Consider the following 72,089-nt stretch of genomic DNA (forward strand, 5'->3'; position numbering starts at 1 on the left):
AACGGTGGTAAAAGGTAACGGTAGCAAAAGTAATATTTTTGGTGTTTTATAGTGATGATAACAGTAGCAACGGAAAAGTAAATAAGCGAAGAACAATATATGGAAAGCTCGTAGGCAATGGATCGGTGATAGAGAATTATGTCGGATGCGGTTCATCATGTAACAGTCATAACCTAGGGTGACACAGAACTAGCTCCAGTTCATCAATGTAATGTAGGCATGTATTCCGAATATAGTCATACGTGCTTATGGAAAAGAACTTGCATGACATCTTTTTTCCTACCCTCCCGTGGCAGCGGGGTCCTATTAGAAACTAAGGGATATTAAGGCCTCCTTTGTAACATCCCAAATTTTCAATTTGGAATGTTATACACTAGATCATCATTTGCATATCATATTTTATTGTATTTTTGTCGATCCTAGAAAATTCTACGCAACTCAAGGACCCCCGGAGAGAGTTGGGGATTTCGTTATTTTCATATTTGAGTTTTCTCAAATTTTGAAAATAGGATCATTTGATTTTATTTATTTTATCTTCAATTATTTCTATTATCAAATATGAGAGAGGGAATAAAATGACTTTCCCAAAAATAAAGAAATATTGAGAATTTAATTAAAAAATCAAATAAGATTTTATTTTGGTTTTATTTGCTATTTTATTTGAATTTAGGAAAAATGCGTGTTTTTCAAAATTGCATTTAGGCCCCAAATAAATGTTCATCCTGTGCGGCTTGATTTTAGAAGCCGGGGAAAATTTATTTCGGGATTTTTGGAGTCCGTTTAGTATTTCTTTTATTTTTTTCTGAGCGTAACTATTTAAAAAAAACGCGCAACCGACTTATCAGGCCGTGTCCGACCTGGACACCCGGCCCGGCCGGCTTTAAATAGCCGGGAGGCCCAGCCGCCACCCCCCACCGAAACCCTAGCCGCCCTATCACGCCGCCGCCGCCGTCGGATCCGCCGCTGGAGGTAGATCTCGCCGCCGGATTTTTTTTTTAAAAACCGATCGGTTTTCCGTCGGTTCGTTCGATTTTTTTAGTTCGTTTTTTTAAATAGATCGATTTTTCCGGTTTATTTATTTAGCGAGCGTTCGCCCGCTCGTTCGTTTTAACGAACGCGTTCTTCGTTTAGATCCAGTTAACGAACGTTCGTTCGTTAACCCGTTCGTCATTTTCTTTTCTCGGATTAAATCCGTGATTTTTCTGATCGCGATTTCTGATCCGATTTTCGTTTTAGTTTAACTTTTCGCTCGTTTATCGGAATCAGGCGACAAGCACCTGGAGTTTCGTCTCGAAACCCTCTTTCCGTTTAACCAACTCAAACAAGTTTTTGCCACTGTAAAAATTGCCTTAGATCCAGAATAGTAAACGAAGCTTGTTTCTTTTGCCGTTTGTCTTTCGTTGCTTCGTTCGATTTGATTCTTTTTGCCAGCCAGAGTTCTTAAGTTGAACTTTCTGGTTAGATTTCTTATTCGAGTTTTACCTGTGCATTAGATGAGTACTTATTGTATGCTTGTTTGTTTGCGATAGAGTACCCGGAGTGCGCCGCTTGCTACTTTGAATCGCTAGGTTTTGCGGATCATCAGCAAGGCAAGTAACACTTTGATCATACCTCCTACTACCCAATTTTTATTGCATTAGACCAATCCTCACACATTGCATGATTAAGATCTAATTAAATTATGGGTTTGGGAAGTAGTTGAGGTAGAACCTATTGCCTGTTTATTATCAAACCTTTGGGAGTTACTTCTACATTTGCGTATTATGCCATGCTATGCTAGTAGACATGGATTGAGTGAGTGTATCCATGACAGATGTGAGATTGTTAAATTAATGGTTTATATAAGGTGACAACTTAAATACACATCTGGGTGGATTGAGGCACCTGGGTATTCCAGCGATTGCCTGTTTTCTTTTGGACCACCACCCAGGCTCAAAGGGATCATGAGATTATTCATGCTAGAAACTTCCGAGTGCATCCACAAGCTACTATGGGCTCTAGCATAGTTGACTAAGTCGTGCGAACTCTTACAGTGGTAGACTAGCAGATGTAGGGGATGTAGGTGGTACGGTCTACCCATCGTAAGGTGCTAGCGCTTCTGAAAGACTATGTCTCGGTCATCCGTTTCTCAAACACCATGCAGTGCGAGAAATCCAACGGAGGAGACCGAGTCTTGTGGGGTAAAGTGCGCAAACCTCTGCAGAGTGTATAAACTAATCATGGTTAGCCGTGTCCCCGGTTATGGACATCTTAAGTATCTAGTACCTAGATTATCATGTGAATCTCATCAGGTTACTCTAAAATAAATTTTGTTGGGTTTTGTTTAATGATGATGCTTAATTGGGATTGAGAATGTTGTCAACCATTCTCAATGTTTAACAACTACCATGATAGTTAAATAAAATTTATTCCATTGCAGTAGGGAAAAATTGGCTTTACGCAAAACTGTAACCATAGAGCTTTCCACCAGCCAAATATGCATGTAGTATAGCCTTATTCTTCCATTACTCTCTATGTGTTACATTGCCAGCATATTCCATGTGCTGACCCATTTTGGGCTGCAACGTTAATGTTGCAGACTTTTCAGACGATGATTAAGGTGCCTTTAGGTCGTGGTTCTATACTCAGTGATGCCGTTGGAGTTGATGGATTCACTTATCTTCCAAGCCTTCCGCTGTTATCGTTATTAGATGGTCTTAAGCCATATTTATTGTAATAAGTTCTCTTTTGAGACATTCGATGTAATAAGTGTGTGATTGCTACTATGTTATAAATCCTTCAAGTACTATGTGGTGTCAGCATTACTGATCCAGGGATAACACCTGAGCATAGAGATTGGACCGTTTGAGGTCTGGTCGCTACAAGATGGTATCAGAGCACACGCTGACTGTAGGACACGACCACTAAGCAAAAGCCCTAGATCATTACTCTCTCTTCTCATTCTGACTCCTCATCTTTGCTACTCTTTTAGGTTGGCGGATGCAAGGAACAAGTTCACACAACCGGATGAAGATACACCCTTTGGACGTCACTTGAAGGAAGTCACTAGATACCTGAGCATAGGAGTACCAAGCTTCACCGGAACCTACAACGCTACTCTACCTGAAGAAGAGCGCTGGATGATTCAAGTTCAAGTTCCAGGAAGGACGTTCATTCCAGTCACTGAGCCCATAGAGTTTTCCTTTGATGCACCAACCTGGAGTCTAGGAAAGAGCATGGCAGCTCACATCGCCATGGGACGCATTGGAGAAGTTTACCGCAATGATCTCAAGGATACTATCTATCAGATTTGTGGGCGCCGAGATGAGCACTTGGAGATGATCAGCACCAGGAAGGATAGATCAATTGCATCTTTTATCCAGGAGTTAAACCAGCACATTCGACGTCAGGAGAACCAGATGTGCGCCGACATGATAGATCTGAAGAAGGCGAGGACAAGAATCAAGGAACTGGAGGAAGAACTCAAGGCTACTCGTGAAGATTATGAAGAGGAAATCGAAGTATTAGTGGAGAAGAATGACGATCTGATCAAGAAGATTGGAATATTTGTGGGAGGCCCTACACCAGTAGAAGAAGACGAATAACCCAAGGAGATTCGCCCGAAGACTACATCATCATCGACGACACCGACTTGGACCCAAATGATAGCGATGATGACTATGTTGATGAAGCTGGAGCAGATATCATGGAGTCTACAACCGAAGAATATTTCTAGCAGACCACCCCAATAGTAGTAGTAGTCCACCATGTAAATATAGTAGTCCGAGCACTTTTGTGATAGTTAGATCGATTGTATGCCCTTGTTTGATTGATTGAATGAAGTGAATTGTTTGCTTTTGCCTCATGTGCATATGGGTAGTGTTTTCTCTTTAGACCCCCTCTATTCTTAAATCTCATCCTTTCTAAACCCTCAGATGCCTCCGAGATGTGACCCCGGATTTACCTTCCCACCGGAGCTCACTCAGTTGATCCAGTAGCAGAACACATTGATGTAGTTGCTCTAGAATCAGAATCAGGGGAACAACAACAACAACCCACCACCACCACCACCACCTGTTGATCACTTAGCCCGTTTTCTTAGGCTGAATCCGCCGGTGTTTTCCAATAGCACCGAGCCGATAGTAGCAGATGATTGGCTCCGTAAGACAGCTAGAAAGTTGACCACGACAGGATGCACAGATGCGGAAAAGGTGAAGTTTGCCACACATCAGCTGGAAGGACCCGCAACATCATGGTGGGAGAATTTCACAGCCACTTTCCATGTCGACACTGTCACGTGGGATCAGTTTCAGCAGCCTTTTCGTACTACCCATGTTTCAGCAGGAGCTATGGCCATGAAGAAGCAAGAATTTCGCAACTTGCGCCAAGGAGGACGGACAGTTGGCCAGTATGTGGAGGACTTTAGTAAGCTAGCACGTTATGCCCCAGATGACGTTGCTACGGATGCAGCTAAGCAGGAGAAGATTATGGAAGGACTGAATGATGAGTTGAGCATGCAGTTGATGGTAGCAACCTTCAACAACTACCAGGAGTTGGTAGATCGTGCTCTCATGATTGAAGGGAAGCAGCAGCAGATTGAGAATCGCAAGAGGAAGTATGGACAAGGGAAGTACAATTCAAGAGCCCAGCAAAAGCCACGTTTTACCCCTAGACCGGGAGGACATTTTCGGCATACCCATGGAGGAGGTAGCTCGCACAATCACAATGGCACCAAGAATGGTAATGGGAATGGAGGAAGCAACGGCCAGAATCGCACCAACCCATCGACCCCAACCAAGAGAGACCTGAGCCAAGTCACTTGCTTTAAGTGCCAGAAGACCAGACATTATGCCAATGAATGTCCTGAATCCTAGAATGGAAATGGCAATGGAAGCTCTGGAAAGAAGCCGAACCCTTTCAACAGGGGACGGGTGAACCACGTTAACGTGGAGGAGGTTGAAGAGCAGCCGGATGCCGTAATCGGTAAGTTTTTTGGTTAAGTCATTTACTGCACTCGTTCTTTTTGATACTGGTGCATCGCATTCATACATATCAAGGGGATTTGTGGATAAGTATAAACTACCAACCCAAGCCCTTAGATCACCCATGTTAGTAACCTCGCCTGGAGCAGAGTATATGGCCAGTCTATGGTGTGATCGGTTACCATTAAGGATTGGTAACTATGTATTTCCCTTGGACCTAATAGTATTGGAATCCCAAGGATTGGATGTGATATTAGGCATGAATTGTTTATCAAAGTATGAAGGGAATATTGAATGTGCCAGTAAGTCAATTTTGCTTACAACGCCAGAAGGGAGAAGGATCAAGTATGTATCCCGGCATGTGCCAAAAAGGACTCAAGTAAATTGTTTAATAGGAGTTGTGCAGGAGGAAGTACCAGTGGTGAAAGATTTCCCGGATGTATTTCCAGAGGAGTTGCTAGACATGCCACCAGATAGAGATATTGAGTTTTTGATTGAGCATTTGCCAGGCACAGGGCCAATATCTAAGAGACCATATAGGATGCCCACAAAGGATTTGGTGGAGATTAAGAAGCGGATTAAGGAGTTACTGGATAAAGGATATATTCACCCAAGTTCTTCACCTTGGGGATCGCCAATACTTCTAGTGGAGAAGAAGGATGGATCGTTAAGGATGGTTGTTGATTATTGAGGATTGAATGAAGTAACCATCAAGAACAAGTACCCACTACCGATGATCAATGATCTGTTTGATCGATTGCAAGGAGCTAAGGTATTTTCCAAGATCGATCTGCGATCAGGATACCACCAGTTGAAGATTCGAGAACAGGATATACCTAAGATAGCTTTTACCACCAGGTATGGGCTATACGAGTATACTGTTATGTCATTTGGTCTGACTAACGCACCTGCATATTTTATGAACGTGATGAACAAAGTGTTTATGGAGTTTTTGGATTAGTTCGTTGTAGTGTTCATTGATGATATCCTGGTTTACTCGAAGAATGAAGATGAGCATAAGGAGCATTTGCGTTTGGTTCTTGGAAAGCTCAGAGAACATCAATTATATGCCAAGTTTAGCAAATGTGAGTTTTGGTTGGAGGAAGTTTGATTTCTCGGACACGTTATATCTGGAGAAGGTATAGCAGTAGATCCCACTAAGGTTGATACCGTGACAAATTGGGAAGCGCCAACAACAGTTGGAGAGATCCGGAGTTTTCTTGAACTCGCAGGATACTACCGGAGATTTATTGAGAATTTCTCAAAGATTGCGAAGCCTATGACGGAGTTGTTGAAAAAGGATACCAAGTTCATATGGACTGAGGAATGTGAGGCTAGTTTCCAGGAGTTGAAGAAACGTTTGGTTACCTCACCAGTGTTGATTTTGCCAGATCAGACCAAGGATTATGAGGTGTATTATGACGCTTCACGTCGAGGACTTGGAGCAGTGCTTATGCAGGAAGGAAGAGTTGTTTCATATGCCTCACGACAGCTTAAGCCTCATGAGTTAAATTATGCTATGCATGATTTGGAGTTAGCAGCCGTAGTGCATGCATTGAAAACCTGGAGACACTTTCTCATTGGAAACCATTGTGAGGTGTACACGGATCACAAGAGTTTGAAGTATACTTTCACGCAGAAGGAGTTGAATCTCAGGTAAAGGAGATGGTTGGAGCTCATCAAGGATTATGATATGAGATTGCATTATCACCCCGGAAAGGCTAACATAGTAGCCAACGCGTTGAGTCGTAAAAGCCATGTCAACACACTAATGACGGGAGATTTACCAAGGGAGTTAGCCGAAAATATCTGAGAGCTATGTTTGGAAATAGTACCAAGAGGCTATGTAGCAGCATTGGAGATTCAGTCTACTTTGATGGAGAAGATTAGGGAAGCCCAGAAGACTGACAAGGAGATTGCCTCTATAAAGGAGAAAATGAGCAAAGGAAAAGCTAAGGGATTTCGTGAGGATGAGCACGATACCTTATGGTTTGAAGACCGTGTTTATGTGCCTAATGATTTGGAGATCAGGAAGTTAATTCTGCAAGAGGCCCATGATTCACCCTATTCGATTCACCCAGGAAATACCAAGATGTATCTGGATTTGAAGGATATTTTCTGGTGGACCGGAATGAAGAAGGATATTGTGGAGTATGTAGCAGTTTGTGATGTATGTCAGAGAGTAAAGGCAGAGCATCAGAAGCCAGCAGGATTGCTACAGCCATTGCCGATACCCGAATGGAAGTGGGATAAGTTAGGCATGGATTTTATTACAGGTTTACCCAGAACTCGTTCAGGCTATGATTTGATTTGGGTTGTAGTCGATCGTTTGAAAAAGGTAGCTCATTTCATTCCAGTAAAGACTACCTATACCAGTGCAAAGTTGGCAAAGATATACATGACCAGAATCGTATGTCTGCATGGAGTTCCAAGGAGCATTGTATCAGATAGAGGAACCCAATTTACCTCAAAGAACTGGAATCAGTTGCATGAAACTTTAGGTACCAGACTGGAGTTTAGTATAGCCTTCCATCCGCAGACAGATGGACAGACCGAGAGAGTCAACCAGATTTTGGAGGATATGCTGAGAGCTTGTGCGCTAGATTACGGATCTAGTTGGGACGAGAATTTGCCATATGCAGAGTTCTCTTACAACAACAGCTACCAATCCAGTTTGAAGATGGCCCCTTTCGAAGCCTTGTACGGAAGGAGGTGCAGGACCCCATTGTCGCGGGGTGAAGTTGGAGACCGCCAGTTGTTTGGACCGGATCTGATTAAGGAGTCTGAACAGAAAGTGAAATTGATTCGCGATAGGCTCAAGGTAGCTCAATCCAGGCAGAAGAGCTAAGCAGATTCTAAACGCAAGGCGACCGTTTATGAAGTCGGAGACCGAGTTTACCTTCGAGTATCTCCACTTCGAGGAGTTAAGCACTTTGGAGTTAAGGGAAAGTTAGCGCCACATTTTGTGGGACCATACAAAGTTTTGGAGCGTATGGGAGAAGTTGCCTACAAGTTGGGGTTGCCTAAAGGATAGTCAGGAGTTCACGACGTGTTCCACGTTTCCCAGTTGAAGAAGTGCCACGCAGAGATGGCTGATATACCGCTGAGAGATACAGTGCCACTGGAAGCGATTCAGTTGGACAATGATTTGACCTATGAGGAGAAACCAGTTAAGATTCTAGAGTATGCCAGTCGAGTCACCCGCAGCAAGGTTATCAAGTTTTGCAAAGTTCAGTGGAGCCACCACACAGAGGATGAAGCCACCTGGGAGCGAGAGGAAGAATTGCTGAAGGACCACCCTCACCTATTTTCTAGCCAACCCGAATCTCGAGGGCGAGATTCATCTTAAGGGGGGTAGGTTTGTAACATCCCAAGTTTTCAATTTGGAATGTTATACACTAGATCATCATTTGCATATCATATTTTATTGCATTTTTGTCGATCCTAGAAAATTCTACGCAACTCAAGGACCCTCGGAGAGAGTTGGGGATTTCGTTATTTTCATGTTTGAGTTTTCTCAAATTTTGAAAATAGGATCATTTGATTTTATTTATTTTATCTTCAATTATTTCTATTATCAAATATGAGAGAGGGAATAAAATGAATTTCCCAAAAATAAAGAAATATTGAGGATTTAATAAAAAAATCAAATAAGATTTTATTTTGGTTTTATTTGCTATTTTATTTGAATTTAGGAAGAATGCGCATTTTTCAAAATTGCATTTAGGCCCCAAATAAATGTTCATCCTGTGCGGCTTGATTTTAGAAGCTTGGGAAAATTTATTTCAGGATTTTTGGAGTCTGTTTAGTATTCCTTTTGTTTTTTCTGAGTGTAACTATTTAAAGAAAAAAACGCGCAACCGACTTATCGGGTCGTGTCCGACCTGGACACCCGGCCTGGCCGGCTTTAAATAGCCGGGAGGCCCAGCCGCCACCCCCCACCGAAACCCTAGCCGCCCTAGTGCACCGCCGCCCGCCGCCGCCGGAGGTAGATCTCGCCGCCGTTTTTTTTAAAAACCGACCGGTTTTTCGTCGGTTCGTTCTGTTTTTTTAGTTCGTTTTTTAAATAGATCGGTTTTTGCGGTTTATTTATTTAGCGAGCGTTCCCCCGTTCGTTCATTCTTTAACCTGTTCGTCGTTTTCTTTTTCTCGGATTAAATTCGCGATTTTTCTGATCGTGATTTCTGATCCGATTTTTGTTTTAGTTTAACTTTTTGCTCGTTTGTCGGAATCAGGCAATTCAAGTGCCTGGAGTTTCGTCTCGAAACCCTCTTTCCATTTAATCAACTCAAACAAGTTTTTGCCACTATAAAAATTGACTTAGATCTAGAATAGTAAATGCAGCTTGTTTCTTTTGCCGTTTGTCTTTCGTTGCTTCCTTCGATTTGATTCTTTTTGCCAACCGGAGTTCTTAAGTTGAACTTTATGGTTAGATCTCTTAGTCGAGTTTTACCTATGCATTATATGAGTACTTATTGTATGCTTGTTTGTTTGCGATAGAGTACCCGGAGTGCGCCGCTTGGTACTTTAAATCGCTAGGTTTTGCGGATCATCAGCAAGGCAAGTAACACTTTGATCATACCTCCTACTACCTAGTTTTTATTGCATTAGACCAATCCTCACACATTTCATGATTAGGATCTAATTAAATTGTGGGTTTGGGAAGTAGTTGAGGTAGAACCTATTACCTGTTTATTATCAAACCTTTGGGAGTTACTTCTACGTTTGCGTATTGTGCCATGCTATGCTAGTAGACGTGGATTGGGTGAGTGTATCCATGACAGATGTGAGATTGTTAAATTAATGGTTTATCTAAGGTGGCAAATTAAATACACATCTGGGTGGATTGAGGCACCTGGGTATTCCAGTGATTGCCTGTTTTCTTTTGGACCGCCACCCAGGCTCAAAGGGATCATGAGATTATTCATGCTAGAAACTTCGGTGTGCAGCCACAAGCTACTATGGGCTCTAGCATAGTTGACTAAATCATGCGAACTCTTACAGTGGTAGACTAGCAGATGTAGGGGATGTAGGTGGTACGGTCTACCCATCGTAAGGTGCTAGCGCTTCTGAAAGACTATGTCTCGGTCATCCGTTTCTCAAACACCATGCAGTGTGAGAAATCCAACGGAGGAGATCGAGTCTTGTGGGGAAAAGTGCGCAAACCTCTGCAGAGTGTATAAACTGATCATGGTTAGCCGTGTCTCCGGTTATGGACATCTTGAGTATCTATTACCTAGATTATCATGTGAATCTCATCAGGTTACTCTAAAATAAATTTTGTTGGGTTTTGTTTAATGATGATGCTTAATTGGGATTGAGAATGCTGTCAACCATTCTCAATGTTTAACAACTACCATGATAGTTAAATAAAATTTATTCCATTGAAGTAGGGAAAAATTGGCTTTACGCAAAACTGAAACCATAGAGCTTTCCACCAGCCAAATATGCATGTAGTATAGCCTTATTCTTCCATTACTCTCTATGTGTTACATTGCCAGCATATTCCATGTGGTGACCCGTTTCGGGCTGCAACGGCAGACTTTTCAGACGACGATTAAGGTGCCTTTAGGTCGTGGTTCTATACTCAGTGATGCTGTTGGAGTTGATGGACTCACTTATCTTCCAAGCCTTCCGTTGTTATCGTTATTAGATGGTCTTAAGCCATATTTATTGTAATAAGTACTCTTTTGAGACACTCGATGTAATAAGTGTGTGATTGCTACTCTGTTATAAATCCTTCAAGTACTATGTGGTGTCAGCATTACTGATCCAGGGATGACACCTGAGCACAGAGATTGGACCGTTTGAGGTCTGGTCGCTACATCCTTTTAATAGAGTACAGACCAAAGTATTAACACATAATGAATACATGAACTCCTCAAACTACGATCATCACCGGTAAGTATCCCGATTATTGTCACTTCGGGGTTAACGGATCATAACACATAATAGGTGACTATAGACTTGCAAGATAGGATCAAGAACTCTCATATATTGATGAAAACATAATAGGTTCAGATCTGAAATCATGGCACTCGGGCCCTAGTGATAAGCATTAAGCATAGCAAGGTCATAGCAACATCGATCTCAGAACATAGTGGATACTAGGGATCAAACCCTAACAAAACTAACTCGATTACATGATAAATCTCATCCAACCCATCACCGTCTAGCAAGCCTACGATGGAATTACTCACGCACGACGGTGAGCATCATGAAATTGGTGATGGAGGATGGTTGATGATGACGATGGCGACGGATTCCCCTCTCCGGAGCCCCGAACGGACTCCAGATCAGCCCTCCCGAGAGAGTTTAGGGCTTGGCGGTGGCTCCGTATCGTAAAATGCGATGAATCCCTCTCTTTGTTTTTCTCTCTCCGAAAGTGAATATATGGAGTCAAGGTTGAGGTCGGTGGAGCGTTAGGGGGCCCACGAGGCAGGGGGCGCGCCCAGGGGGGGCAGGCACGCCCCCACCCTCGTGGACAGGTGGAGGCCCCCCTGACGTGGATCTTCCTTCTAGTATTTTTTATATATTCCAAAATAATTCTCCGTTGATTTTCAGGTCATTCCGAGAACTTTTATTTCTGCACAAAAATAACACCATGGCAATTCTGCTGAAAACATCGCCAGTCCGGGTTAGTTCCATTCAAATCATGCAAGTTAGAGTCCAAAACAAGGGCAAAAGTGTTTGGAAAAGTAGATACGACGGAGACGTATCAACTCCCCCAAGCTTAAACCTTTGCTTGTCCTCAAGCAATTCAGTTGATAAACTGAAAGTGATAAAGAAAAACTTTTACAAACTCTGTTTGCTCTTGTTGTTGTAAATATGTCAAGCCAACATTCAAGTTTTCAGCAAAGATTATGAACTAACCATATTCACGATAACATTTAGGTCTCATGTTTACTCATATCAATGGCATAATCAACTAGCGAGCAATAATAATAAATCTTGGATGACAACATTCTCTCAAAACAATCATGATATGATATAACAAGATGGTATCTCGCTAGCCATTTCTGAGACCGCAAAACATAAATGCAAAGCACCTTTAAAGATCAAGGACTGACTAGAAATTGTAATTCATGGTAAAAGAGATCCAGTCAAGTCATACTCAATGTAAACTAATAGTAATGGATGTAAATGACAGCAATGCTCTCCAACTGGTGCTTTTTAATAAGAGGATGATGACTCAACATAAAAGTAAATAGATAGGCCCTTCGCAGAGGGAAGTAGGGATTTGTAGAGGTGCCACAACTCGATTTTGAAATAGATATGAATAATATTTTGAGCGGTATACTTTCATTGTCAACATAACAACCAAGAGATGGCAATATCTTCCATGCTACACACATTATAGGCGGTTCCCAAACAGAATGTTAAAGTTTATACCCCCCTCCACCAACAAGCATCAATCCATGGCTTGCTCGAAACAACGAGTGCCTCCAACTAACAATAGTCCCGGGGGAGTTTTGTTTGCAATTATTTTGATTTGATTTTCATAAAGCATGGGGCTGGGCATCCCGATGACCAACCATTTTCTCGTGAGTGAGGAGTGGAGTCCACTCCTCTTGAGAATAACCCGCCTAACATGGAAGATACGGACAACCCTAGTTGATACATGAGCTATTCGAGCATGCAAAATAGAATGTTTATTTGAAGGTTTAGAGTTTGGCACATACAAATTTACTTGGAACGGCAGGTAGATACCGTATATAGGTAGGTATGGTGGACTCATATGGAATAACTTTGGGGTTTATGGAATTGTATGCACAAGCAGTATTCCCGCTTAGTACAAGTGAAGGCTAGCAAAAGGCTGGGAAGCGACCAGCTAGAGTGCAACAACAGTCATGAACATGCATTAAAATTAATCAACACCGAATGCAATCATGAGTAGGATATAGTGCACCATGAACATAAATATCATAGAGGCTATGTTGATTTTGTTTCAACTACATGCGTGAACATGTGCCAACTCAAGCCACTCGAAACATTCAGAAGAGGATACCACCCTATCATACCACATCACAACCATTTTAATAGCATGTTGGCACGCAAGGTAAACCATTATAAGCTCCTAGCTAATTAAGCAAGGCATAAGCAACTATAATCTCTAATTGTCATTGCAAACATGTTTATTCATAATAGGCTGAATCAAGAACGATGAACTAATCATATTTAAAAAACAAGAGAATTTGAGTTCATACCAGCTTTTCTCATCTCAATAAGTTCATCATATAATCATCATTATTGCCTTTCACTTGCACGACCGAACGATGTGAATAATAATAATAGTGCACATGCATTGGACTAAGCTAGAATCTGCAAGCATTCAATTCAGGAGAGAAGACAAGGTAATATGGGCTATTTGTTAGATCAATCAATAATGCATATAAGAGCCACTTTAACATTTTAATTATGGTCTTCTCCTCTCGACCCCAAAGAAAATAAATAAAACTATTTACACGAGAAAGCTCCCAACAATCAAAAAGAAGAACGAGAAATCTTTTTAGGTTTTCTTTTTAGTTATTACTACTACAACATGAAAAGTAACTAATTAAAATCTACAACTAATTTTTTTGTTTTTCTTAAGGTTTATTAAACACATAAGAAGAAAGCATAAAAAGGAAATTAAACTAGCATGGATGATACAATGAAAAAGTATGAGCACCGACAACTAGCATGAGTGTGTGAACATGAATGTAATGTTGGTGAGAAATACGTACTCCCCCAAGCTTAGGCTTTTGGCCTAAGTTGGTCTATGGCCACGGCTGGCCTGGTGGATATCCAAAGTTATAGCCGGGGTCGTACTGAGATGCAACAGCTATTGCCTCATGAGCTGCCACTTGGAGACGGGCCGTCTCCGCCCTCCTCTTATACTTGTCCGCCTCCTCCCTGGTTATAACATATCTCCCTTTTGCCTGAGAGTCAAAGAAAGCAGGAGCAGGGAGAGCGACGTGATAGGTGCGTCGTCTGCCAAAGATTAGTCGGTACCGGAGGAACTGATCGTTCCTCTCAACAAACTGATGACGAACCATGGCCTCATAATCTAAATAAATAGGAGGCAACTCAATATCATACCCACGTATGGGTATATCAAGAAAATTAGCTAGACGGGTTGCATAAATTCCACCAAAAAATCTCCATTAAATCTATTATTATGAAACCTATGTGCAACAATGGCTACCAAATTATAATGTTTATCTCCTAATACAGCACTCCTGAGAACACTGAGGTCAGGGACACACATGTGACATGCTTCATCCTTACCATTTTTGCACCTACCTATGAAGAGAGCAAAATAATGTATAGCAGGAAAATGAATGCTCCCTATGGTAGCTTGTGTTATATCTCTAGATTCCCCCACAGTTATACTAGCAAGAAAATCTCTAAACTCAGATTTGCGAGGCTCACTAGTGCTGCCCCATTGTGGAAGTTTGCAAGTAGTATTAAAATCCTCTAAGTCCATAGTATAAGAATTTTCATAAAGATCGAATAGGACAGTTTGAGAATTACGTGATGATGAAAATTCAAACCTTCTCACAAAGGAATCAGTGAGATAGTGGTATTGGTGGCACTTATCTGCCTCAAAGCTCTCAAGATCGGCATTACGCACATACGCGTTAAATTCTTCATTGATTCCTGCTCGATCCATAAAGTCCTCTGACGGACATTCACAAGCCCGCACCTGAGCTTCCCTCGGTGGTTCATCATCGGCATCGCGTATTGCGAGCCTGGGTCATTGCATCCTTGAAGAACCACCTTGGTACATTTTTCTAAACATATTTCTTCCTCTGAAAAATTTCTGAAATTTTAGTAACTTCAAAATAAAAGTGAACCAAACTCAACAAAATTGATAGCAACTACTCCCACAAGTGCCTAGAGACTATATCATGCATCAAAACTACTTTTGACCATATAAATTTGACATGCAAGCTCAAGAACAGGGTCACCTAAGCAGCAAAAATATGCAATGAATAAAGCACTAGAACAAAAACTAATTGGACCATTGGAGGAGTCACATACCAAGGAACAATCCCCCAAAGCAGTTTTGTTAGAGGTGCTTTGAGCAAGGAGATTGAAAATGGCAGCAAGATGAGCTTGGACTCGGGTTTGAGCTGGCTAGTCGTGTTTGTGGGAGGAAGAAGGAGTGTGTGGTAGCTGGAATAAGTGGAGGGGAGTCACCATGGGCCCACGAGGCAGGGGGTGCACCCTCCACCCTCGTGGCCAGGTGCTTGCTCCCCCTGCTGTGTTTTCAGTGCCAGATATTCTCAAATATTCTAGAAAAAATCATATTTAATTTTCAGGGCATTTGGATAATTTTTATTTTTGGGGTATTTTTTATTGCATGTATAATTCAGAAACACACATAAATTACTATTTTTGCTTTATTTAATATAAATAACAGAAAGTAAAAAGAGGGTACACAGAGTTGTGTTTTCTAAATTCATCCATCTCATGCTCATCAAAAGGAATCCACTAACAAGGTTGATCAGGTCTTGTTAACAAACTCATTCCGAATAACATGGAACAGGAGAATTTTCGAATAACACTAGGTTACCTCAACGGGGATATGCATGTCCCAACAATAAGAATATCATATTTCTTCTTGACAGTAGGAAGAGGAAATTCAAAACCTCCAATAGTAATAGTTGAAATTTTTTCAATAGAATTGATACTGTGGACTTGAGGTTGTTTCCTCGGAAAGTGTACCGTATGCTCATTACCATTAACATGAAAAGTGACATTGCCTTTGGTGCAATCAATAACAGTCCCTGCATTATTCAAAAAGGGTCTTCCAAGAATAATAGACATACTATCGTCCTCAGGAATATCAAGAATAACAAAGTCCGTTAAAATAGTAACGTTTGCAACCACAACAGGCGCATCCTCACAAATACCGACAGGTATAGCAGTTGATTTATCGGCCATTTTCAAAGATATTTCAGTAGGTGTCAACTTATTCAAATCAAGTCTACGATATAAAGAGAGAGGCATAACACTAACACCGGCTCCAAGATCACATAAAGCAGTTTTAACATAGTTTCTTTTAATGGAGCATGGTATAGTTGGTACTCCCGGATCTCCATGTTTCTTTGGTATTCCACCCTTAAAAGTATAATTAGCAAGCATGATGGAAATTTCAGCTTCCGGTATCTTTCTTTTATTTGTCACAATTTCTTTCATATACTCAGCATAAGGATTCATTTTGAGCATATCAGTTAATCGCATACGCAAAAAGATATGTCTAATCATTTCAGCAAAGCGCTCAAAATTCTCATCATCCTTTTTCTTGGATGGTTTGGGAGGAAAAGGCATGGGTTTCTGAACCCATGGTTCTCTCTCCTTACCGTGCTTCCTAGCAACAAAGTCTCTCTTATCATAATGTTGATTCTTTGATTGTGGGTTATCAAGATCAACAACAGGTTCAATCTCTACATCATTGTCACTACTAGGTTGTGCATCAACATGAACATCATCGTTAACATTATTACTAGGTTCATGTTCATTACCAGATTGTATTTCAGTATCAGAAATAGAAATATCATTGGGATTCTCAGGTGTGTCTACAACAGGTTCACTAGAAGCATGCAAAGTCCTATCATTTTTCTTTTTCTTCTTCTTAGAAGGACTAGGTGCATCTACATTATTTCTCTGAGAATCTTGCTCAATTCTCTAGGATGGCCCTCAGGATACAAAGGTTCCTGAGTCATTTTACCACCTCTAGTCATAACTCTAACAGTATTATCATTCTTATTATTTAATTCATTGAGCAAATCATTCTGAGCTTTAAGTACTTGTTCTACTTGAGTGGTAACCATAGAAGCATGTTACTAATAAGTTTTAGTTCACCTTTAACATTAGCCATATAATCACTCAAGTGTTCAATCATATAAGCATTATGTTTCAATTGTCTACCAACATAAGCATTGAAATCTTCTTACTTAATCATAAAGTTATCAAACTCATCTAAGCATTGGCTAGCAAACTTAGTAAGAGGGATTTTAGCTTTATCATATCTATAGAGAGAATTTACCTTTACTACCTGTGTCGGGTTATCAAGACCATGAGTTTCTTCAATTGGTGATGGATTAAAACCATGTATTTCTTCAACAGGCGGTAAACTAAGACCATGTATTTCTTCAATAGGAGGTAAATTCTTAACATCTTCAGCTTGTATACATTTTCCTTCATATATTTCTTTGCCTCTTGCATATCTTCAGGACTGAGAAATAGAACGCCCCTTTTCTTCGGAGTTGGCTTAGGAGTTGGCTCAGGAAGTGTCCAATTATTTTCATTAGTCAACATATTATTCAATAGAATTTCAACTTCATTTGGTATTCTTTCCCTGAAAACACAACCAACATAACTATCCAGGTGGTCTCTGGAAGCATCGGTTAGTCCATTATAAAAGATATCAAGTATTTCATTTTTCTTAAGAGGATGATCAGGCAAAGCATTAAGTAATTGGAGAAGCCTCCCCCAAGCTTGTAGGAGACTCTCTTCTTCAATTTGCACAAAATTATATATTTCCCTTAAAGCAGATTGTTTCTTATGAGCGGGGAAATATTTAGCAGAGAAGTAATAAATCATATCCTGGGGACTACGCACACAACGAGGATCAAGAGAATTAAACCATGTCTTAGCATCACCCTCTAATGAGAATGAAAATATCTTAAGGATATAATAGTAGCGAGTTTTCTCATCATTAGTGAACAGGGTAGCTATATCATTTAATTTAGTAAGATGTGCCACAACAGTTTCAGATTCATAGCCATGGAAAGGATCAAATTCAACTAAAGTAATTATCTTAGGGTCGACAGAGAATTCATAATCCTTATCAGTAACAAAGATAGGTGAAGTAGCATAAGCATGATCGTATTTCATTCTAGCATTCAGAGTTTTTGTTTCAGCTTAGCTAATAATTTCTTAAGATCACTCCTATCATTGCAAGTAAGAAAATCTCTAGAAGTTTCTTCATCCATAACATAGCCCTCAGGCACAACAGGTAATTCGTATCTAGGGGGAGAATCTTCATAATCACTTTCATCAATATTATCAGTTTCAATAATTTCATTCTCTCTAGCCCTAGCAAGTTGTTCATCAAGAAATTCACCAAGTGGCATAGTAGTATCAAGCATAGAAGTAGTTTCATCATAAGTATCATGCATAGCAGAAGTGGCATCATCAATAACATGCGACATATCAGAATTAATAGCAGAAGCAGGTTTAGGCGTCGCAAGTGTCGGTGTCAAAACCGGTAGATCTTGGGTAGGGGGTCCTGAACTATGCGTCTAGGATCGATGGTAATAGGAGGCAGGTGACACAATGTTTACCCAGGTTCGGGCCCTCTCTATGGAGGTAATACCCTACGTCATGCTTGATTGATATTGATGAATATGGGTGTTACAAGAGTTGATCTACCATGAGATCGTAATGGCTAAACCCTAGAAGCCTAGCCTATATTACTATGGTAATGAATATATCCTTTCCAGACTAACCCCTCCGGTTTATATAGACACCGGGGGGATCTAGAGTTTACATAGAGTCGGTTACATAGGAAGGAATCTTCATAGTCGGTCGCCAAGCTTGCCTTCGACGCCAAGGAGAGTCCAATCCGGACTCAGGTACAGTCTTCGGCCTTCATGTCTTCACAGCCCATCAGTCCGGCCCAATAGATAATAGGCCGGACGCCCGAGGACCCCTTAGTCCAGGACTCCCTCAGCAAGCTTACTCAAAACAGAAGGTGAATCAAGTGCAGAGCTAGATGGCAGTTCCTTACCTCCCCTCGTAGTTGAGGGATAAATGTTGGTTCTTGGATCTTTCAAGTTCTTCATAATGATAAGTAGATATAAATCCCAAGTGACTAAAGAATAGAGCTATTCTCCCCGGCAACGGCGCCAGAAAATAGTCTTGATAACCCACAAGTATAGGGGATCACAACAATTTTTGAGGGTAGAGTATTCAACCCAAATTTATTGATTCGACACAAGGGGAGCCAAATAATATTCTCAAGTATTAGCAGCTGAGTTGTCAATTCAACCACACCTGGAAACTTAATATCTGCAGCAAGGTATTTAGTAGCAAAGTAATATGATAGTAATGGTAACAGTGGTAAAAGGTAACGGTAGCAAAAGTAATATTTTTGGTGTTTTATAGTGATGATAATAGTAGCAACGGAAAAGTAAATAAGCGAAGAACAATATATGGAAAGCTCGTAGGCAATGGATCGGTGATAGAGAATTATGCCGGATGCAGTTCATCATGTAACAGTCATAACCTAGGGTGACACAGAATTAGCTCTAGTTCATCAATGTAATGTAGGCATGTATTCCGAATATAGTCATACGTGCTTATGGAAAAGAACTTGCATGGCATCTTTTGTCCTACCCTCCAGTGGCAGTGGGGTCCTATTGGAAACTAAGGGATATTAATGCCTCCTTTTAATAGAGTACCGGACCAAAGCATTAACACATAGTGAATACATGAACTCCTCAAACTATGGTCATCACCGGTAAGTATCCCGATTATTGTCACTTCGGGGTTAACGGATCATAACACATAATAGGTGACTATAGACTTGCAAGATAAGATCAAGAACACTCATATATTGATGAAAACATAATAGGTTCAGATATGAAATCATGGCACTCGGGCCCTAGTGACAAGCATTAAGCATAGCAAAGCCATAGCAACATCAATCTCAGAACATAGTGGATACTTGGGATCAAACCCTAACAAAACTAACTCGATTACATGATAAATATCATCCAACCCATCACCGTCCAGCAAGCCTACGATGGAATTACTCACGCACGGTGGTGAGCATAATGAAATTGGTGATGGAGGATGGTTGATGATGACGATGGCGACGGTTTCCCCTCTCCAGAGCCCCGAACGGACTCCCGATCAGCCCTCCCGAGAGAGTTTAGGGCTTGGCAGCGGCTCTGTATCATAAAACACGATGAATCCGTCTCTCTAGTTTTTTCTCCCCGAAAGTGAATATATGGAGTCAAGGTTGAGGTCAGTGGAGCGTCAGGGGGCCCATGAGGCAGGGGGGTGCCCAGGGGGGCAGGCGCGCCCCCACCCTCGTGGACAGGTGGAGGCCCCCCTGACGTGGATCTTCCTTCCAGTATTTTCTATATATTCCAAAATAATTCTCCATTGATTTTCGGTCATTCCGAGAACTTTTATTTCTGCACAAAAGTAACCCCATGGCAATTCTGCTGAAAACAACGTCAGTCCGGGTTAGTTCCATTCAAATCATGCAAGTTAGAGTCCAAAACAAGGGCGAAAGTGTTTGGAAAAGTAGATACGACGAAGACGTATCAGGAATCTTAGCAAAAACTTCTTCTCTCCCAAATCCCAAATCTGCCATGGCCATTCTTCGTTCTTGCAAAACACCCCATTAAGCTGGATCAGTAACTCTGAGGCAGACACCTCTCCCTTAACCACTTTGAGCACATCATAGTTTTTGTAGTTGAGCCAACTTGATTTTGATGCCGTGGGCACATCGATGTGGTAAAACCCTAGCCTAGACGCTGCACTACCAGAATAAGTTGCTGTAGGGTGAGGTTTTGCCCAGGTAGCACAATTATTGACATCGTGCCCCCTCGCACAAATAAAACACTTCTTCGGTTCGATGCAATTCCCCACATAGTGTCCTAGCCAGCTACAATTGAAACAGGTCATCCCTTTGTATTTGGGATCTAGAGCTTGTACCACAGGAACATGAGGAAGAGGTGGAACTGGTGCCCCAGGGCCAGCCGCTTGTTGCTGCATATTTCCTCGGCTCGCCTGCTTGGGAGGTTGCTGCGCAGGCTTAGCAGCACCTCCTACAACCGGGGCAGCACCTCCTGCAACCAGGGCAACCACCTTCCCATCCTGCGAAGCAGCCTTCTTCCCTGGCGGCGGCTGGCGCTGCCGTTGCCCACCTGGTCCACGATCTCTCCCTCCCTTGACCACTTCCACAAACGATCTAGGAAACCCTAGCCCCTCGGTGGAGATTTTGAAGATGGTAGGAGTAGGGTCAAATCTGCCCACCGATGATACTGGAAAACAATCTTGGGCTGTGAATTTTCTAGCGCTGAACAAATCTTTTCTCACCCAAAACAATTTGGGGATAGCGAATTTAGGTTTTGGTGGTGCCTGCCTCTCAATATGTAGGCACTTGCGGCGGCTCGGGGAGGGGATCACCCAAAGTTGCCCCAAAAAATGTGCCACCTCTTCTCCGTCCCCGCTAAATGGCTTGGAAGACGTCTTTCTACAGCCCGCCTTCTTCCTGACCACACGACCCACAATCAACGGTGATGGGGTTGGGGTCGGACCCGCCAGTGGGACCCTAGAGTTCGAACCCAATCCCACCCCACTCGCAGAAGCGAGCTCACCGACGCCGAGTTGGCTCGTCAGACCCGGAGATTTACAAAAATCTCTCATCGATCTAGGGAAATTAGGTGAGGAATCATGCACAATCTTATAGGGGATAACCCTCTCAACCACATCAACCAAATTGCCACTCAAATCACCACGGGAACTCACAAGAGGACGAGGTTTGGTCTGGAATTTGCTCACCTTGTCAGGAAGATGCCGGATCTCTGCGCGGTCACCTGACCATGGTGGAGGGTCAAGATAGCGCGCCTCGCCTCTCCCGCGCCTTGCCAAAAGGATGGGGTAGTCCTGCGAGGCATGCACGCCGGGCTCCCCCCGATTCAGGGGATCCTGGGCAGGACGGTTCCCGGCGTCAGGAACTCTGGTGGTATGTTGGCGATCTGCACCACCGCCGGGGGTCGGATGTTGAGCCTTGACGGATTCCTTGTCTCGAATTGCGACCACTTCGCCGCCTACCTCAGATCCGCCAACTCCGCCTGTTGAATGGCCCAAAATATGAGCTTGTAGTCCATTCCCCCATCATCGCCGGTGAACCGCGCGTGCTCCTCGAACATCGTGTGTTGGATGACCTCCACGAGGGTCGCTGGCCAGGTGGAGCGGTTCAGGAAGCGTTCAATCAGCACCCGAATCATCTTCGCATGCACCTCCGGCGTCCCCCGCTCGGTCATCGGCAACTGCGACACCGGCATCGACGGCTGGGACACCATCGGCGTAGCCACCTGGTGGCTGGGCCGCACCCTTCGTGCCCTCGCTCCCCTTCTCGCACCCCCACCATCTCTAGCACTTGACTGGGCCATGGGATCCGACGAAAAGTGGCCGCCAGGGGAGAGATGTGTTCGGGCAGGATGAGAGGAGGGGCTAGATAAGCTCGCGCTACCATTAACAACGGTGGTTGCGGCACCATTACTCTCGTTAGGTGAGGCGGAGGGCGCCATCTATACACCCATCTATTCATGGACAGAATCCTTGATCCCAACAGCACCCACAACTTTCAAAATTTCCCCAGAAAATTAAGATACCTAGCGATGCTGAATTTTCTTGACGGTGTGAACTGCCTTAGCTTTCTATCACTTTCTATGCCCCATGTTCTATTTACGTCTGCTAACTCTCAGTCTGATAAACCTGCTACTGGTAGGTTTTGTTCATGACTGTATGTCTATGTACTTTCTGTCAGTTGGAGTATATTATCCTTGGTGATACTAATGTTTCTGCCTTTCAACGTGAAAATGAAGTTATCTTTAGCAGTCGCAACAACCTAGGGGAGCACCGACATTTTGTGGGAGTGGCAAACAGATCATAGGCCATATAAAGCACCATTAAATCTAAACACGTCTATTCTATTTCAGAAGTAGACCGGTTTGTTAGTTTCACCTGTCATGGTTTCTTGCACAACTATAAAAAACACTCATTTGCATACAACAAGACACCAGAGATATAGTTTAATTGGCTTCTTGCGCCATACAGACGCATCTCGTATAACCAAACTGAGCCACAAAGCAGATTTTTCATGAGGTGAAAAATATTCGTCCATACAAATTCATCATTATACAAGTAGGTGAAGGAATGAAAATAGGAAGAAAAAAGTGTTGGCCGACCTCAACAGTCTACTTATTACTGCTTGGAGGGGTCGAGGACGTGCCCCGCAAAGACAACAGCTCTGGTCGCCTCCTCCACTATGTAGTAGGCAAACGGATGGTCAGTGATGAAATCCACGCGTGGAGGTGATGGCATTGCGCATCCAAGACCCTGGACGACCATGGTGGCAGTGGCGGCTTCAGTCCCTTCCTCGTTTACCTCGACGATGGCCTTGTGGATGAAATCATCCACCACTATCCGCAAGCCAGAGCCATCATCCTCCCCATGTCCGACAGGTTGCCCTGCTTGCAGAACAGGAGCTCAAGCCCAAGCTTCTTGAGGACGGTGACAACGCTGCTGTGGAAGGACAACTTGAACTTTGGCATCCAGAATTCGCGGAGAGCAATTTGTTGCTCAAGCAGGTGGTCGTGCAGGAACCCAGGCCGGGACGCCATCGTGCCTAGCAGCCCCCACAGGCCATCATGGGCAACCGGGAGGAAGATGCACATGGAGAACTGCGTGTGCCCGGTACGATTGGAGCCGGAGTGCACCCACAGAGCAGCACCCTGGGATGGGTAGGCATTGCCTGCCCACGGATCAAGCACGTAGCGGTTTCCAAATGCATTATGGCAGGGGAAATAGGGTTTATGAGGGTGGCCAGTCGGACCAACACGACCAAATGGAACCTGGAGGGCATATGGTGGATTAGGAGGGTAGCCAAACCGACCAAGTGCACCATATGGATATGGCCTAGGATGGGTGTACGGAGAGAAGGGGATGCTGGCCTAGGGAGGGGGGTCGTGACGACGATGACGAAAGTATGGTGGGGGTCCCGTGGGAAGATAATTTGGAGATGGACCCCCATCGTTGTACGCATCACTCACATGGCAATGGACATAGGGAGCACCATGGCCGTGGACGCCATGGTGACCATGGCCCAAAGGAGGAGGGGGCGCCTGTTCCAGTGTGGTGCCCTCGTGATCTGGCGTCGTCATCTTGTACCGGAGTTTGAGCACCTTGAACCCATCATGCATGGCGACGAACCGCGGCTTCCAACTCTGCATGAACCACATGTTAACTTGGCTGCAGTCGAGCCGGCAGAAGGGTTTGTGCGCGGTGTGCCTCCTGTCGAATGACCGGTCCTCCCACTTGCCCTTAGCGTACATGGCGTTGCCGAGCACGACCCGAGTCGTCGTCGGATTTATCGATCTAGGGGGGAGGACGGAGTCGATGAGGTTCCTCGTCACCTGAGCCGCCCACGCGTTGATCTGGTGGCGCGCTTCCTCCGGCGTGCCGCAGAAGTTGATGGTGCTCGCCTCGGCCTTGTACGTGCCCACAACGGCTAAGCGGAAGGCCAGCTTCAGCGGCCGCGTCAGGTCGCTCCACACGCCACATGCGGACGCCGTAAGGGGACCGCCTGAGGCCGACCTGTCTTGGAGCACGCCCGCCGCCATGCGAGACATGAAGTTCTCGAGCTCGTCGTGTGTCCGCACACCGAGGACGCGTAGGATCTCGTCCAGTGTGGCATCCCTGGCGCCGGTGGCCAGGAGCAACAGGGCTGTGGAGATGGACATTGGCGAGAAGATTAGGTTGTCATTCATGCTCCCCTCGGTGAGGCACCTCGCGAGCCCGGCGGCGACCGCTGCCAGGCCGCCAGAGCCAGAACTCCCCATCGATGCTACTACATTGGACTGCTGATAACCCACAAGTATAGGGGATCACAACAGTTTTCGATAACTAAGAGTGTCGAACCCAACGAGGAGCTAAAGGTAGAACAAATATTCCCTCAAGTTCTATCGACCACCGATACAACTCTACGCACACTTGACTTTCGCTTTACCTAGAACAAGTATGAAACTAGAAGTATTTTGTAGATGTTGTTGGATAGGTTTGCAAGGTAATAAAGAGCATGTAAATAAAAAGTAGGGGATGTTTAGATAAAGACACAACTAAGTTAGTTTTAGTAAAGAGCTTTTTGTTACGAGAAAGTTATTTGTCCCTAGGAAATCGATAACTAGACCGGTAATCATTATTGCAATTTTATTTGAGGGAGAGGCATAAGCGAACACACTTTCTCTACTTGGATCATATGCACTTATGATTGGAACTATAGCAAGCATCCGCAACTACTAAAGATCATTAAGGTAAAACCCAACCATAGCATTAAAGTATCAAGTCCTCTTTATCCCATAAGCAAACAACCTACTTACTCGGGTATGTGCTTCTATCACTCACGCCACCCACCATAAGCAAATCATGAACATATTGCAAACTCTACAGCGGGAATCCCTCACGCTTGCGCGACACAGAGAGCACCATAGGACAACACCAATAATAAAACATGCAACTCAAACCAATCACAATCATCAATTAACCCATAGGACACAACAGATCTACTCAAACATCATACGATAGCCATACATCATTGGGAAATAATATATAGCGTTGAGCACCATGTTTAAGTAGAGATTACAATGGGTAAGAGAGAGGTTACACCGCTGCATAGAGGGGGGAAGAGTTGGTGATGATGGCGGTGAAGTTGTTGGTGAAGATTGCGGTGATGATGATGGCCCACGGTGGCACTCCGGCGCCACCGGAAGCGAGGGGGAGAGAGCCCCCCTCCTTCTTGTTCTTCCTTGACCTTCTCCCTAGATGGGAGAAGGGTTTCCCCTCTGGTCCTTGGTCTCCATGGCGTGGGAGGGGCGAGAGCCCCTCCGGGATTGGATCTGTCTCTCTGTCTCTCTCTGTGTCTGCGTTCTCAGATTCTGTCCTTTCACCGTTTCTTATATTCCCAGAGATCCGTAACTCCGATTGGGCTGGAATTTTAACACAATCTCTATCCGGATATTAGCTTTCTTGCGGCGAAAGAAGGGCATCAACCGCCTTACAGGGTGGCCACGAGGGTCAGGGGCGCACCTAGGGGGGTGGGGCGCGCCCCCCTGCCTCGTGCCTCCCTCGGGCACCGTCTCGCGTGGATTTTTCTTCCCCAAAATCATAAATATTCCAAAAAAAATCTCTGTCAGTTTTTATCCCGTTTGGACTCCGTTTGATATGGATATTCTGCGAAACAAAAAACATGCAACAAACAGGAACTGGCACTGGGCACTTGATCAATATGTTAGTCCCAAAAATAGTATAAAAAGTTGCCAAAAGTATATGAAAGTTGTAGAATATTGGCATGGAACAATAAAAAATTATAGATACGACGGAGACGTATCAGCATCCCCAAGCTTAATTCCCGCTCGTCCTCGAGTAGGTAAATGATAAAAAAGACAATTTTTGATATGGAATGCTACCTAGCATAATCTTGATCACATATCTAATCATGGCATGAATATTAAGACACGAGTGATTCAAAGCAATAGTCTATCATTTGACATTAAGATAATAATACTTCAAGCATACTAATAAAGCAATCTTGTATTTTCAAAATAACATGGCCAAAGAAAGTTATCCCTACAAAATCATATAGTCTGGCTATTCTCCATCTTCACCACACAAAATATTCAAATCATGCACAAACCCGATGACAAGCCAAGCAATTGTTTCATACTTTTGATGTTCTCAAACCTTTTCAACTTTCACATAATACATGAGCGTGAGCCATGGACATATCTCTATGGGTGGAATAGAATGGTGGTTGCGGAGAAGACAAAAAGGAGAAGATAGTCTCACATCAACTAGGCGTATCAACGGGCTATGGAGGTGCCCATCAATAGATATCAATATGAGTGAGTAGGGATTGCCATGCAACGAATGCACTAAGAGCTATAAGTGTATGAAAGCTCAGACTGAAAACTAAGTGGGTGTGCATCCAACTTGCTTGCTCATGAAGACCTCGGGCGTTTGAGGAAGCCCATCATCGGAATATACAATCCAAGTTTTATAATGAAAATTCCCACTAGTATATGAAAGTGATAACTCAAGAGTCTCTCTATATGAAAAACATGGTGCCGCTCTGAAGCACAAGTGTGGTAAAAGGATAGTAACATTGCCCCTTCTCTTTTTTTCTCTCATTTTTTGTTTTTTTGTTTTTTTGGTGGGCTTCTTTGGCCTCTTTTTTTATTTGGGCTTCTTTGGCCTCTTTTATTTATTTTTAAAGTCCGGAGTCTCATCCCGACTTGTGGGGGAATCATAGTCTCCATCATACTTTCCTCACTGGGGCAATGCTCTAATAATGATGATCATCACACTTTTATTTACTTACAACTCAATATTACAACTCGATACTAGAACAAAGATATGACTCTATATGAATGCCTCCGGCGGTGCATCGGGATGTGCGATGATCTAGCGTAGCAATGACATAAAAAAACGGACAAGCCGTGAAAACATCATGCTAGCTATCTTACGATCATGCAAAGCAATATGACAATGATGCTCAAGTCATGTATATGATGATGATGGAAGTTGCATGGCAATATATCTCGGAATGGCTATGGAAATGCCATGATAGGTAGGTATGGTGGCTGTTTTGAGGAAGGTATATGGTGGGTTTAAGGTACCAGCGAAAGTTGCGTGATACTAGAGAGGCTAGCAATGATGGAAGTGTGAGAGTGTGTATGATCCATGGACTCAACATTAGTCGTAAATAACTCACATACTTATTGCAAAAATCTATTAGTCATCGAAACAAAGTACTACGAGCATGCTCCTAGGGGGATAGATTGGTAGGAAAAAAGACCATCGCTCGTCCCCGACCACCACTCATAAGGAAGATAATCAATAAATACCTCATGCTCCGACTTCATCACATAACGGTTCACCATACGTGCATGCTACGGGAATCACAAACTTCAACACAAGTATTTCTACAATCCACAACTACCCACTAGCATGACTCTAATATCACCATCTTTATATCGCAAAACTATTACAAGGAATCAAACATATCATATTCAGTGATCTACAAGTTTTATGTAGGATTTTATGACTAACCATGTGAATGACCAATTCCTGTCATCTCTCTAAATATATATAAGTGAAGCAAGAGAGTTTAATTCTTTCTACAAAAGATATGACCATGCTCTAACAAATATAAGTGAAGCAAAAGAGCATTCTACAAATGGCGGTTTTCTATGTAAAGAGAAACATGCAATCCAAACTTCAAATGATATAAGTGAAGCACATGAAGCATTCTATAAATCAACCAAGGACTATCTCATACCAGCATGGTGCATAAAAGAAAAGTGAAAACTAAATGCAAAAGACGCTCCAAGATTGCACATATCGCATGAACGAAACGAATCCGAAAACATACTGATACTTGTTGAAGAAAGAGGGGATGCCTTCCGGGGCATCCCCAAGCTTAGACACTTGAGTCTCCTTGAATATTTAATTGGGGTGCCTCGGTCATCCCCTATCTTGAGCTCTTGCCTCTCTTCCTTCCTCTCATATCGAGACCTTCTCGATCATCGAACACTTCATCCACACAAAATTTCAACAGAAAACTCGGTAAGATCCGTTAGTATAATAAAGCAAATCACTACTCTAAGTACTGTTTAAAACCAATTCATATTTTGTTTTAGCATTGTAGCTACTGTAGTATAACTTTTTCATGGCTTAATCCACTGATTTAAATCGATAGTTTCATCAAAACAAGCAAACTATGCATCAAAAACAGAATCTGTCTAAAACATAACAGTCTGTAATAATCTGAACATTCACCATTCCTATGGTACTCCAAAAATTCTACCAAAATTAGGAAAAATAAAAAATTTGTATAGAAAGACAGTGCAAAAAATTTCAGAACCATTTGGCGGTCGAGCAAAAAATGTAAAATCGCGCGCTACAGCCAAAGTTTCTGTCCTACACCGCACAAACCAACAAGCAATGTAAACATCCTAAAGGCAAACCTTGGCACATTATTTTTATTTTTAAACTTTATAAAAGCACACAACAGAAATAAATGACTCTCTAAAACTTCCGGGTTGTCTCCCTAGCAGCGCTTTTTTTAAAGCCATTAAGCTAGGCATATAGTGCTCAAGTAATGGATCCACCCGAATCCCAAGGTATATCAAAGCCAATTTTAATTAGCAATGATTTGTAATTTAGTAGTGAGCACAAAGTAACATATATCATGCAACAACGAAGTCTAACTCTTCCTATGCATCGGCATGTCATAAAAGAACAATTCATGCACACACAGTAAAGGCCAATGCATAGTATAAACAGTTTCTTACAATTTTATCGTATTGGAAACATAAAGAGGTGGATATATAGTTCCTCTCTCATAATAATTGCAAGTAGGAGCAGCAAGCACATGCATATTATATTCATCAAAATCATCATGTGTAATAGTAAAATGCAACCCATCAATATAATCCTTAATAAGTGCAAACTTCTCCGATATAGTGTAGTTGGGAGAATTCAAAAAGATAATAGGACTATCATGCGTGGGTGCAATAGCAACAATTTCATGTTTAACATAAGGAACTATAGCAAGTTCATCTCCATGAGCATAATTCATATTGGCATCTTGGCCACAAGCATAACAAGCATCATCAAAAGGGATGTTTCAAGAGAATCAACGGGATCATAACAATCATCATAGCAATCATCCTTCGGTAAGCACGAAGGGAGTTTAAATAATGTATGAGTTGAAGAGTTACTCTCATTAGAAGGTGGGCACGGGTAGCTAATCCGCTCTTCCTCCTTTTGTTCTTCGCTCTCCTCATCATCTTTTTATCCAATGAGCTCACAATTTCATCAATTTCTTCTTCCATAGACCCCTGCAAAATATTAATCTCTTCTTGGACAGCGGAGGAGACCTCGATATATGGTTTAACATAGGCATTAGACGCATAATTCTCATAACAATATTCAAGTATGGCAAGATTTTCAAATTTGTAAAGAGTGGCATCATACTTTTCAATCAAAGAAGCAATTTCATAAGCACCCTTAAAAGCAACAAATTCTTCAATTTGTTGAACATCATAGTAATTATAAACACCCTTAGCATAAGAAGATACGATTCCATTATCACTAAACAAACATTGGTAGGGAAGGTGTTTCTTAGGGTCTTCAGAACAACAAGTAAAATCATATATTTCGCATAAATTCCAAGCATAGCATTGCAAACGATGAATTTGATCCAGTAAACGTTTCCCTTTTTCAGATATGCGGTGTCGCACATAACAAGCATGCTCATCTAAGGATTTGCCCTCAACTAATCTAGTTGGGGTTTCAGCACGAGCACATAGGGATCAAAGATGATCCAAGTAATAAGCTGCAGGAGTGTGATAGATTTTGAGTGGTTTTTCAACCATTGGTTCAGTAGGTACAACTATTTTTTTTGGTATTTTGCGTTTCCTACCCATAACTAAAGATAGAAAACAACTAAGAACAACAGATAAAAATTACTTAGTGATAAAGCAAACAAGCACACACGAGAATATTCATCCCACGCTATGACTCCCCGGCAACGGCACCAGAAAAAGGTCTTGATAACCCACAAGTATAGGGTATCACAACAGTTTTCGATAAGTAAGAGTGTCGAACCCAACGAGGAGCTAAAGGTAGAACAAATATCCCCTCAAGTTCTATCGACCACCGATACAACTCTACGCACGCTTGACGTTCGCTTTACCTAGAACAAGTATGAAACTAGAAGTATTTTGTAGATGTTGTTGGATAGGTTTGCAAGGTAATAAAGAGCATGCAAATAAAAAGTAGGGGCTGTTTAGATAAAGACACAACTAAGTTTTTTTTATTAAAGAGATTTTTGTTACGACAAAGTTATTTGTCCTAGGAAATTGATAGCTAGACCGGTAATCATTATTGCAATTTTTTTTGAGGGAGAGGCATAAGCTAACATACTTTCTCTACTTGGATCATATGCACTTATGATTGGAACTCTAGCAAGCATCCACAACTACTAAAGATCATTAAGGTAAAACCCAACCATAGCATTAAAGTATCAAGTCCTCTTTATCTCATACGCAAACAACCTACTTACTCGGGTATGTGCTTCTGTCACTCACGCCACCCACCATAAGCAAATCATGAACATATTGCAAACCCTACAGCGGGAATCCCTCGCGCTTGCGCGACACAGAGAGCACCATAGGACATCACCAGTAATAAAACATGCAACTCAAACCAATCACGATCATCAATTAACCCATAGGACAAAACGGATCTACTCAAACATCGTAGGATAGCCATACATCATTGGGAAATAATATATAGGGTTGAGCACCATGTTTAAGTAGAGATTATAGCGGGTAAGAGAGAGGTTACACCGCTGCATAGAGGGGGGAAGAGTTGGTGATGATGGCGGTGAAGTTGTTGGTGAAGATTGCGGTGATGATGATGGCCCCCGGTGGCACTCCGGCGCCACCAGAAGCGAGGGGGAGAGAGCCCCTTCCTTATTCTTCTTCCTTGACCTCCTCCCTAGATGGGAGAAGGGTTTCCCCTCTAGTCCTTGGCCTCCATGGCGTGAGAGGGGCGAGAGCCCCTTCGGGATTGGATTTGTCTCTCTGTCTCTCTCTGTTTCTGCGTTCTCAGATTCTGTCCTTTCACCGTTTCTTATATTCCCAGAGATCCGTAACTCCGGTTGGGCTGAAATTTTAATACAATCTCTATCCGGATATTAGCTTTCTTGCCGCGAAAGAAGGGCATCGACCACCTTACAAGGTGGCCACGAGGGTCAGGGGCGTGCCCAGGGGGGTGGGGCGCACCCCCCTGCCTCGTTCCTCCCCCGCGCACCGTCTCGCGTGGATTTTTCTTCCCAAAAAATCATAAATATTCCAAAAAAAAATCTCCGTCAGTTTCTATCCCATTTGGACTCCGTTTGATATGGATATTCTTCGAAACAAAAAACATGCAACAAACAGGAACTGGCACTGGGCACTGGATCAATATGTTAGCCCCAAAAATAGTATAAAAAGTTGCCAAAAGTATATGAAAGTTGTAGAATATTGGCATGGAACAATAAAAAATTATAGATACGATGGAGACGTATCAACTGCACCGACAAGTTTCTGGTCACCGGCTAGTTTCTGGTCATCGGTAACTCGAATCCTCTATCATGTAGCCGATGGTCGTTAAGTGCACCCTGTTGTTTGTGTTGCACAATCTGCACCGGGTCATTGCCATTGCAAGGGTCGACGACATGCCCAGCAAACATGATCGCACCGTATGCCTCCTCGACTATGAAATACGCGAAAGGATGGTTGGCGACGAAATCCACCCTCAACTCCGGCGTCATCATGGGAGCACATCCATACTCCGCACTCATCATGGTGACAGACGCAGCTTCCGTCCCTTCCTCGGTGACCTCGATGACAGCCTTATGGATGAGCTCTCGAACAACCAAAGGCAAAGTGGTCCCGTTGTGGTCCACCATGTCCAACAGGTCAGAACCCATGCCGAACGGCAGAATGAGCCCTAGCTGTTTGAGGGTTTCAACGACGCTGCTCAAGTAATCAAGCTTGAACTTGGGAACCCTGAAGTCAACAACCTTGACGGAGCCCACTGGCAGGTGGTCGTACACGAAGCCCGGACGGGAGGTCATCTCGTCGATGAGGCCCCAAAGGCCGTCGTGTGCGTCCGGCAGGAAGATGCACATAGAGTATCGTGTGAGTGGCTTGAAGCTTGCCGTCGACTCGCACGATTGATATCCTCGCTGCGACATCTTGTACGACAATGCGAGCACCTTGAACCCGTCGTGCACGGCGACGAGGTGGCGGGCGGAGTTGCACATGAAGGGCACGTCGACAGTGGCTCCGTCGCGCCGGTGGAACGGCCGGTCCTTGGTGTCCTGTTAGAAAATAAACCACAGATGTGTCATGACGGTGTGCAGCAGGCGCAACGAGCAACCTGGCATCCGGGTCGTGCGGACGAGCGGACCAGGCTCATGATCAGGAGAAGACCGGATCGTTAGGGATGCATGCGCGGGCTGCCGTGAGCGTTGCGTTGTGTGCGAGCTAGTTGCATGCATCCGATGGATATGGACGTGCATGTAGACTAGTTAGTTGGTTAGTGGCCGGCTCATGTGGTAGTGGCCGGTGCGAGCATGCGTGCGTGGGGTGTGTGGCCGCTGGCCTGTGTGTGCAGTTGGGTATAAAAGGCCCCCTGATGTACTGTTTGCGGTGCACTGGTATGAGCCGATCCTAGGATCCAGATATGATGTAGTCTCTGCTGGGACCGTGCTATGCGCCCGATTGGCTGTGAGAGAGCTCCTCTGGGTAGGCTGCCGTGTGTTTCCGCGCCCGGGTATGTGCCTAGTAAAGTGAGGCCGTTCGTGCGGCGGATGCGTGTGTGCGTCGGAAAAATGGTGTGCTCCTTCTTCTACCTTCGTTTGTGCGAGTGAGAGAAAGAGAACTAGTATCGGGTTTGTCCCAACATTTGGTATCATGAGCTTGGTTTGTCTTGGGCATGGTTCACCATGCCGCAGGCGTGGCGGCGTTCGTCGGCGGACGCGCGGAGCTCCGGGCCGTGTGTACGCTTGTGGAGGTGCTGTTGGGGAACGCAATATTTCACAAATTTTCCTAGCAACGAGAGGGGAGAGTATGTCCTGAAGGAAATATGCCCTAGAGGCAATAATAAAGTTATTATTTATTTCCTTAATATCATGATAGATGTTTATTATTCATGCTAGAATTGTATTAACCCGAAACTTAGTACATGTGTGAATACATAGACAAACAGAGTGTCACTAGTATGCCTCTACTTGACTAGCTCGTTGAATCAAAGATGGTTAAGTTTCCTAGCCATAGACATGAGTTGTCATTTTATTAACGGGATCACATCATTAGAGAATGATGTGATTGACTTGACCCATTCCATTAGCTTAGCACGATGATCGTTTAGTTTGTTGCTACTGCTTTCTTCATGACTTATACATGTTCCTATGACTATGAGATTATGCAACTCCCGAATACCGGAGGAACACTTTGTGTGCTACCAAATGTCACAACGTAACTGGGTGATTATAAAGGTGCTCTACAGGTGTATCCGATGGTACTTGTTGAGTTGGCATAGATCGAGATTAGGATTTGTCACTCTGATTGTCGGAGAGGTATCTCTGGGCCCTCTCGGTAATGCACATCACTATAAGCCTTGCAAGCAATGTAACTAATGAGTTAGTTGCGGGATGATGCATTACAGAATGAGTAAAGAGACTTGCCGGTAACGAGATTGAACAAGGTATTGAGATACCGATGATCGAATCTCGGGCAAGTAACATACGACGACAAAGGGAACAACGTATGCTGTTATGCGGTTCGACCGATAAAGATCTTTGTAGAATATGTAGGAGCCAATATGGGCATCCAGGTTCCGCTATTGGTTATTGACCAGAGAAGTGTCTCGGTCATGTTGCTACCTCTTGAGCACTGCGTTGGTTTTCCCTTGAAGAGGAAAGGATGATGCAGTAAAGTAGCGTAAGTATTTCCCTCAGTTTTTGAGAACCAAGGTATCAATCCAGTAGGAGATCACGTTCAAGTCCCACGCACCTACACAAACAAATAAGAACCTCGCAACCAACACGATAAAGGGGTTGCCAATCCCTTCACGGTCACTTACGAGAGTGTGATCTGATAGATATGATAAGATAATATTTTTGGTATTTTTATGATAAAGAGAAATAAAGATGCAAAGTAAAATAAATGGCAATAGAAATAACTAAGTGTTGGAAGATTAATATGATGGAAGATAGATCCGGGGGCCATAGGTTTCACTAGTGGCTTCTCTCAAGATCATAAGTATTACGGTGGGTAAACGAATTACTGTCGAGCAATTGATAGAATTGAGCATAGTTATGAGAATATCTAGGTATGATCATGTATATAGGCATCACGTCCGTGACAAGTAGACCGAAATGATTCTGCATCTACTACTATTACTCCACACATCGACCGCTATCCAACATGCATCTAGAGTATTAAGTTCATAAGAACAGAGTAATGCTTTAAGTAAGATGACATGATGTAGAGGGATAAACTCATGCAATATGATATAAACCCCATCTTTTTATCCTTGATGGCAACAATACAATACATGTCGGTTCCATTTCTATCACTGGGATCGAGCACCGCAAGATTGAACCCAAAGCTAAGCACTTCTCCCATTGCAAGAAAGATCAATCTAGTAGGCCAAACCAAACTGATAATTCGAAGAGACTTGCAAAGGTAAACCAACCATAAATAAAAGAATTCAGAGGAGAATCAAATATTGTTCATAGATAATCTGGATCATAAACCCACAATTCATCGAATCTCGACAAACACACCGCAAAAGAAGATTACATCGAATAGATCTCCAAGAAGATCAAGGAGAACTTTGTATTGAGATCCAAAGAGAGAGAAGAAGTCATCTCGCTAATAACTATGGACCCGAAGGTCTGAAGTAAACTACTCACACATCATCCGAGAGGCCATGGAGTTGATGTAGAGGCCCTCCGTGATCAATGCCCCCTCCGGTGGAGCTCCGGAAAGGCCCCAAGATGGGATCTCTCGGGTACAGAAGGTTGCGAATGTGGAATTAGGTTTTCATGGTGCTCCTGGATGTTTTTGGGGTACGTGGATATATATATGAGGAAGAAGTACATCGATGGAGCAACGAGGGGCCCACGAGGGTGGAGGGCGCGGCCAGGGGGGTAGGCGCCCCCCCTGCCTCGTGCCCTCCTCGATTGTTTCTTGACGCACACTCCAAGTCTCCTGGATCACGTTTGTTGAGAAAATCACGTTCCCGAAGGTTTCATTCCGTTTGGACTCCGTTTGATATTCCTTTTCTTCGAAACCCTAAAATAGGCAAAAAACAACAATTTGGGCTGGGCCTCCGGTTAGTAGGTTAGTCCCAAAAATGATATAAAAGTGTAAAATAAAGCCCATTAACATCCAAAATAGATAATATAATAGCATGGAGCAATAAAAAATTATAGATACATTGGAGACTTATCAAGCATCCCCAAGCTTAATTCCTGCTCGTCCTCGAGTAGGTAAATGATAAAAGTAGATTTCTTGATGTGGAATGCTTTCTAACATATTTCTCAATGTATTTTTTCTTTATTGTGGCATGAATGTTCAGATCCATAAGATTCAAGACAAAAGTTTAATATTGACATAAAAATAATAATACTTCAAGCATACTAACTAAGCAATAATGTCTTCTCAAAATAACATGGTTGTCGGTGTCAAAACCGGCGGATCTCGGGTAGGGGGTCCCGAACTGTGCGTCTAGGCGGATGGTAACAGGAGGCAGGGGACAAGATGTTTACCCAGGTTCGGGCCCTCTTGATGGAGGTAAAACCCTACGTCCTGCTTGATTGTTCTTGATAATATGAGTAGTACAAGAGTTGATCTACCACGATATCAGAGAGGCTAAACCCTAGAAGCTAGCCTATGGTATGATTGTTGTTGTCCTACGGACTAAAACCCTCCAGTTTATATAGACACCGGAGGGGGCTAGGGTTACACAGAGTCGGTTACAAGGAAGGAGGTCTACATATCCGTATTGCCAAGCTTGTCTTCCACGCCAAGGAGAGTTCCATCCTAACATGGGACGAAGTCTTCAATCTTGTATCTTCATAGTCCAACAGTCCGGCCAAAGGATATAGTCCGGCTGTCCGGATACCCCCTAATCCAGGACTCCCTCAGTAGCCCGTGAACTAGGCTTCAATGACGATGAGTCCGGCGCGCAGATTGTCTTCGGCATTGCAAGGCGGGTTCCTCCTCCGAATACTTCATAGAAGATTTTGAACACGAGGATCGTGTCCGGCTCTGCAAAACAAGTTCCACATATCACCGTAGAGAGAATAATATTTCCATAAATCTAATCTGCTGATGTACCCTGTAGTGTGACATCACACCACAGCCAGGTCTTTATTCGAATCATTTTTCATAACCAATCTGAGCGTGTTTCGCGAGGTGGTTTCCTTGGCACGTCTTGTCGAAGCAGAAATCATGTCCCCTTTATAAAGGGGACAAGGCCTTTTCCTCTCGATCTTAATCGAATCCGCCTCCCGCCTCGAGTTCCAACACCCAAAGCTCAGGTTTAGGCACTTCGGACCTTCAACTATGTCCGGATCCAACCTTCAAGGTCGGTGGATGCCTTCCTCCATCACGGAGGAGGACTTCAAGAGGTTGAGAGAGGCCAGATATCTGACCGCCGAAATTTCACATCAGCTGCCCGCCCGAGGGCAGGTCGTCCCTACTCCCGAACCCAACGAGAGCGTCATGTTCATCTCCCACTTCCTCCGAGGACTAGGCCTCGCTCTGGATCCCTTCGTTAGGGGTCTTATGTTCTATTATGGGCTAGGTTTTCACGATCTGGCCCCGAATTCCCTTATTCACATCTCGACATTTATTGTCGTATGTGAGGCCTTCCTTCGCATTACCCCTCACTTCAGCCTGTGGCTCAAGACCTTTGATGTGAAGTCGAAGATGATCGATGGGCAGCACGCAGCGTGCGGAGGTGCTTTAATAAGCAAAATCGCTGACGCTCCATGGCCTGAGGGTTGCTTCCTAGAGGTGTCCGGATTGTGGCAGCGGGAGTGGTTCTACATCACAGCTCCCCGAAGTGCCAAGTGGGTAGTTGCCCCCACCTTTTGCTCAGGCCCCCCACCACAACTGGTGTCATGGATCAGCAGGGGGCTGAGCTGGGGTCCAGCCAAGGACGTGCCAATACTGCAAAGCCGTATCCGAGATCTCTTTGAGAGACATTTCAGTCTGGTTATGGTAGTGCAAATTACGCTAGTTCGTCAAGTCCAGCCTTGCAAACGTCAGCCCCTTCGCATGTGGGAATTCAACCCAGAAGGACCGCGAGCTATTCAACATTTCCTTGGCATGACGCACGAAGAGATGTACAAATTGTTCTTCGGATCACAAATAATGTGTCCGGACATCACTGAGGATGCAGGTCTGAGCTGCAATCGCCCGGATACCCAAGTAAGTAGCCCCGCATCGGAACACACTATCCGTTTATTTATCGCAACATTGCCCTAAAAAAGCCGCTCTTTGACCCAGGATTGGATAGCGAAGGCAAAGTTGATCAGGTGTTCGGCCCCCTCCCTGAGACCTCACCAAATCCCGTGCTAACCCGGATGCTGGAGATCGCGCCTTATCAAGCGCCCTCAGGAGAAGATAAAGGGGGGAACAAGGAGGCTAGCGCCTCCGCAAAGGAGGTTAGCCGGGGGGGGGGGGAGGAACTGGAACTTCCTCTCCCCAGGGATGGAAGAGAACCGCCTCTGAGGACCCGGAGACAACGGTCTCCAAATGGGGGAAGAAATCTCCACCGGAGGGTCCTACCCTGGGGGATACCCTGGCTGCACTATGCCCTCAAGGGGATCAGCCCTCCACCGAGCTGTAAGTAAAAGGGTAAATGAAAATATCTCGCTTTACCTCTGAGGAAAATAACCGAGGCATTTATCTTGCAGTTCGGATCTTAGCCCTTCTCAGCAGAGCTCGTCTTCAGGGGATCTTCTTCCAGAGATGATGGAGAGCGAAATGCCTCCCCCTGACACACCGCCTCACGAGGCGGGCGACCCCGAGGTGTCGTCGCGGAGGGTTTCTCCTGATCCGGCAAGGCCTGAAGGCAATCCTATGGCCACCCGAAGTCCTCAGTATCCGGCTCTTGAAGAGAGCAATCGAAAGAGTCCGGCACCGTCTGGTGTGCGGTCGGACGTATTGAGGGATCTGCTAGAGCAAGCGGCTATCTCAGAAGAGCACCGCATGTTGATGGGTACGGTGATTGAAAGGATTTCGTCCGCCGAAAGCGGGTTGCATGAATCCTTTATGAGTCTACTGACGGGTTTTGAGGTACGTGAAATGATGTACATTTTTGACAGTGCCGCACATTTTTAGATGTGCCCTGTGTAGATAGTATCCCCTCAGACTCTGGTTGTCGTCGAAAACAGTGGAAAACAGAGGATCATAGTCCCAGGTAATAACCAGACCGCCTTTATGTGCAGGTGGTTGAAGCTCCGGTGGCTAGCCGGACTGATGGGTTTGCCAAACTAAGGCGGCAACTGGATGCGGCAGATGCCAACTTCGTGCTTGTTAACAAGCGGCTTGACGAGGCACATGGTAAGTGATTTTTCTGGTGATTGTCACATAATAAGAGCAACATGATGCCAGCATCTTTAATATGTTGTGACTACAGATGGAGCTGCCACCGTGGAGACCCTTCGGGCGGAGCTTGCCCGAGCCAAGGAGCAAGCCAGGAGTAGCAATGCGGCCGCTTTAAAGGCGGCCGAAGATTTAAGGGCTGAACAAGCCGCGCATTGCGAGAGCAAAGAAAAAATAGCCAAGATGGCTGTAGAGTTAAAAGATGCTGCTGACCGTTACCAGCTTCTTGAGGAAGAAAACCGGGCGAAGGCGACGGACCTGGAAAAGGCCCGGGTGGCTGCCAAGGAAGCCCGCTCCAAAATTAGAGCGACGAAGGAGGAGCTGCATCAAGCTGTGGATATTGTATCTGGGAAGCCCTTCTTGTTGCGGAGTAAGTTCGGGGATCCAAAGTATGCACCTTTGGACCGACTATGGAGTTCCGCGGACGCCTATGTGGATTTGGCTGCAAGTGCCACTGATGCGGCCGAGTACTTCAAGGATCGGAAAGATCACGAAGTGGAAAAACTATTTTGGTCACAAATTTCATGCTCCAGCCCGTCCGCTGCTGTTGAATGAGCACATGGCCGAATGGGCCGAGCTCCATAGATTATCCGGACTTGCCATGAGGTCCGTTGTGGATCATCTGTGACCGGGAGGGCCGAGGCCGAATAGCTACTTTAGCTTAGTGCAACCGTTCCTTGGTGCTGTGCCACACATCGATGCTGTAAAGAGGTCGGCATGCATAGAAGGCTCGCAGATGGCCCTTGCCCGTGTCAAAACATACTGGGCGGAGATGGATGCCACCACTGTTGCGACACAGGGTTCGGCCATAGGCCGAGTGGCTGCCGAACACTACTTTGAAGAAGTTCTTGAAGGCGCTCATTTGATAGAGGCTCAGTGTTCGAAGAATATTATGTTTAAGTGACATGTATTCCCATTGTAAAAACAATGTTTTATTGAGTTTATCAAGGCTGTATTTATACTTTTGCCCGAAAGTACTATGATGCCTCCTGTGCGGCCGTTTATGTATATATGTATATAACCTGAAAGATGGCAGTCGTCGGCTTCAGCCCCCACGCATATAATGCGGGGTGTTCACAGAAGACGCATGTTCACACTTGATCCAACATCTTGGTCCATTAAGGAGGTGATAGCGCAGCGAACTAGGCAATCGGACTATAATGCTTTAACACTTTCACTTAGCCAGAGGTGTTTGACAGTGGGGCTACTATATAGCCCCTAGTGGCTCCATGCTCATCCGAATTCGGGGCGCGTACATGCCTGGCCGGGAAAGGGCCCTTTGTTAAGGTGGAGGAATCCCAAAGATTCCGCTAGGTCATCGAGTGGTTGACCAGTCTCACGCTATATCATGACAGTCAGTTTTCGGCTTTCTCTACTGAGGTGCTCGCCCGAATGAACCAGGGCACAATCGCAGTAGTTCTCCTGGTGCCGCCTTAGCCGATAGAGCGGAACGTAAGGCAGCAAAACACAGGAGCTGGGCAAACCCAACATTTGACCAAAGACATGATTCGGAGCTGATGCATATAAGGCCAAACTCGCGACGCCGAACACTCCCTAAGGTATTCGGTCTTTATGATGTAAACCGGGCTTAAATAGTGCCCTTTGTAATAAGCCCCTGGTGTCCAGGTACGTGCAATATTCTGATGTGGCCACATGCCAATATGTCAGCATCCTTCTCAATTGTACTGAGAATCCGGGGGATGTGTATCAATAAGAGACAGTAAAAAAGGTTTACGCAGGGTCTTAATCTAAAAAGATTCCTTTGAATGGGTCCCTGCTCCACGTCTGCGCCTGTGTCTCCGTTGTGCCATATCCTGGACGGGTGTAGCACGATGGTCATCTGTAAAAGAGAGGAACTTAGTTGAAAAGTTGTCATGCAAAAATGTAGGTTATACTAAATAAACCATGTATAGTTCAAGATGAGTAAAGTTGAGCCTAATTGTCACTTGTTTACACGCATTGAGCCCCTTGTATTGTTATAGGGGTATAGCCATCAAACCTGTATCAATTACATATAGCTGCTCCGGACTCGTCTAACCGCGTCCGTGGTCTTAATGACCTGTCAGATGCTCTAGTTGGTGAGGCCGTTTAGTGTGCGGCTGCCAAGGCAGCCGCACGGTCTTCCGCGTGCAAGGAGCGCTCAATATTTCCATTTACTGTAATGATGCCACATGGACCGGGCATCTTAAGTATGAGAGAAGTGTAATGCGGTATTGCGTTAAAGCGAGCGAAAGCTTCGCGTCCGAGTAGTGCTTGATAGCCACTTTGGAACGGAGCGATGTGGAAGGTTAACTTTTCGCTGCGGAGGTTATCGGGAAAGCCGAAGATAACCTCTAGTAGCAGGGACCCGTACAATGGGCTTCTGGGCCTGGCGTTACTCCTTTAAAGGTAGTATTGCTATGGCTGATTTTTGTTGGGTCTATCCCCATTTTGCGGACTGTGTCCTGATATATCAGGTTTAAACTACTGCCGCCGTTCATCAGGACTCGTGTGAAGTGGTATCCGTTAATTATCGGGTCTAACACCAAGGCAGCCCATCCTGCATGCCGGATACTTTCCGAGTAATCCCGATGGTCAAAGGTGATCGGTTTGGACGACGAGTGGCAGAACTCCGCGGTGATAGGCCCTGGGGCATGTGTCTCTAGGAGTGCCGCTTTGTTTCTCCCCTTCATCACGTGTAACACGTTTACTGTTTTGACTTCGGGTGGGAATTTCTTCTGTTCCCCAGTGCTTTGCTTGCGAGGCTCGTCCTCATCTTCGCTTGGTGTATCCTGCACCTTGTATTCGGCGTTGAGCTTGCCGGACTGCTTGAAGACCCAACATTCTCTATGGGTATGATTTGCAGGTTTATCGGGGGTGTTGTGGATCTGACATATTTTGTCCAGAATCTTGTTCAGGCTGGACAGTTCGTCTCTGTTGCCTTTAGATGGCAACTTTTGTTGACCTGGGCGAGAGCTTCTGAATTCGGCATTTACCGCCGTGCTCTTCGGATTGTCTTCTTTATTCCGGCGCTTGTTTTTACTGTGTCGTGGCTTCTCGTTTCCGTCCCTGACTTCGGATGTACTTGGGTCGCTGGCAGAGGCGGAGCCAGGATTTTTCGAAGCCTAGGGGCTATAACTAAGAGTCTAAGAAAAAGCTAAGACTAGTATACCACATATATCAATGCATGTCAGATATAGCCCGTCCCCCGACCCAGCCCCCGTCCCCCGCGTCGCCCTTCCTGGCGGCGACGGGGGAACCCAGATCCAGCGGCCTTACAACCTTCCCACCTCCCTCCCCACCTTGCCGTCACCGGAGGAACGGCCGGCGAAGCCGGCGCCAGTTCTTGGGATGGTGGCGGCGGGGCGACTTGGCTGGATCCAGCACTCCCCCCAATCTGACCGCTCCCCTTCGGTGGTGAGGGTCCGGATCTGAGGCGGCGGCCTCGCTGGTGCGGACGGTGCTCCTCCGGCGGCGGGGAGTGCTCGTCGGTGAGGTAGGCCGGTTCCCCTCGGCTGCGCGGGCAGCGAGGTCCCGGTGGGCGCAGGTCATGGCGCTGGGAGGCCCCGGGCTCCCCTCGTCAGATCGGTGGCGATCCTGGTCCGCTCTTGATGCATGACCTCCTGCCGGCCTGGATCTCCGGTGTACACGCGCCTGCTGATGATGTGGCTGGTTCGGAGATGGTGGCAGGGTGCTTGGCCGGGGGAAACCCTTGGCCACCGGTGGCGGTCACGGCGTCGATGGCGTCCCGGACGCCATTCCCTCCTTGGTGGCGGCGCCGAGGCTAAACCTCCCCTGCCTCTCCCCTTCCCCTGCGCCCGGGTGAAAACCCTAGCCCCGGTGGCTAAGCGGCGGCGGCGCCACAGTGTCGTCACCTTCTTGAAGGCGCCGACTTGGGCATGGGGATGCTGGGTGTGCATGGCGAGTTTGTCTGGTTCCTGGTGGCGACCCGCCTGATCTACTGCATCGCATCTCCGGGCATGTCTCGGGGTTGCAGTGCTTCTCTTCCGGCCGTGTCTTCGATGGGGACCTCTCCCTTCCTCACCTTGTACATGCCGTGGTGGAGCGGTACTTCATCTCACTCATTGATGGTAGCGAAGATCGGCGGCATGGCGCTGTGGAGGCTCGCCGCCTGATGCGCGGAGATGGACTCGCGCAGGAGGAGGTTGCTGTCTGGCGTCATGGTGATGTCGATGGTAGAGTGGCCAGACAAGGTAGAAGCCTCAATATGATCTGAAGACGGACCTGTGGAAGATGGCGGCGACGACACATGAGTGCGTCTGACCGGATTGTGCCCCAGACCCGGTATGTGGCTTGGCTGGGGCTTCCGAATATGTTTTGGTTTCCGGCTTTTGATGTTAGGCTTAGGTGAGTGGTTTGGGTAGTGGCCCAACTAGCACCCCTTCATCATTTTGGATAGGAGTAGCGGCATGTGTTGCCAAGATGATGGATTCAGGCTCATTGTTGTAATACTTTGTAAGGTCATGAGAATAATCAATAAAGTGGCCGTATGCATCTGCCAGATGCAGAGGCCGGGGGTCATCCTCCTTTTCTAAAAAATGTCATATATAGACTACATATTCACATTTCATAGGAAATATGTACTCCAATATTAAATCAAGAGAAAATTCATAGAAATATGTAATTAGTTTAACAAAGTGCATCGTTGCACAAGCTGGTACCAAAGTAATGATGGCTTGATTAAATTGATCCCATTGTTTCGTCATCAGCAGTATAAGGACTTGCCCATGGTTTTGTCATCAGCAGTATAAGGGCCTGGAGCTGTGAAGATAAAATTCTGTATTCAAAACAAAAAGACAATGAACATAGGCTAAGTCAATTGTTCATAACTTTTGAAAACAAGAACATAATATACCGTTATCTCGAAAATAAGCACATGATGTAATTGACCGAGTCTGCTACATGCCTTCGTCTTGGGTTTCTAATTTGCTGTTGACAACGAAAGAAAATTGAATGAAGTTGTACAATTTACCAAAATAAAATCCACTTAGGTTGTATTCCCCCAGTTTCTAAATATAAGCCCGTTTAGAGATTTCAATATGGACTACATACGAATGTGTATAGACATATTTTAGAGTGTATATTCACTCATTTTGCTCCGTGTGTTATCCGTATTGAAATCTCTAAAATGTATGATTTAGGAACGGAGGGAGTACAATTTAGCAATACCAAGTAATTGATTTCATCTATGATACAGAATAACTAGGGAAAGTAAGTTAGACGGTGCTCCGTCGGTTCTTTTAACTAAAACCACGATAAAAATTATGAAACGGGTGGAGCGTTTTTGGAATTACCTGTTCAGAGCATTGGATAATTACGAGTAGAAATAAGTTGGATGATATATACTAGGAACAGATTCACTGAAAATATATACTAGAAACAGAGGAATCGTTGGATGACTACCTGGGTTAGGTAGCGGGCAGTTGAGAATTACAGAACAGGAGGCAACCAAGCAGATCATTAGGGCTCAGGCGCACAGCAGGGGCTGCTCTGCGATAAGTGCCGAGCCGCCTTGACGAGGGATGCAACGCATCTTTGATTCAAGGTTCGTTTCCGATCGGACGAGATTTTCCTCGATTAGGCGAGTTGGACGTATCGCCGGGCTATTCTTTTTTGTTTAGCGATTGGTATGGCAATCATACTGGGTGGGTGGATATGTTAACGGGCTTAGACTTGCTTGCGGTTGGGTTAGCAGGCCTGGGGCTGGGCCTCTATAACACCAAATTCTGAGAAAAATACAAACAAATGTATGTGTACTAACTGGGCCACGCCTGGGGCTATAGCCCCAGTTGCCCCAGGCCTAATTTCACCCCTGGTCGCTGGTGCTACATTGGGCTAACCAGTTGTCCTCGCCCGCGCAAAAGCGGGTCATGAGGCTTGTTAATGCTGCCATTGTTCTCGGCTTTTCTTGGCCGAGATGTCTGGCAAGCCATTCGTCTCTGTAAGTGCATCTAGTGCCCCTTAGTGATTTTGGTGTATTGAAGACTTATAGGTTAAGGGACTAATGTGTTTATGAGTGTACAATTGTCTATAAGTCCATGAGGAGTTTGATATTTACAGGGAAAGTCGACCCCTAAAAATGAAGTTCTTCGTCTAAAGACTTTGGTATTCTGAAGACTTTCTGAAGACTTTGAAAGTGAAGAAAATGGTGTGACCATGAAGACTTGGTATTCATTCGAGGAACATGAAGCGTGAATACTTTTGCGTTCGTAGTTTCATTTTCTCTTTCTTGAGTCATAGGAAACACCGTACTGTTAAAGGGGGACAAGGAAATACTAAGGAAAAATTTCCATGTGATGCTCAACTCAAAATCCTACACCTACCAATCCCTTCGAGTGAAGCCATTGGAAATCTCATACAGTTCAGTCAATTTCTTCAGTGACAGAGACGAAGTTCTTCTGGTCTCTGAGGAATTTGTTCTGACTGGGGAGTTAGGAATTCACCAGTGCGGATTTCCTACACAGTGAGGAACATGATAGCCCTGAGAATTTTGCTACTCAAAATTCCGACCATTGCTGTGCTATGCGCCAGCTGTCCCAAAATATCTAACCACCTAACGGTCATATCATTGAAGGGCATTTATGTCTTATCATGTCGGGCTGCTCCCTAGGCTATAAATAGCCGCCCCCCTACAACCACTTGCTGGTTGGCTGCTTCGAGAGAAACTGACACTTGTCATTTGAGAGCAACCCATCCTCTGAGGACTTTGAGCGAAAATCGTCAAGTGAGGAAAAACCAAAAACCCAAAACCCAAACACCTACAAACCCCAAGTGATTGAGCATCACTGAAGAGATTGATCCTGCGTGGATCCGACGCTTGTTACCTTTGAAGACTGTGCTTCTTCCAGACGGTTAGGCGTCATGGTCTAGAGCATCCAAGAGGAATTGTGGATCACCGAGTGACCAAGTTTGTGAAGGTTTGGAAGTCACCTGAAGACTTACCACGAGTGATTGGACGAGGTTTGTGTGACCTTAGTTCAAGGAGAATACGGTGAGGACTGGGTGTCCTAAGCTGCGTGTTTAGGACTGGGTGTCCAGGACTGTGTGTCCTCAAGTTTAAATACTCAGACGCTCCAACCAGACGTACAACTGAGACAGCAATTGGAACTGGTCTACCAAATCATTGTCTTCACCAAGCTTACTGGTTCTATTCCCTCAACTCTTTCATTTCCTCATAACTGTGTTGTGTGTTTGTTCATATCTGTGTTTGAAGACTTTGACTGAAGACTTTCTCAATTTACTCAGTTCAATTTCTTCAGTCTGTTTGTCTTCATCCTATGTTATCCTGTGATTACTCTTCCTGTACTCTGTGCCTGTCTTCATTTCATCATGATGACTATGCTTGTATTCTGTTATGTTTACTTTTGAGTACTTATTCCGCTACTAGTAGTTCTTCACTAAGGAATTTCCTCACCGGCAAATTCCTCAGTGAAGAATTTCATAAAAATCACCTATTCACCCCCCTCTAGTCGATATAACACACTTTCAATTGGTATTAGAGCAAGGTACTCCCTTGTTCTGTGTGATTTTGGTTTAACCGCCTGGAGTTTTAGTTATGTCGACCGCAGGTATGACAAAAGTGACATGCCCCATCTTTGACGGTCACGAGTATCCCAAGTGGAAGGCCATGATGAAGAAATGCCTCATGGCTATGAACAGTGAGCTGTGGACCATCACTGAGATTGGTCTGATTGATCTGTGCAAGATGGCGGAAGCTGATGACATTCGCAAGTACACCCTTCTCAACCTCATGGCGAAGGATGTCATCTGCTCCAGTCTGTCACAAAATCAGTTCAGGAATATCATGCATCTCGATCATGCGAAGCTCATCTGGGACCATCTCTCTGAGGTCTATGAAGGTCATCGAACCTGTCATGATCCTTGGTTTGAGGACTTCAAGGAATCTCTCAAAGCGATGACATTCGAACCAGCATCATCATCTTCTGCATCATTCCTTATGGCAAAAGATGCTGAGGTAACTGAATGCTACCTATCCGAGTCTAGTGATGATGAATCTGGTGATGAATTTGGACCCAGCTATGTCAAACTTGCTTCCCTTGCCACTAAACAACAAAGAGCTTTAAAAAAAGTTCACTATATGCTAAACAAGAGCGATGATATGTTGGGTGAAGAAATGGATCAGTCAAAAGCTTTGGCTGAAAGTCTTCAGAGACTTCATACTAAGTATGACACCCTTCAAGATCAACATAACACTCTCTTACCTGATCATGAGAAGCTTTCTTATGAATTTCTTCAAAGAAAGCAAGACCTTGAGAAGCTAAGAGTGAGTTATGAAGATATTCAGAAGGAGCGTGATTCATTACTTGCTCAACAAATCAGCGCATCTCAGGAAGAATTTGTTCCTCCATGCTTGAAGTGCATTGAACGTGAATCTGCTAATTCTTCACCTGAATGTTCAAATGCTGCTAATGTTTCAAATTCTTCACATGCCTCTGCTATCACTAATTCCTCATCTGAGGACATTGCTAGTATCACTGACGATGCAGGGCTGAAGGAATTGTACACGACACGCATGTACAAAAGCCTCAAAGGGCATCAGGCTCTTTGTGATGTGCTTAAAAAGCAGATCCTCAACAGGAACCCTAGGAAAGAGGGTATTGCCTTTGAGAGGAAACTCAATGCTGATGGTACATATTGGAAGCCTGAGCAGTACCCCAAAACTACATGGGTTGCTGCAAAGGGACCTCCAGTTGATCCATCTAACTTATCTGGATTTGCATGTGAATCTCCTCGTTCCGATGACGAGTCATTTGACTCCAACTATAAACTATTCAAAAATCAGAATGGTGAAGTATTTGCTAGATATGTTGGCACTAACTGCAGGAACGGCTCCCCTATGAAGAAAATCTGGGTTCCCAAAAGATGCCTTGAAAATCTTCAGGTGAATGTCATCATGACGCCACCTGTGAAGAATAGGAACCCCAGATCAAATTCTTCATATGGACCAAATAATTCATATGGATCAAAGTCCTCATATGAACATCATCGTGCTAACCCGTCTGTTTCGCAGGGAAGATCTAAGGATTATGGATATGTGCGTTATTCTTCAAATCATTATGTCCATAAGTCCTCGAAGAATTTCTCTGCATACTCTTATGCTTACTCTAACCCCTCTTATGTGAAACGAAATGGACTGGCTTCTATGCCATCCTTCTCGTATGGAGCTCGCAGAATGATGAACTCTTTTCCACCCCTTCAGATGTGGGTGGTGAAGAAAAAGAACTAATCTCTTCTGCAGGGTCTGGTCTCCAGACGTACGTAATCGTCTGAAGAATTTGCTGGAGACCTGAGTATGCCTGATAGGACGCAGGCTAATCATGAAGAAATGAACTTTCATTTCTCACGTCCTCATATTGCTTTATCAGTTCTTTTACTTGATGAAATTGATCTAATGAATTGATGTCATATTCTTCACTGATGAAGTATATGAGTTTGTAAGCTGCACTAATTCATCCGCAGGATGATCAACCCAAAGCCACTGAGTGGGTCCTCGATAGTGGATGTACAAACCACATGACTGGTGACAAGAATCTATTGATGGATGCTCCATTATCTCCGTCGCATCTGAAGCATATCATCTTTGCTGACAAAGGCAAAAGTCAGGTATTGGGTCTAGGTAAGGTTGCGATTACAAAGGATCGACACATGGACAAAGTCATGCTTGTTGAGTCCTTAGGATACAACCTTATGTCTGTCTCAATGCTTTGTGATATTGATATGGTTGTTGTCTTTGGCAAGTACCGTTGTGTTGTGGTTATGGAAGCTGACAATTCCAAAGTCTTTGACGGCTTTAGGAGAGGAGACCTGTATATTGTTGATTTCTCTACAGGACCACAACCAGCCGTGTGCTTACTTGCAAAAGCTTCAGAAGGCTGGCTCTGGCATCGACGACTTGGTCATGCAGGCATGAGGAATTTGCACACGCTTGCGAAGAAGAAGCATGTCATTGGCATCGAGAATGTAAAATTCCTCAAGGATCACCTATGCGGAGCCTATGAAGCTGGGAAGATGACCAAGGCCAAGCATCCAGCAAAGACTATCATGACCACCACTCGCCCATTTGAATTTCTTCACATGGATCTCTTTGGTCCTAATCATTATTCTACTATTTCAAATGAAGCATCTCAATATGGCTTTGTTATTGTTGATGATTATTCTCGCTACACATGGGTACACCTTGTTACTTACAAACATGAAGTGCAGGAAGTCTTCAAACGATTTTCCTCGAGGGCTTCAACCAACTTTGGTGTGAAGATCAAGCACATCAGAAGTGACAATGGCACTGAGTTCAAGAATTCTGTTCTCGATGACTATCTTGATGAACTTGGTATTACTCAGGAGTTATCTGCTCCTTATACTCCTCAGCAGAACGGCGTCGTGGAGCGCAAGAACAGGACTCTTGTTGAGATGGCTTGCACTATGCTTGATGAATATAAAACGCCGCGTCATTTCTGGACTGAGGCAATTGATACTGCGTGCCACATCATCAACAGAGTATATCTTCACAAATTCTTCAAAAAGACTGCCTATGAACTCTTCACTGATAAGAAACCCAATGTAAGTTATTTCAAAGTCTTCGGTGCTAAATGTTGGATTAGAGATCCTCATCACAACTCAAAATTTGCACCGAAAGCACATGAAGGTTTTATGCTTGGTTACGGAAAGGACTCGCACACCTACAGAGTCTTCAACAACGTTCTTCACAAAGTTGTTGAAACTGTAGATGTGCGGTTCGATGAAACTAATGGCTCGCAAAGAGAGCACCTACCTACTGTGATAGATGAACCAACACCTGAGGAAACTATCAAGTTCAAGGCTACTGAGGATGTCATTCCTACTGAAGAATCTGCTGAAGAATTCATTCCAGAACATGAAGAACGTCGAGCTAATGCACCTGAAGAAAATGCTGAAGAAAATGATGCTGAAGAAAACGTTGATCAAATTCTTCAACGGCAACCAGCTCATCCTCGCATTGCAAAAGAAGTGCAAGTTGAAAAGATCATAAATGACATCAAAGCACCAGGTCCTCTCACACGCTCAAAAGCTTCACATTTGTCTAACTTTTGTGGGCACTATGCTTTTGTCTCTATTACAGAGCCCACTAAGGTAGATGAAGCATTTCTGGAGCCTGAGTGGATTTAGTCCATGCAAGAAGAATTACATCAGTTCGAGCTCAACAAAGTCTGGGAACTGGTCAAATGTCCAGATCCTCGCAAGCACAATATCATCGGCACAAAGTGGATCTACCGCAACAAGCACGACGAAAATGGCCTTGTGGTGAGGAATAAGGCACGACTTGTAGCTCAAGGCTACACACAGGTTGAAGGAATTGATTTCGATGAAAATTTTGCACCTGTTGCTAGACTTGAGGCTATTCGCATATTACTTGCTTATGCTAACCATCATGATATCACTTTATATCAAATGGATGTGAAAAGTGCATTCCTCAATGGTAAGCTTGAGGAAGAAGTATATGTTGCTCAACCCCCAGGTTTTGAAGATCCAAATAATCCTGACAAAGTCTTCAGACTCAACAAGGCCCTCTATGGCCTCAAGCAGGCCCCACGGGCTTGGTATGATACTTTGAAGGAATTCCTCATGAAGAAAGGCTTCAAACCCGGTTCACTCGACCCTACCCTTTTCACTAAATCTTATGATGGTGAATTGTTTGTGTGTCAAATATATGTTGATGATATTATCTTTGGCTGTACTGACCAACGTTATAGTGATGAATTTGCCTATATGATGAGTGAAGAATATCAACTGTCTATGATGGGAGAGTTGAAATTCTTCTTAGGTCTTCAAATTCGTCAACAATGCAATGGCATATTCATATCTCAGGAGAAATACCTCAAGGATGTACTGAGGAAATTCGACATGCAAGATTACAAAGGCGTCAAAATTCCTATGCCCACAAATGGCCATCTGTGCACTGATGAAAATGGTATTGACTTCGATCATAAGGTATACCGCTCCATGATAGGTTTACTTATGTGCATCTAGGCCAGATATAATGCTTAGTGTTTGCATGTGTGCCCGATTTCAAGCTACACCGAAGGAATCACACCATAAGGCTGTGAAGCATATTCTTCGATATCTAGCTCACACACCAACACTTGGATTATGGTACCCCAAGGGCTCGGTTTTTGATCTCATTGGATATTCTCACTCTGACTATGCTGGTGATCGTGTGGACCGCAAGTCAACATCTGGTACATGTCATTTCCTCGGACGATCTTTGGTCTGTTGGTCCTCGAAGAAACAGAACTGTGTATCACTATCTACTGCTGAAGCTGAGTACATTGCCGCTAGTTCTTGCTGTGCCCAATTGCTATGGATGAAGCAAACTCTCAAGGACTACGGCGTCAACATGAAGAATGCGCCTCTCTTCTGTGACAATGAGAGTGCCATCAAGATTGCTCACAACCCAGTTCAGCACTCGAAGACAAAGCACATTCAGATTCGTCATCATTTTCTTCGTGATCATGTGTTGAAGGGCGACATTTCTATTGAGCATGTGAAGACTGAAGAATAGCTAGCCGATATCTTCACTAAGCCCTTGGTTGAGAAGAGATTTAGCAAGTTGCGGTGTGAGCTAAATATCCTAGAATCTTCGAATGTTCTTTGAAAAGGACACTCATCCTAACACTTATGCAAAATTGATGACTTAGATGCGCAACACATGAAGACACGTTTTTCTTCAATCAATGAAGAATAACACTCTTAGTGTGAAGAAATTAATGAAGAATTTGATTCTCAGAACCCTACGATAATTGTACGCGGTGTCTGAAATCATCATTCTTATACGGTGGGTCACACCACCACCAAAAGTTGAAATTCCTCAAATTATTCATATTCTTCAACTTTGCATAGTCTTCACTGGTTCCGTCGTTTTTCTTCATTGGCTATATATATATATGAGTTTATGTCCTCTACAGCATTCACTTATTGCTGTTTCTTCAAGTTGGTTTTCTGCTAAGTGAATGTAATCGGACCCTTCCCCTCTATGCTATACTCAACCCAATCTGTTCACAAATTCTTCATGTGCGTTCTATTTGAAACTCGTTCAAAATCTTCACTGTGTCCTTGTCAGCTGAAGAAATTGCGAATGGAACTTTAAAACCTATCTTATCGAAATTTTCAGCTTTGCCGCTCAAACCGTTCCGCATCCCACGATATACTTATACACTCACCCACGATCTAACACGATCTCCACCTCTCACTACGTGGGTGAAACATGTCATGCGAATGAGAAGGGTCAGGGGCATGTTCGTCCAATTTCTTCAGGCGAGCAATTTTTCACCGTGGCTATAAATACTCCTCCTTCCCTTCCTCACTTCTTTTACTCCGCTCGATCTCTCTCTAGCTCAAGCTTCTCAAACCCTAGCGCTTCCGCTACTTCATCACCGCCGGTGAGGAAGCGCTTCACTGCCTCGACCTCATCGCCGACGTACTCGCGCCGACCGCGGAAATCTTCACTCCGCCGCCGCCGTAGCCGTCTTCCTCCGCCAAGTTAGGGCGTGGAAGATCTGCACGGACGAACTTCACATCTCCTCACTCCAGTTCGTCGTGTTCTTCGTCCAGGGTAATTAAAAATTACTTTTGCCACCCTTGTTGATTCGAATGATTATCTTCAAAATCTTCACAGGTGTTTTTCTTCATAGATTCACACACTAAACACCTCACAAGTCATCTGTTCTTGATTCTCTTCTCTAAGCCATGTTTTTCTTTAAGATTCCTCAAATGTGTGGATTTTTAATCTACACATCTCTGGAACCTAAGAAAAAGAACGCTTAGTGAAATTCTTCAAGACTCATCTGGTCAAATTCCTCTAACTTGTTCTTTTTACAAAACCTTCTAAGAACGCATATGACACCTCTCCAAATTCCTCGCAACTATACTCTGTTCACATGTACACATGTCAGCTGTTGAATCACTAGGTTCTCATCAACTTAACTCATTTGCAGCGTTCCTCGAAGAAAAGTTGCATACTTCTTCAGAGAACTCAATTGTTCAAATTCCTCAACTGAAGAAAATGGCTGACGGTAAGAAGCCACAGAAGGGAGGAAAGAGGCCTGAGGTAAATACAATGTTTAAGATCCCTGATGAAATATATGCTGGGTACTGCACACCTACTGAGGAAACCAAGAATGAGCGCAAAGTGCGCATTCAGAAGATAGAGAGGAGATGGGCTAGAGAGTGGAGGGAATACAGATATGTCACTCCTAAGTACATGAAGAAATTCGCACTCAATCCTCCATGCCCAAGACCTCCATTGGCACCTGGCCAAATTGCTGATCCCACCAGCCTCAAGCGCGGTGAGGACTATCCTGATGAATGGGCCAAGCGCCAAGCCAAGTTGGCTAAGCAAGCCAGATAAGCAGTGAGGAAATTCAATGAAGACTCTGCTGCTGCTGCCTCTACTGTCAAGCCAAAGAAGGCTATGTCAAAGAAGCCTGCGCGCAAGCCAAGTGCTTCACCAACAATGCCCTCAAGGCTAAGTTCCTCAGCAATGCCCTCACGACCAGAATCCTCAAAGCCCTCACGGTCAATTCCTCATGCTGCTCCTGTTCCTCCAAAGTCCTCAGCTCCTCCGCTAAAGCCCTCAGCTGTTCCGACTAAATCCTCAGCACCTGTGCATCTCGCCTCGTGCCAAAGGACTGCAAGCATCTCCATTGCCTCAGGTGTCTCAGCTAGTTCCTCAGCTGCACCAAGTTCCTCAGTTGGCCCCTCACTGCTGAAGACAAAGGCCACTGCTGGACGAGGTCCTGGCCCAAGTCCTCAAAAGAAACAAGTCGCTTTCCAAGTACCGTCTGAAGAAGACGAAGCTGATGATGATGAACTTGCAGAAATCATCAGAGACAGGCAAGTCAGGGCCGCTAGAGCCAAAGGACCAGAGGTGCCACTGCTTTTGGATCCCAAGTTGATCCTTGACTACATTGATGTCTGGCACAAGGACCCCAACACTCCCTTGCCTGACTTCAAGCTGACTCCTGGCCAGAGTCACATGCTGACCCACTTCATTCAAGAAGAAAAGTGGAAATTTGAGAAGGCCAGGCAGATCAAGAAAGCGCAGTACAAGAAAGAGCGCTATCTGAAGAAAAACGTTGTCTCTATGACAACTGAAGAACTTGTCACTATTCAGACTGAGATTAAGAAACTCAGTGATGAGTTTGACGCATATCGCGCTGATTGGCTTGGAGCCAAGGTTCGTTTTGTGAAACTTGCAGATAACTTCACTTCCAATGTTGCAGCCCCAACGCAACAGGAAATTCCTTAGGCTGAAGCATCTGCTCAACCTACTGAAGAAAATGCAAGCACCGCTGATGACAATCAGGCTGCTGAAGAAAATGTGGGTTCCAGGGCTGATGACTGCATTCCAGCCACAGAAGAAATTGCCAGGGCACCCACTAGTGGTCCGCCTGAAGAAACTGAAGAACTCAGGGCAACTGCATCAGTTGTGCCTGAAGAAAATCAACCAGATTCCTCAGCTGCTCCTGCACCAACTTCAACTCCAATCCTTCCATCTGCATTGGATGTGAAGAAGACCAAGGCTGTAGAGCATGCTGCACTGAAGAAAAGGAAAGCATCAGCTGCTTCAGATTCTTCAGCTCCAAAGAAAATGAAGCCTATGACAAGTTCATTTGCAAATCCGATTGATGCTGTTCCCATCTCAACCAGGCCATGAAAGGACCTTGTTCCTTTTGATGAAGAATATGTGATCCCTAGTGGATCTGATGAAGAGACTCCTTCTGCTGCTTCGTCTGAACCGTTGGATGAAGAAATTTAAGTGGATGCGATCCCTTCAACACCTATCATCTCCTCTCCTATGCCTCAGTTCACAGCTGAAGAGGCTGGCATTGAAGAAATGGAAGATGAAGATGTGGACATTGGCTGCTCCACACCCGTAATCAGTGATGAATCTGGGAAAGTCTGCATCCAAACTCACCAATGTTCACCCCTCTACAACAAATTCCTCAGTCCCCCACACAAACTGTACATATGGGCTCTGAAGAAACTCATCCCACTGCATCTGTCCATGAGGAAATTCCAGCTACTAGCGCTGAAGAAACTGCTGCTGCTGAACAACCAACGACACAGACTGTCACTGAGGAGGAACTAGAAATTCCTCAGCCTGAAGAACCTGCGATTGAGATTCCTGAGGTCGTGATGCAACTCACTAACACTCCTCTGCCGAAGCCAAAGGACCCATTCTTACGCAAGCAAAAGTTCAAGGCTGATGATTTCTTCAACGAGCACATATTCTTCAAAGATTACAACCCATATAACTCTGCTCGCATTAGGAAGAGGCATTTCTAGACATCTAGTCAAGCCAATTTCTATTCCTCAGTGCTGTTCAACAAGGAGAAGATCTTCTACCATGAGCATATTCCTCACGTGGATATGGAATCTCTGCCGTGCTTCGCACCAGTCCTCAGTGTTCTTCACGATGCTGGACTGCTAAACTTTTGCTCTGACATCTGCGATTGGAATGAAGAACTGATTCTTCAATTCTATGCAACGCTGCACATCACTAGAGATGCTGAAGATGTGAATTCCTGGGTGTTGGACTGGATGTCTGAAAACACTCACTACACTGCACCAACCTCTGAACTGCTTCATGCTCTACCACTCAGTCCTCCCCTTGAAGAAGCTCGCTGCATCTACAGTGAACCTGAGCTCACACATCATTACATGCAGGTGCTGATGAAACCTTTGAAGCCAGGTCAGGCACTAAGAACCAAATTCCTCGTGAAGGAATTGTTGTATGTGCCCAGAACTGTCTATCGTATTCTTACGAGGACAATCAGTCCTATCAAAAGGCCACGACTCGTCTGATGAGGAAATTGTTGGCATCATGAAGAATCTGGTATTCAACATCGTTCATGGCATTCCTGTCAATTATCACGATTTCTTCATGAGGACTATGGCCAATGTTGCACTGTCTCCGTTTGAGCTGAAGCCTTATGCACCTTGGATTATGAGATTCCTCAGGAAAAGGTCTTCACTCAACTACAAAGCTGATTTCCAGAATCACCTCAGCTACTTGCCCCCAATTGAAGTCCTCAAGTAGACATATTCCTCAGTTGATGGAAAGGGCAAGGCACCAGCTGTAATAGATGAAGGCATTCATCCATTGGATGGTCAGTTTCGCAAAGCTACATCTTATTCCACCAATGATGACTCTGCCACACATGACTCTGCCAATGCACCCAAGTCCACTCCTCAAGCCATTGGTCCGCGTGTGATGACTGACCGTGAACTTTTGCTTAGTCTTCACCAGAAGGTGGATCGAAATCACAAATGGGTTAAGCGTTAGTTTGGTTCACTTCTTCACAACATGACTGCCACACACAATGCAATGAAGAAAAACCACTACTACCTCCATCAAGTCTTCGGTCGCACCTGGGCAATCCTGTCACATCTGTATGGTGAAGAAGATCTGAAGAACATGGGTCTCAAAGAAGATTTTGACTGGTCTGCACCTCCACCAAAGAAATTCAAGAAGGTCAAGGTTCCTTCTCTGGTGGCCAGCTCATATTCTTCATCGTGCGACACTGATGAAAATGAAGACTTGGACGACACTGCGGCAGGCCCTACTACAAAAAACAACCCCAACAACGCTGGCGCTCCTTCATCGACTTGATATTCTTCAGGGGCGTTAGTCCTCATATTCGTTCCTTTTGGTCATTTGATGACAAAGGGGGAGAAGTTTGAGTTAGTCTTCAAGCGAGTCTTTCTATATGGGCATCTTTTGTTAAGTTACAACTCTCATTCTTCTGCGACTTTATTGGATCGAGTTCTAAACTTAAACCCGATGGTGCTCTGATACTCTTGATACGTTTTTTTGCATGCTTATTCCTCGTTAATATTATTGCACACATGCTGAATTACATCAGTCACCATATTTCATCATGCATTTCAAATTCTTCACTGTTATATATCAAATGCGTGTATGAATTACAAGATATAGGGGGAGATCTCCATGATTCAACTCTTCAAGTGTGCATTGCTTCAAAAGCAAATTCCTCACTATGCACATCTTCAGGGGGAGTTCTTCTATATCTTGCAATCAAATTCCTCAATATTAGTAGTTACACTTCATATGTTTATCCCCTTTGAAAACTTAACCTATATTGTCATCAATCACCAAAAAGGGGGAGATTGTAAGTGCATCTAGTGCCCCTTAGTGATTTTGGTGTATTGAAGACTTATAGGTTAAGGGACTAATGTGTTTATGAGTGTACACAGGTCTATAAGTCTATGAGGAGTTCGATATTTATAGAGAAAGTCGATCCCTAAAAATGAAGTTCTTCGTCTGAAGACTTTGGTATTCTGAAGACTTTCTGAAGACTTTGAAAGTGAAGAAAATGGTGTGACCGTGAAGACTTGGTATTCATTCGAGGAACATGAAGCGTGAAGACTTTTCTGCTCGTAGTTTCATTTTCTCTTTCTTGAGTCATAGGAAACACCGTACTGTTAAAGGGGGTCGTGGAAATACTTAGGAAAAATTTCCATGTGATGCTCAACTCAAAATCCTACACCTACCAATCCCTTCGAGTGAAGCCATTGGAAATCTCATACAGTTCAGTCAATTTCTTCAGTGACAGAGACGAAGTTCTTCTGGTCTCTAAGGAATTTGTTCTGACTGAGGAGCTAGGAATTCGCCAGTGCGGATTTCCTACACAGTGAGGAACATGATAGCCCTGAGCATTTTGCTACTCAAAATTCCGACCGTTGCTGTGCTATGCGCCAGCTGTCCCAAAATATCTATCCACCTAACGGTCATATCATTGAAGGGCATTTATGTCTTATCATGTTGGGCTGCTCCCTAGGCTATAAATAGCCGCCCCCTACAACCACTAGCTGGTCGGCTACTCCGAGAGAAACTGACACTTGTCATTTGAGAGCAACCCATCCTCTGAGGACTTTGAGCGAAAATCATCAAGTGAGGAAAACCCAAAAACCCAAAACCCAAACACCTACAAACCCCAAGTGATTGAGCATCACTGAAGAGATTGATCCTGCGTGGATCCGACGCTTGTTACCTTTGAAGACTGTGCTTCTTCCAGACAGTTAGGCGTCATGGTCTAGAGCATCCAAGAGGAATTGTGGATCATCGAGTGACCAAGTTTGTGAAGGTTTGGAAGTCATCTGAAGACTTACCACGAGTGATTGGACGAGGTCTGTGTGACCTTAGTTCAAGGAGAATACGGTGAGGACTGGGTGTCCTGAGCTGCGTGTTCAGGACTGGGTGTCCAGGACTGTGTGTCCTCGAGTTTAAATACTCAGCCGCTCCAACCAGACGTACAACTGAGACAGCAGTTGGAACTGGTCTACCAAATCGTTATCTTCACCAAGCTTGCTGGTTCTATTCCCTCAACTCTTTCATTTCTTCATAACTGTGTTGTGTGTTTGTTCATATATGTGTTTGAAGACTTTGATTGAAGACTTTCTCAATTTCCTCAGTTCAATTTCTTTAGTCTGTTTGTCTTCATCCTGTGTTATCCTGTGATTACGCTTCCTGTACTCTGTGCCTGTCTTCATTTCATCATGATGACTATGCTTGTATTCTGTTATGTTTACTTTTGAGTACTTATTCCGCTGCTAGTAGTTCTTCGCTAAGGAATTTCCTCACCGGCAAATTCCTCAGTGAAGAATTTCATAAAAATCGCCTATTCACCCCCTCTAGTCGATATAACGCACTTTCAGTCTCGAACGCTATGCTTGAAAGCATCCAGATAGTCGACTATTTGGTTCTTTTTAGTGAGAAACCTGTTCCAAAGCTTTCGGGCTGACTCTCCGGGCTGTTGAGTTATATGACTTAAATCGTCTGCATCCGGTGGTCGGACATAGGTCCCTTGAAAATTTGCCCGAAAAGCATCCTTGAGTTCTTCCCAGCTTCCAATGGAGTTTTCAGGGAGGCTTTTAAGCCAGTGCCGAGCTGGCCCTTTGAGCTTGAGGGGTAAGTACTTAATGGCATGGAGATCATCTCCTCGAGCCATGTGGATATGGAGGATGTAGTCCTCAATCCAGACCCCAGGGTCTGTTGTTCCGTCGTACGCCTCTATGTTTACGGGTTTGAATCCCTCTGGAAATTCATGGTCTAGCACCTCATCGGTGAAACATAGGGGGTGTGCGGCACCCCTGTATTTGGGTGTACCGTGGTGTTCGGATTTTAGTTGTGTTGCATTGCATGCTGGAGCGCACTTGCTTGGCCCATAGATGGTTCTGGTTGCGCCGTCCTTTTGATGCGAGCCCTCACGTGGGTCACGTACTGGCTTGTGTGTGGCGTCGTTTGGCACTCTATGTTGGCCACGAGGTCGTCTATCCAACCGGATGGCTGTTTTGTTTTTTTGATTGCGGGGGATCTAAGGCCTCCTCATCGAATTCAGGTAGCAGCTTTCGCTTCGGGTAGCTCTTTGTGTGGCGACTACCGCCGTACTTTGCTGCAGTGTTTTGTACTTCACTCCATCTAATTCTGAGTGAGTCTTGTGCAGCCCTGAGCCTTTGCTTCTGCTTTTTCAGACTCGTCGCAGTGGCAACAAGCCTTTGATTGGTATTCTGTTGCTCCGGGTGCCTGTCCGGTGTGATGTCGTCCGGACTGTTATCTTCGACAGAGTCGGGTTGTTCGGCTTGATTCTTCGTGTTGTCGTGGTCGGACGATGGTTCAATGCCGTGTTTGTCATCCGCTGGCTCACCCTGGTCTATCGCTGGGTCTATATGATCACTGTTTCTACCGAGGCAGGATTTGGAGCGCCGCTTACGCTGCCGCTTTGACTGCTTCTCGAGGGAACAACCCTTCGCTGCGTCCTTCCGTTCCTCGTCATCGTTTTCTTTGGGTGTGTCCACCATGTATACATCATATGATGAAGTGGGCGTCCAGTGCCCTGTGGGCAGTGGTTCATGTTCGTCTCCTGCATCGTCGTCCATACCGTCAATGTCTTCGGAGTCGAAGTCGAGCATGTCGGTCAAATCGTCGACAATGGCTACTAAGTGGGTGGTGGGTGGGTGTCATCCACATCCCAATCCCGCCGGACATAGTTCGGCCAGGACTCTCCTGACAGGGAGAGAGACCTTAATGAGTTCTGTATGTCGCCAAAGGGCGAGTGCTGAAAAATATCCGCGGAGGTGAACTCCATGATCGGTGCCCAGTCGGATTTGACAGGCACGGGCGCAGGCGGTTCGGAGTCCGTGGCCGGGGAAGAATCCGGCAGTTTGGCGTCATGGCTCTTGTGAAGGGTAAGGTCGATACTCGGCTCGATCGCCGATGAGAATGCGGCCTCTGTGGCGGGGTCTATCCACCCGTCCCCGGATGGCGCAATTGGCTCCGAATTGAGGGTCGGAGCGGTCGCCGGTGCGATCTCCCGAACACTGTCCGATGGTAGAGCTAAATCATGCTCATCGTGACCGTGCGGCGCACTTGGCAAGGGCTCGAATCCGTCGAAGATCAAGTCTCTGTGGATGTCGGCTGTGTAGTTCAAGTTTCCAAATCTGACCTAATGGCCAGGGGCGTAGCTCTCGATCTGCTCTAGATGGCCAAGCAAGTTGGCCCGCAGTGCGAAGCCACCGAATACAAAGATCCGTCCGGGGAGAAAAGCCTCACCCTAGACTGCATCGCTATCGATGATTGAAGGATCCATCAAGCCTAACGATGACAACACAGAGGAACTGTTAATGAAAGCACCAATGTCGGTGTCAAAACCGGCGGATCTCGGGTAGGGGGTCATGAACTATGCGTCTAGGCGGATGGTAACAGGAGGCAGGGGACACAATGTTTACCCAGGTTCGGGCCCTCTTGATGGTGGTAAAACCCTACATCCTGCTTGATTGTTCTTGATAATATGAGTAGTACAAGAGTTGATCTACCACGAGATCAGAGAGGCTAAACCCTAGAAGCTAGCCTATGGTATGATTGTTGTTGTCATACGGACTAAAACCCTCCGGTTTATATAGACACCGGAGGGGGCTAGGGTTACACAGGGTCGGTTACAAGGAAGGAGATCTACATATCCGTATTGCCAAGCTTGCCTTCCACGCCAAGGAGAGTCCCATCCAAACACGGGACGAAGTCTTCAATCTTGTATCTTCATAGTCCAACAGTCCGGCCAAAGGATATAGTCCGGCTGTCCGGATACCCCCTAATCCAGGACTCCCTCAATGGCCAACGAAAGTTATCCCTACAAAATCATATAGGCTGGCTATGCTCTATCTTCACCACACAAAATATTTAAATCATGCACAACCCCGATGACAAGCCAAGAAATTGTTTCATAATTTTGATGTTCTCAAACTTTTTCAATCTTCACGCAATACATGAGCGTGAGCCATGGATATAGCACTATGGTGGAATAGAATGGTGGTTGTGGAGAAGACAAAAAGGAGAAGATAGTCTCACATCAACTAGGCGTATCAATGGGCTATGGAGATGCCTATCAATAGATATCAATGTGAGTGAGTAGGGATTGCCATGCAACGGATGCACTAGAGCTATAAGTATATGAAAGCTCAACGGTGTGCATCCAACTTGCTTGCTCACGAAGACTCAGAGCATTTTGAGGAAGCCCATCATTGGAATATACAAGCCAAGTTCTATAATGAAAAATTCCCACTAGTATATGAAAATGATATCATAGGAGACTCTCTATATGAAGAACATGGTGCTACTTTGAAGCACAAGTGTGGAAAAAGGATAGTAACATTGTCCCTTATCTCTTTTTCTCTCATTTTTTGGGCCTTCTTTCCTTTTCTTTTTCTTTTTTGGCCTCTTTTCTCCTTTTTTTTCGTCCGGAGTCTCATCCCTACTTGTGGGGGAATCATAGTCTCCATCATCCTTTCCTCACTTGGGACAATGCTCTAATAATGATGATCATCACACTTTATTTACTTACAACTCAAGAATTACAACTCCATACTTAGAACAAAATATGACTCTATGTGAATGCCTCCGGCGGTGTACAGGGATGTGCAATGATGCTTGAGTGACATGTATGAAAATGATGAATGGTGGCTTTGCCACAAATACGATGTCAACTACATGATCATGCAAGCAATATGGCAATGATGAAGAGTGTCATAATAACGGAACGATGGAAAGTTGCATGGCAATATATCTCGGAATGGCTATGGAAATGCCATAATAGGTAGGTACTATGGTTGTTTTGAGGAAGGTATATGGTGGGTTTATGGTACCGGTGAAAGTTGCGCGATACTAGAGAGGCTAGCAATGGTGGAAGGGTGAGAGTGCGTATAATCCATGGACTCAACATTAGTCATAAAGAACTCACATACTTATTGCAAAAATCTACAAGTTATCAAAGCAAAGTATTACATGCATGCTCCTAGGGGGATAGATTGGTAGGAAAAGACCATCGCTTGTCCCCGACCGCCACTCATAAGGAAGACAATCAATAAATAAATCATGCTCCGACTTCATCACATAACGGTTCACCATACATGCATGCTATGGGAATCACAAACTTTAACGCAAGTATTTCTCAAATTCACAACTACTCAACTAGCATGACTCTAATATCACCATCTCCATATCTCAAAACAATTATCAAGTATCAAACTTCTCATAGTATTCAATGCACTTGTATGAAAGTTTTTATTATTGCCAGGTTGTTCTAAAGGACTCTCAAAATAATATAATGAAGCATGAGAGAACAATTATTTCTATGAAATAAAACCATCGCCGTGCTCTAAATGTATAAGTGAAGCACTAGAGCAAAAACTATATAGCTCAAAAGATATAAGTGAAGCACATAGAGTATTCTAATAAATTCCCAAACATGTGAGTCTCTCTCAAAAGGTGTGTATAGCAAGGATGATTGTGGTAAACTAAAAAGCAAAGACTCAAATCATACAAGACGCTCCAAGCAAAACACATATCATGTGGTGAATAAAAATATAGCTCCAAGTAAAGTTACCGATAGACGAAGACGAAAGAGGAGATGCCTTCCGGGGCATCCCCAAGCTTAGGATTTTTGGTGTCCTTGAATTTCACCTTGGGGTGCCATGGGAATCCCTAAGCTTAGGCTCTTGCCACTCCTTGTTCCATAATCCATCAAATCTTTACCCAAAACTTGAAAACTTCACAACACAAAACTCAAAATAGAAAATCTCGTGAGCTCCGTTAGTGAAAGAAAACAAAACAACACTTCAAGGTACTGTAATGAACTCATTATTGATTTATATTGGTGTTAAACCTACTGTATTCCAACTTCTCTATGGTTTATAAACTCTTTTACTAGCCATAGATTCATCAAAATAAGCAAACAACACATGAAAAACAGAATCTGTCAAAAACAGAATAGTCTCTAGTAATCTGTAGCTAACGCAAATTTCTGGAACCTCAAAAATTCTAAAATAAATTGCTTGACATGAGGAATTTATGTATTAATCATATGCAAAAAGAATTAACTAAATATCACTTTCCAAATAAAAATGGCAGCAATTCTCGTGAGCGCTAAAGTTTCTGTTCTTTACAGCAAGATCACAAAGACTTTTCCCAAGTCTTCCCAACGGTTCTACTTGGCACGAACACTAATTAAACAAAAAAAACACAACCAAAACAGAGTCTAGATAAATTATTTATTACTGAACAGTAGCAAAAGCAAGGAATAAAAATAAAATTGGGTTGCCTCCCAACAAGCGCTATCGTTTAACGCCCCTAGCTAGGCATAAAAGCAAGGATAGATCTAGGTATTGCCATCTTTGGTAGGAAATCCATAAGTGGCTCTCATAATAGATTCATATGGTAATTTAACTTTCTTTCTAGGTAAGTGTTCCATGCCTTTCCTTAATGGAAATTGAAATTTAATATTCCCTTCCTTCATATAAATAATTGCACCAATCGTTCTAAGGAAAGGTCTACCAAGAATAATAGGACATGAAGGATTGCAATCTATATCAAGAACAATGAAATTTACGGGCACATAGTTCCTATTTGCAACAATAATAACATCATTAATTCTTCCCATAGGTTTCTTAATATTGGAATCCGCAAAGTGCAAGTTTAAAGAACAATCATCAAAATCACGGAAACCTAGCAAATCACACAAAGTTTTCGGAATCGTGGAAACACTAGCACCCAAATCACACAAAGCATAGCATTCATGATATTTAATTTTAATTTTAATTGTAGGTTCCCACTCATCATAAAGTTTTCTAGGGATAGAAACTTCCAACTCAAGTTTCTCTTCATAAGATTGCATCAAAGCATCAATGATATGTTTGATAAAAGCTTTATTTTGACTATAAGCATGAGGAGAATTTAGCACCGATTGCAACAAGGAAATACAATCTATCAAAGAGCAATTATCATAATTAAATTCCTTGAAATCCAAGATAGTGGGTTCGTTGCTATTTAAAGTTTTAATTTCTTCAATCCCACTTATAACAAGTTTTGCATCAAGATCTAAAGACTCCGAATTTTTTGAACACCTTCTAGGTAAAGGTGGATCATCTTCAGTCCCATCATTATCAAGATTCATATTGCAAAACAAAGATTTAATAGGATACACATCAATAACTTTCAGATCTTCATCCCTATTATCATGAAAATTTTCCGGCTTAGCGGCCATCTTATTAACTAAGGTGGCCTGCTTATTCGAGACTTCAGCAATTAATTTTTCGAGATGAGCAATCTGAGATTTCAAACCATAAAATTCTTTAGACATATCATCGAGCTCTTTATTCATATAACCCATAAAGCTTTTTTGTTCCTTAAGTTCGTTCCTAAAGAAATTATTATGCTCAAATTGTAAAGTCATAAAACTCCTGACGTTGCTTTCGATTTCTTCTAACCTTTTAAGGTGAAGATCACCAAATCTAGGTAGAGTCATCGTGAGAAGCAAGAAATCCAACACACAAGCAAACAAGAAACGGGCAAAAAGGCAAATAGAAAAAGAGAAGGGGAACGGAAAGAGAGGGCGAATAAAACATCATGGGTGAAGTGGGTGTAACACCCCGGATATAACTTTCCCAATTTGTACTCCAACTCTTGCCGTTTCCGACGTTAAGTTATATTTATTTTGTCAGGTTCGGGTCTTTGTCTCCGTGTGTTGTTGTCGTTGTCATGCATCTCATATCATGTCATCATGTGCATTGCATTTGCATACGTGTTCGTCTCATGCATTCGAGCATTTCCCCGTTGTCCGTTTTGCATTCCGGCGCTTCGTTCTCCTCCGGTGGTCATTTCTAGCTTTCTTTCGTGTGTGGGGATTAAACATTTACAGATTGGACCGAGACTTGCCAAGCGGCCTTGGTTTACTACCGGTAGACCGCCTGTCAAGTTTCGTATCATTTGAACTTCGTTTGATACTCCAACGGTTAACCAAGGGACCGAAAAGGCCTCGTGTGTGTTGCAGCCCAACACCTCTCCAATTTGGCCCAAAACCCACCAAACTCTGCTCCATGTCCTAGAGAGTTCGATCACGATCGCGTGGCCGAAAACTGCACCTCATTTGGACTCTCCTAGCTCCCCCTATGCCTATATATACACCCCTCCAAAAATTCGCGGACCCTCTCCCCCCTAACCCTAAATTTCGGATCCCCGCCGCCACCGGACAAAGTCCGCCAGGCCAGAAATTGTCCGACCCGCACCGCGCCGCCACGTCAGCCGCAAGCCCCACATCGCCGCGCCTTCCCGCCGCCCGGCCCGCAGGCCCATCCGGGGCCCCCGTGGCCCATCTCCAGCCGCGCCGCCTGCCCGATCACACTGAGCCGCCCCCGCGGAGCTCGCCGCCGTCCACCAACTCCGGCGCGCCGCCCCGCCGCACAAGTCCGCTGTCGCTGCCTCCTCTCCTCGCCGGCGCCGTACCAGGCCGCCGCGCCGACCGCTGCTTCTTGCCGAGCCGCGCCAGCCACCGCGCGTGTCCGTCGGTGACCGCGGCCACCTCGCCGCGCCCGTCCTCCTCCGGCGCCTCCCCGGTGAACAGTGCCCGGCGGCGAATCTCGGGAACAGTGCCCGATCTTGATCCAGCTACAGTGCCCAGAAGAGCTCCCAGGAATGCCTCCGCACCGGCCAGTTGAATTTGTTATTGATCTTGAGCCTGGCATGGAACCTGTGTGCAAATGTCCTTACAAGCTCGGACCTAAAGAGTTGAAGGAGCTGAAGAAGCAACTCGATGAGCAAGAAAGAATGGGTCTCATCCGGCCTAGTTCTTCTCCGTGGGGTTGTGGTGTTCTTTTTGTGAAGAAGAAGGATGGAACGGACCGACTTTGTGTTGATTACCGTCCAGTGAACAAGAAGACCATCAAGAACAAATACCCACTTCCCAACATCAATGAGCTGTTCGAACAACTCAAAGGTGCCCAAGTATTCTCCAAGCTTGATCTCCGTATGGGTTACCACCAGATTCGCATTCGTGAAGAAGATATTCCCAAGACAGCATTCAGAACAAGCTTTGGTTCATATGAATACACTGTCATGTCTTTTGGCCTTGCCAACGCTCCTCTGACGTTCTCTCGCATGATGAACTTCATCTTCAACGCCTACACCAATGACTTCGTTTTGGTCTATCTCGACGACATTCTGGTTTTCTCGAAGAACAAGGAAGATCATGCCAAGCACTTGCGTTTGGTTCTTGATAAGCTCAGAGAACATCAGTTCTACGCCAAGTTCTCCAAGTGTGAATTTTGGCTCGATGGGGTTCTTTATCTTGGTCATATCATCTCTGCCAAGGGCATTGCCGTGAATCCTGAGAATATGTCTGCAATTGTGAATTAGGAACCTCCTCAGAACGTGAAGCAACTTCGCAGTTTTCTCGGTCTCGCAAGCTATTGCCGAAGATTCGTTGAAAACTTTTCTAAGATCGCGAAGCCTCTCTCAAATCTTCTTCAGAAGCACATTAAGTACGTTTGGTCTCCGGAGTGCGATATTGCTTTCAACACTTTGAAAGAGAAATTGATCACTGCTCCAGTTCTGACTCCGCCTGATGAATCCAAACCGTACGAGGTCTTTTGTGATGCCTCTCTCCAAGGTCTTGGCGCAGTATTGATGCAAGAGAAGAAAGTTGTTGCTTATACATCTCGCCAGTTGAAGCCTAATGAGAAGAACTACCCAACTCATGATCTCGAGTTGGTGGCAGTTGTGCATGCTCTTTTGACTTGGAGACATCTTCTATTGGGAAGAAAAGTGGACATTTTCACTGATCACAAGAGTCTCAAGTACATCTTCACTCAGCCTAATCTCAACCTCAGGCAAACTCGATGGGTCGAAATGATTCAAGAGTATAAGCCGAGTATTGAGTATACTCCAGGCAAGGCCAATGTGATTGCTAACGCTTTGAGCAGAAAGGCTTACTGCAACAGTCTTATTCTCAAGCCTTATCAACCCGAGCTTTGTGAAGCTTTCCGCAAACTTAATCTGCAAGTTGTTCCTCAAGGTTTCCTCGCCAACCTTCAAGTCTCTCCTACCTTAGAAGACCAGATTCGTCAAGCCCAGCTTCTTGATGCTATGGTGAAAAAGGTGAAGATTGGGATTGCCAAGAGTCAGTCCAAGTACAAGTGCTACCGCCTTGATGACAAGGACACTCTCTTCTTCGAGGATCGTATTGTTGTGCCCAAAGGTGAACTTCGTAAAGTGATCATGAACGAGGCTCACAATTCTCTCCTCTCCATCCACCCTGGGAGCACGAAGATGTATCAGGACCTTAAGCAAGCTTATTGGTGGACTTGAATGAAGCGCGAGATCGCTCAATTCATGAATGAATGTGATGTCTGCAGAAGAGTGAAGGCAGAACACCAAAGGCCAGCAGGTCTCCTCCAACCTCTTGCCATTCCAGAATGGAAGTTTGACCACATTGAAATGGACTTCGTGACTGGGTTTCCAAAGTCCAAGCGTGGCAATGATGCTATATTCGTTGTCATCGACAAACTCACCAAAGTGGCTCACTTTCTGCCTATCAAAGAGTCGATCACTGCAGCTCAATTGGCGGAACTCTATACCTCTCGAATTTTCTCTCTGCACGGTATTCCTCAAGTGATCTCTTCAGACCGTGGCAGCATCTTTACCTCGAAGTTTTGGCATTCTTTTCAGAAGGCCATGGGCACGAACATCCGCTTCAGCACAACTTTCCATCCTCAAACAAGCGGTCAAGTCGAGCGTGTCAACCAGATTCTTGAAGATATGCTCAGGGCTTGTGTGATCTCCTTCGGCATGAAGTGGGAGGATTGTCTTCTGTATGCTGAATTCTCCTACAACAACAGTTTTCAAGCAAGTTCGGGCAAGGCCCCTTTTGAAATTCTGTATGGCAGGAAGTGCCGTACCCCTCTCAACTGGTCTAAAATCGGTGAACGTCAGCTTTTGGGTAATGACTTAATCACAGAAGCAGAAGAAATGTGCAAACTCATTCGTGATAACCTCAAAGCAGCCCAATCCCGCCAGAAGAGCTACTATGATAGTAAGCACCGTGATTTGGCTTTCGAGATCAGAGATCATGTTTACCTTCGTGTCTCTCCTATGAAAGGTACTCGTCGCTTCGGTATCAAAGGGAAGCTTGCCCCTAGATACGTGGGACCTTTCAAGATTGTCAGCAAGAGAGGCGACCTCGCCTATCAACTCGAGCTTCCTTCAAACTTTGCAAATGTTCATGATGTGTTCCATGTCTCTCAGCTTCGAAAGTGCTTCAAGACTCCTGACCGCACCATCAACTTCGAGGACATTGAGCTCCAAGAAGATCTCTCTTATCGTGAGCACCCAGTTGCTATTCTTGAAGAGACTGAACGCAAGACTCGCAACAAGTCAATCAAATTTCTCAAAGTCAAGTGGTCACACCATTCCGACCGTGAAGCTACCTGGGAACGCGAGGATCACCTCCGTTCTGAGTACCCGACGTTCTTTCAGTCCTAGATCTCGGGACGAGATCCTTTCGTAGTGGTGGAGTGTTGTAACACCCCGGATATAACTTTCCCAATTTGTACTCCAACTCTTGCCGTTTCCGAAGTTAAGTTATATTTATTTTCTCGGGTTCGGGTCTTTGTCTCCGTGTGTTGTTGTCGTTGTCATGCATCTCATATCATGTCATCATGTGCATTGCTTTTGCATACGTGTTCGTCTCATGCATTCAAGCATTTTCCCCGTTGTCCGTTTTGCATTCCGGCGCTTCGTTCTCCTCCGGTGGTCATTTCTAGCTTTCTTTCGTGTGTGGGGATTAAACATTTCCGGATTGGACCGATACTTGCCAAGCGGCCTTGGTTTACTACCGGTAGACCGCCTGTCAAGTTTCGTATCATTTGGACTTCGTTTGATACTCCAACGGTTAACCGAGGGACCGAAAAGGCCTCGTGTGTGTTGCAGCCCAACACCCCTCCAATTTGGCCCAAAACCCACCAAACTCTGCTCCATGTCCTAGAGCGTTCGATCACAATTGCGTGGCCGAAAACCGCACCTCATTTGGACTCTCCTAGCTCCCCCTATGCCTATATATACACCCCCTCCAAAAATTCGCGGACCCTCTCCCCCCTAACCCTAAATTTTGGATCCCCGCTGCCGCCGGACAAAGTCCGCCGGGCCGGACATTGTCCGACCCGCACCGCGCCGCCACGTCAGCCGCAAGCCCCACATCACCGCGCCTCCCCGCCGCCCGGCCCGCAAGCCCATCCGGGGCCCCCGCGGCCCATCTCCAACCGCGCCGCCTGCCCGATCCCGCAGAGCCGCCCCCGCGGAGCCCGCCGCCATCCACCAACTCCGGCGCGCCGCCCCGCCGCACAAGTCCGCCGTCACTGCCTCCTCTCCTCGCCGGCGCCGTACCAGGCCGCCGCGCCGACCGCTGCTTCTCGCCGAGCCGCGCCGGCCACCGCGCGCGTCCGCCGGTGACCGCGGCCACCTCGCCGCGCCCGTCCTCCTCTGTCGAGCCCGTCCTCCTCCGGCGCCTCCCCGGTGAATAGTGCCCGGCGGCGAATCTCGGGAACAGTGCCCGATCTAGATCCAGCTACAGTAACCCTAATTTTCGCGAGGTGGATTTTTCTCTAAGTCCTAGAATTCCTGATCCAAGTTGCTCTGTTCGAGGCCCCGTAACTTTGCATCCGTAGCTTCGATTCATGCATATAGCATATCAAAATGTTCGATTCGACGAGTACATCATTTCATTCCATTGCATCATTTTCATTTGAGTGCATCCTGATGCCCGAAATGCTGTTAGATGGAGGCTTCGTGAGTTAATTGTCAGATCTTCTAGTTCATCTTAGACTTTTGTCATTTTTGCCATGATTATTGTGTGCATGATATGCCTGTGAGTCCTTCATATGTTTTGTTAAGCATCTTGTTATCTTTCCAGAGGTGCAACCCATGCATTTTTGTGATGTGTGTGGTGACTTGTGCAAGCTTGCAAAGTGAGGCACCCGGTAAATCTGTTTTCAGGGACTTAGTAGTTTTCACTAAGTCTGGGATTATTTAGTTCATGATGCCATATGTTCTTGCTGTTTCCTAGTGATCGGTGCCTCTTTTGAGGATGATCAGTAAAGGAGTTTTGTCAATCTTGTTATGCTCTATCCATCCATATCTTTACTTGCAATTATGGAGTAACGTAGCTTGAGTCAATCGAGCTCTACTTTTGCTTCGTTGTGAATCTAGGCAGATCGTCAACTTGTTTGCGATTTTGCCGATGTTATTGTAGTTGATCCGTGCATGCTATGCCATTGTTCTTGCCATGTCTAGCTTGTATTTCGTGCCTTCTTAAAGTATGTATGCTTGTCTTGCCATGACTTGCACCGTGGTGAGTGTATCGAGCTCGTAAACATGCCTTCGTGAGTTATGTTTCAGCATGTCCCAGTTTTCACTAAGTCTGAAAACTGATTATGTTTTGGCTATGTTCGTGTGCTTGTTAGTATATTTTGTGATCCCTTTTGGCTCAAGGTCACTAAGGGACTTTTGTTAAGCTTGTTGAGTAGCTCCATGCCATGTCTTTCTTTGTCATGTTCAGGTCCTGTAGCATATTGTTTTGTTGCTCCGAAGAGGGCTATATGATCTGAAATTTCAGACAGGTGTTAATTTCACTAAGTCTGAAATCTGTTTTGCATTTGCGTTTTTCCCATGCTTGTTTGAACCTCATAATGGATGAATTGGCCGTGGCTCAGTGCTAGTCTTTTGTTAAGCATCTTGTGTGCATCCCTGCCATGTATTTTGTTGTCATGTTTGGATGCTGTAGCATGTTCATCTCATTGCATTTAGATGCCTACTTGCTGTAAATCACAGACCGGTGTCATTCTTAAATCGCTTGCCATTTCCAAACCGTAACTCCGATTCCGGCGTTCTTTATATCGTTTTCAAGCGATTTCATCTCATCTTTCCAATGGCACCCTTGGAATTCCAAGTTGAGGCCAGGTTCATGCATTTCCTGTCATATCTTGCATTTTGCATCCCGCATCGCATCCCGCATAGCATATCATCATTTCATCATATTGCTTGTTCTTGCACGTGGTTGATTGTGTCCTTGTTGCTTGTTTGCCTTGTTTGGCTAGAGCCGGGAGACGAGTTCGCTAACGAGGAGCCCGATGAGTTTGCTCTTGAGGATCCAGTCAACTCTGACAACTGTGCAGGCAAGATGATCATACCCTCGAAATCACTACTATCTTTGCTATGCTAGTTTGCTCGCTCTTTTGCGATGCCATTGCTACGATGCCTACCACTTGCTTGCAAGCCTCCCAAATTGCCATGTCAAACCTCTAACCCACCTTGTCCTAGCAAACCGTTGATTGGCTATGTTACCGCTTTGCTCAGCCCCTCTTATAGTGTTGCTAGTTGCAGGTGAAGATTGGAGGCCGTTCCTTGTTGGAACATCTTTTATTTACTTGTTGGGATATCATTATATTGCTATGTTATCTTAATGCATCTATATACTTGGTAAAGGGTGGAAGGCTCGGCCTCTCGCCTAGTGTTTTGTTCCACTCTTGCCGCCCTAGTTTCCGTCATATCGGTGTTATGTTCCCGCATTTTGCGTTCTTACGCGGTTGGGTTATAATGGGAACCCCTTGATAGTTCCCCTTGATTAAAGCTTTTCCAGCAATGCCCAACATTGATCTTACCATTTGCCACCTAGCCTTTTCTTTCCCTTGGGTTCTGCAG

The 72,089-nt window shown here is 44.7% G+C and overlaps 1 pseudogene; it reads right to left on the reverse strand.

The window, feature by feature from the left end:
- Positions 1 to 22,961: 22,961 nt before the first annotated feature.
- On the reverse strand, positions 22,962 to 42,526 carry LOC119357727 (annotated as a pseudogene).
- Positions 42,527 to 72,089: the final 29,563 nt, after the last annotated feature.

Source organism: Triticum dicoccoides, chromosome 2A (assembly GCF_002162155.2).
Source record: "Triticum dicoccoides isolate Atlit2015 ecotype Zavitan chromosome 2A, WEW_v2.0, whole genome shotgun sequence".
Classification (NCBI taxonomy): Eukaryota; Viridiplantae; Streptophyta; class Magnoliopsida; order Poales; family Poaceae; genus Triticum; species Triticum dicoccoides.